Source organism: Pseudopipra pipra, chromosome 5, assembly GCF_036250125.1.
Source record: "Pseudopipra pipra isolate bDixPip1 chromosome 5, bDixPip1.hap1, whole genome shotgun sequence".
NCBI lineage: Eukaryota > Metazoa > Chordata > Aves > Passeriformes > Pipridae > Pseudopipra > Pseudopipra pipra.
Genome location: NC_087553.1, coordinates 28,870,790 through 28,942,878, shown reverse-complemented (window position 1 = coordinate 28,942,878; position 72,089 = coordinate 28,870,790). Strand labels below are relative to the sequence as shown.

Here is a 72,089-nt window from a genome sequence, read left to right as displayed (position 1 = left end):
TATTTGCATAGCATCGGCATTTATCTAATCTTTATACATTTTTTTAAGACTGCAAAGTTACAGCTCATTTGCAGTGCTTCAGGATTTGAGTATTAAACAAAAATGCAAATACAGCAGTAAGCCCTTAATGAGATGTATCCAACTCATTTTTTTCAGCATTAACTCCATTCTTTATCTTGTTTGAGCATCCACAGTATAAACTATTCATCAGCTCCAAAACTTCATTTTATTATATCATCAGCTGCTGCCATATATTTACAAGCTTAAATTCTAATTTTATCCACAATAAGAATAATAATGATGTTTCAAACTGGCATGTATTGTCCAAAGGAAAATAGCTCAAATACTATAGCAAACCATCTTTTCTCCTGCACCTCGTAGAGTTTCCGAGCCAAAATGCAATGTTACATGCTTCTGGATTTGTGGTACTTGACTGCAACTTTGCAATGGCTTGAAAGACGATAAAGTCACAAGGTAAGGGAAATGCCAGCTCCACACACTTGTGCCCGTAAAAGGAGGTCTGCTTGACTCAATTTAAACACCCTGAAGAAAATTCCTACTTTTGGAGGTATATGAGCATACATCACATTTTAGCTCCTAATCTTAATCTTCTAAAACAAATGGTATAAACCAAACCTTTGCCTCCAAGAAGAGGAAACATAATTGTCTGCTTAGTACTGCAGTGTGGAGAAAACCCTCAGGTCTTGGCCACCGAACCACTTGCGATGGAACCTGTGTGTCACCCTTGGAGTTCTGATTAGCTTCCAGGTATGCAGCAGCTTTTCCTCAGAGCCACTGGAGTCGTCCTTCAACTCCCTCATTTTTGGGCTGGATTGCATGGGGTAAGAAGGGATGAAAGGGAAATACTTTCAGTACTAGTATTTATTTTTTTAGTACTTGTGTTTATTTTGTTGTCTTTACTGATGTGCTAACTGTCGTGGAGAGAAGAGTGTGAGGTTCTGGTCACCCATAAATACAATTTGTCAGGAGCATCAGGGGTCACATCCTCTCCCCAACACTGCACATAGCACCCATGTTTTTTCATTCCTTTGATAGCTGCATGAGAATCATGGCATCCATAAGGTAGTTTGCTGCCACTGCCACAGACTCATCTACGCTCAGAAGGACGATGACAAATCCTTCATGTCTGGCTTTCTCAGCATTTGCTCTGGGATTATGTGGTCTGCAACAACTATTAATCTCTCCACCAGCTTTGGGAGATCAGGTCTGTCTCTGATCGCATTGATGGTCCCTATTCCACTATTTTTTCACCCCCCCAAAAAAATGAAAAACAAGCTGCAGAGCCAAAAAAAGACCTAAGTTTCATGAATGCTTCTATTGCAGCAACAGCACCAGTTAAGCCTCTATGCCAAACTCAACTCCACTGTGAGCTACAGAAACCCTTATTTTTTCCTCAGAAATGGTGCCCACATTCATTACGGTTCAGTTTCAGCTTAAGTTTTAAAAAACTGCAGTCTTGTTCCTCCTGTTCCCTCTGTGCCTCATGCTTTAATCTGCGAGTTTCTACGTACTGCAGTTTTGATGAACAGGCTACACTGTGTGGGGTACATATTGCTCTGTGTGCCTCATAGCAAATTTCTATTCACATTCATTACAAGCAAAGGTTATAAGGCTCTGTAGGTTTTTCTTTGCAATTTTAAAACATGGTCGTGTAAGTTACTGAATTTTATGCCCAGGTTGGCTTTGATGGTTAATGAGTTTATTTGGGAAACAGAGTCCAAAACTTTGCCACTGTGACAACTTTCAAAGCATCATTGGTATATTGCTTGGGAAAGAACAAGGTTTTGCAATATTGATTTATTGGTCTTAAAATTCTCAAGACAAAGACTTCATTGATGCATCAACAATAAAGCTGATAATATAATTCATATGCTAATATAATAATATAACAAATATTATAACATAAGTAATACAATAAATATGATAATATAACACAATCTTAGGGTTTTTAATTTTCTTGGGATGCTACGATGTTTCTGAATTTTCACAGTGGAAAATTTTATAAGTGGCTTGTCTTTATTGTTTGTTCATTTGCACTAAAGAATTATCAGCTTCACAAACTTCTTTGTAGCTCCCAGTGGAACTAGCACAATTATAAAGTTGTACCAATTTGCCTTTTTAGCAGAAGGTATCTGTTGGAAGAAAACTAATCTCTACATTAAATTCCCTCACGAACAAACAAATCGTTTTAATTGGCTGTGTAATGAGACAGCCTTTTGTAAAATAAGTACTTGGAAAGTGTAAAACTGGATCTCCTAAGTTCTGCACAGGTTGAGCATGACAGCAAAACTAATTGCAAGAAATGCAGTGTGACTGTGTTTCAGCTTTTGAAATGTAGATCATCCGTGTATTGCTTTTCATTATCTGTTTAGCTGGTTTTAATAATTTATCAGACTCTAAATTCCTGCTATTTTACAAGATTATGTACTTGGTTTCTTTTTTGCTTAACAGAAAATGGCAAAATGATATACCGCAGCTATTGGTCAGCTTCATTTTTAAATTATTTATATTTCACCAACTCTTTAAACATAGCTGATTTTAAACAGACAACGTTGGGTTTCTAAGACATTATGTTTAGAATGCTTAATTCTACTGCAAGCTTTCCTTTCCGTAGATGACCCTACTATTTGTGCCAACCACCGTCTTTCTGGTAGCAGAGCAGGGACAGCTCTTACCTTTGAGGTTGTGGGATCCAAACCATTTTGCAAAATCTTTCTTATCCCCTCCTTGTGGTGAGCATGGCTGGTGCACATGCCAGCATCCAGCCCATAGCACAGCAGAAGCATAAGCACAAACACAGTGGCAAATTCCTCAGCTATTCCCAAGGTCACAGGTGTAGGCGTGTTCATGCATGTTTATTCATTGGACTGAATAAAAGGAGGATTTTAGGATATAAATAGAAGGCCTCGAAAACTCATCTGTCCTGTGATTTTGTTGATGAGGTAAGTAGTAAGAATTTCTTGTATAGCTATGTGCTTCAGCTGTCCTTTTCATGGGAAGCTGAACAAAGTACAGAGGCTTAGTGTTGTAAAACAAGTTAAAAAAATGCATTTCAGAGCTCTTGTGCATTTGTGTGCCTGTGTGACAGGTAGCTCTTACTGGGGACTTTTTTGGTAGTCCTCAAGCTCCTAATCACGTGGGAACTTGGTTGGACCTCGAAAAGGTCACAGAAGAAAGTCAGAAGGGTCCTTACCGAATGTAAGGAAACATTTTATCTGTTTTCCAAAATCTAACCACTAAATATTTTTTTGTCTTGTTAGAGTTATCTTTCTAATGAAAAACTCTACTGCTGTTTTGTACACTTTTACTCCCTTAAACTTTGATTGCATAAAGCATATCCAAACACACTCACATATCTACTAATGTTGAGATCCCCACCAGTTAAAAGCTATCAGCACCAGGTCTGCAGTGGGTAAGCATGGTTTCAGAAGACATGACCACAAAGAATATCTCTGAGGTAAAGACTTAGAAATGTCTAAATAATGAAAATGTGTCAATGGAATTTAAAATGGAGTTGTAATTTTAATGCAGTATTCCATTAAGGTATCTTAAGCTATCACATTTCTCTTTTCATTATGAACAATGTATCAGAATTTTTGTAACTTCCACTTTACTATATAATTTTTGATATTTTCTATACTCACTTTTAATACCCAGAAGATATCACCCCTACTTGGACTTTTTGCCTTCTCAAGGAACTGCTGTATAACATAAGAGCAGAAAGTAGAAAAGCCATATTTGAATCAAGATCTTTCAGGTAGATCTTTAAGATCTTCCACTTCAGTGGAACTGATCCACTGAGACACTTGAACATATATAGCTGTAAGCACATGAATGGTCCCATTAACATGAAAGAGAAGCAGGCGGTATTCATGTTCAAGCTGATGTCAACAACAAATCGTTATTTTTCTGTGAATATTTTAGTGCTATGTAAGAATTGGGATTGCTTGCTTCATACTGGCACAGGAACTGGCTTGAAGAAAAGAAAAAAAGGGGGGGAAAAAACCCAACAACAAAAAAGCCCCACTACTGTAATCTTCATTAGCACCTTTTAAATAGACAAGTCAGAGTTTAGGTGGGCCATAGAAATGAGCAACTTTTCTGCCTTTGAAGTTGCTTCGAGGTCAGTCAGCAGCACACTTCTGGGTTAGTCTGGGTGCTACCTTTGCTGTATTTCACTGGTACCTTTGGTGCATTTGTTTAGGGGTGAGGGGAAGTCAAAGTTTCCATTGTAGTGTCTTTCAAAGGCACTGTGTTCACCAACATTAAATATATCTCCACTTTTATTTCAAAAGTAAGTACCTATTCCTGTGGTAACTAAATGCAATACCAGTAGTCATACTTAGCATTCAGCTGACACTTGCCTTGACACTTGACCTCACGTCTCCAAGCGTCCAAGGTTTATTCCTCTCCTTTAAATTCACCACACATCTCAAAGCCTTTTGAAAAACCTCAGCTAATCTTCTTGCTTGACAAATGCATCCTTTTTCCTTCAGGAATGGTTAGATACAAGTATGAATTTTACATTAAAGCTGAAAGATTGTTTGACCCATACTAATACAGAGCTGCTGTCTTGCTTCTGAAGCTGAAGCTGTACCCTGACTGATGCTGGCATGGAGAAGCCTGGGTCACCAGGACAGGTCTTGGCTCTGAAAGATCCCAATGCAGCATCAGTTCCTGTTGCAGCCACAGTGTTTCAGAAGAGAAAGAAATCTAGGAACTGGTATCCCAATCTCTGTTTTGTATGAAATTACATTTACAAGGCATTTGGATTTGTTTTCATGAATCAGATACGTTTGAATTATTTACAGAATGTGCTGGCTTCAAAGAACCTAATTAGAGTAGAGTAGCATGTTTTAGGACCTGAAGAGGAAAGCTCTGCTCCTGTAAGTAATTACTGCTCTAATGAACAAACTCAGGAGAGTGAAATGCATAAACAGATTCTGTGGGATCAGTGCACAGAACATATTTTCAAGTGCAAGGAGCATGGCAGTGTAATAGCTATGAAATTCTAAAAATATCAGTGGCAAAAGAAATAAAAGCAGTAAAACTTTATAGTGTAATATAGTCTATTCAATGTCAAAGAGGCAAGGGGGTTTTTTCCAGCATGAATTAATACAAACCCAGTATTTACTCACCTACAATGGAATTCAAATATTTGCAGAAAATACTGTATTTTAATTTTACATCAAAATGCATAATACTTAACCTCTGTGCTGCTGACACACTTCTTATCTCAAATTCTTTGTCCTCCTATCAGTAGTCACAAACTCTGCCATAAACCTTAAGGACTTTCATATTCCATAATTCAATTTATATCGGCTTCAGTTACTATAGGAAATGTCCTTCTGAAAATGACATCCAAACATTCCCCACATATTTCTGCACCATAAACTCCACATGAATTCACTCATTTTTAAAGTTAATTCAAGATTCTTTGATCAAGAGTGGATATTCAGCCTGATAGCTTCAAGTTAAACTGTTATTTCTGTGCTTTAAGTATCATTGCTGACTGTAAAAACTGTAGAATAAAAACTTAACTGAAAATTCTCCAGGGAAGTGTTTGAGACAGAATGTGGTATGTTCGTGTGTGCCTCTATTGCCTCTACTCTGCTGACAAAAAGAAAAGTACGTAATTTTTTTCAGTAAACTGAATGATTATCTTTCAAAAGTCTCGCAGGGAATGGTTATTTATAGAACTCAGCTGCCATTTTAAAATGGTGTAGTGGTTTGAACCAGGTTTTCCCCCTGAAGCTAAGAAAATGGTAAAACCCCAGGGGGTGGTGACCCCTGGAAGTTTTGAAGTTTTGTCCAATCTGCGCTCCTGCGAAATGTAAACATACCACAAGCAAACGGAAGAGAAGGTGAGTTGTAGTTTGGTTGTAGAAGTAGTAGCCATGTTCTGAGGCCATGAGGAGCAGAGGGCAGGAGCCCCCTGGGGGGCTTTGGCCCCCAGCCCCCAGCGGGGGCCTGCGGGGACCTGGAACAGCATAAAGCTGGGCTAGGTGCCTGCAGGTGAGAGCTAAGAAAGTTTTCTCCACTGAGTGAGCAGAGACAGCAGCAGCAGAAGCAGCGTCCAGAAGCGATGGTAGAGAGCCAAAAAGATAAGAACGCAGCAGAGACAGCTTGAAACCAGGCAAGCAGACACAGAGATGTCTAATGAAGAGAGAGAGGAGCTGAGAAGCTCAAAGACGTCCTGAAGCTGGACCGGGACGGAGAAGGAATGCGGGGGGTTGACCTTGGCCCCCCTCGCTGCTGCTGGCAAGCCTAGCAGCCTGAGACAGAGCACAGGAGCTCTGGTAGAACTCCTGAGGCAAAGGCTTTCAATTGAATGATGCCCAAGATGTTCTGACTCAGGGTGAACCCCTGAGGAAGGGACTTTCACGAAGATGCCCCTGCACTTTGTGATATGCCTGTGGTGAAGCGAGTCTTGTCCCTGCTGGCAGTCCACAGGTGAGGCCTTCGCTTGGAGTCGAAGGAGAGCCAAGAGGGGTGAAAGGAGACCCCCTTGTGTCTTGAAGACCCTCGTTTGGAGACGACGGGCCAAGGGGCTTGGAGACCCCCCTGTGTGTATTGAGAAGAGATCCAGCTACAACAATCCAGTTACAGCTGCTGCATAGAGACAGAGAGACATGCTGCCTTAGAGATATTGCTGCTCTGAAGAAGGGATCTGTCCTTCTTCCCTCCTGGACTTTTATTTGGAGGGGAGAAGAGATTTGATCCACTGTAAATACTTATGTCATGGTAGAGATAGTTGTGATCGTGTGTATAATGTATTTTAATATTTATTTATTTGTACAGTCATTGTAATATACTCCCTTTCCGCCATTTTGAGTCTTGTGTGTTTGTCTGGAAAACCCATCTCACATTGGATTGAGATGTGACAGGGGGCTAGGACTAGGGAATTAGAATTTTGGGGATCTCAAACCATGACAAATGGGTAGGTTTTTTGTTTGTTTTTGACTGCCACCAATCATAAGGATTCCAGGCAGCAAGTCAGATCCTGTAATGAGTATTTTACTACTTTCACTGTTGTTGCTGTTTTAGACAGTGATCTTGCACTTCTGTTGAGATACTAAGGCTGAAATTTGGACCAGTTTTGGTCCTTAAAAAACACTAGTCCTAAACTTATCAGGTCTGTAAAATATAGCTATATTGGTGATGGAAAACCCTTCACCTGTGGACAGCTGTAAACGTTTTTACTTATTGCTGTTCTTAAATCCCTGCAGGGTGAAAGAGTAATGAAAGATGTTATAACTCTCCTGTCCCCCTTTCTTTCTTTATTTGTGGCGTTTCTGACCTCTACCTCAGCCCTTCAGTTATGATTTTACTGTGCACCACTTACTACGCACAGGTAACATCAGCCTACCTTGTAATCTCCCAGTCAAAATCTAAGGACCTTCTGTATGTCAGGGATATTCTGCTATTAAACCCCAACATTATTAGTTTTTCTTTCCTTTTGACAACAGAAATAGAAATGTGTCGGGGAGAGAAATTCCTCAATTGTATGGATTTTTTTGCAGGGCAGATCTGAGCCTTCTGAACCTTATCCTATTTTTAACAGTTTGCTACAAATGGAGAATAAGTGGCTTGGTTGGTTGCCCAACCATTCAAATCCAACTTAAACATCCATTCACTGGCTTGGTCTAGACTAGGATCTATAGGGGGTTCATTTGCAAATGTTTGCTCACACTTTCTAGCCTGTGTGAAAATTCAGACACTTTAAGGTAGATTGCCTGTAACAAATACTGTTCTGACCTAGCTACTATGGCCCAGATGTCCATGGCCATGATCAGCCACAGAAGCAGTGGCAGTGAGGACATTGGGCATTACTGCTGGGCAGAGCTTCTTGTTCCTATGTTACTGAAAGCATCATATCAGTGGATTTCTCTCCCTCTGAGTACAGCATTAGCTCAAGGTACCACTAATGTGATCCAAACTAAGCCAGCAGATGCTGCACTGAGGCAGAGGAAGAGCATGGCAACCTCTGCACATGACTCAACCAGCAGAAATTCTTTGTGTGGTGGCTGTTTGATTAGCCTAGCAAAATAGACCTTGGCCATGGTCCTCTCTGAGGCAGAATTGCAGAGCTGTACCTGTAGCACATATTTGGGAAAACGAAACCCTCAAAGAACAAGGGGGCACACATGTGCAGCTGGGGAGGACAATCAGAAAAAGTGCCCATGATCCTCTGTCTCACAGTGTGCATGATCCTCAGGGATTCATTTAGGCACCCTTCACACAGAGCCAGACATCGGGTCTCCTGAAAGTTGCATTCAAAGCCTGCAGATACCCAGTTTGTAGAAACTCTAGATGTTGAGCTGGAAGTCAGTTTCCATGTTTTACTGAGAGTTTCTGGTCTTTCTCTTGAAAACATGGTCCAGTTATTAAATTATTATCACAGGGACTTGCTCCTAAATGTTATAGGCTGTTTACAGTCTCCAACCACTACCACTGTCCTTAGGATCCTAGTACATGGAAACAGGCTTCGTGAGAATGGTGTATAAGGTTTTTCTTCCTTATGAAGAATCTCACTGATATAAGTGGCAAGATGTTTATCACTGCCATGAAGAAACCCTCCTGCCAAAGCGAAAATTGCTTACTGACTGCCAAAGCTGAAGGAACAGAGAGAGATAGATCTATAGAGGACTGAACAAAGATACAGGCCAGCCCTCAGACAGATTGTGTTCTTCTCCGTTTTGAAAGCCACATTCGTTATTTGTGGATTCCAAACAGTTATGTAGTGGGACATCCTCTTGAACAGTGTTTACCTCGATTTTAAAATACAACCTTCATTACATATTAGAGCTCAATAATATTTACAAACACAAGTGTCTGCATTGCTTCACCTCCAACCTAACCTTCAAGCTGCTGAAGTGGAAATTAGTTTTTGTTCTTATTGCTGTTTTTAACTTGGCATAATTTTTGCTAATGATACTTGCTGGACTTGTTGACTGCATATTACACTTTCACTCCAGAACAGAAAGCATGGGCTAAACAAAAGGGGGAGAGGAGGAACCATTGTTTCCTTGACAGACATAATTGTTATTCCAACAGGAAATTTTTGCTCAGCCTCTGTTTTGAACAGGTGGATGGATTCTTCAAATACCAGCTAATAAAAAAACCAAAAAGCACATGATTCTGACTCCTTACCTTTAATTAATTGTTTTTTAAAATATTGTAACATAAGGCTTGAGTTGATAACTAAGACATGATTAAGTGTTGAAATATTACACTTTCCTGCTTTGCAAATATATTTGAAATGTTAGCACCCAGTGAAGCATGCAGTCATCTTATTGAAACAAGATCTGAGGTGCATTCTGAAAGATTTTTTGCCTAATGACCTGATGTTTAAGCAGGTGCAGCTTCCCCATTGTGTGGATGGAGTTTGCCATACACTACAGTTTTGAGTTATTGACATTAGACAGGTGGAATAAGCTTATCTTGTCTTAATTGGACTCTAATACTCTCTTGTTAGAAAGCAAAGCAACCACCTTGGCATCACAGGCACAGAAATCATCACAACCTTCTGCTGCCCAGAAAGCTTAGGAAGCTTCTAATTTCTTCTTTTCTTGCTTTTTTATCAGGTATTTAGAACAGAAAGCTCATATTATGTTTCTTTCTCTCCTAGTCCTGGTGATTTTTAGCACAATTTTTCTTCCATGGGCTGGGAAGCCTGAGCTCTTTTCTGGAAGAAAAAAGTAATCATTGTCCCTTGGTGACTATTCAGGTGTGTCTGCAGCTTGTTTTGCTATACACAGGATAAGTTGACCTGAAATGCTGGGCAAACTCTTGAAATACCATGCACTTCTTCTCAGAATTAAGAATCCACTGGTGGTGTTTAATTTATGCAGAGGTTTTTATGTACAGATATTTATTTTTCTTATAACAATGATATCTGAAAGATGATAAATGGTTTGAGTGTGAAGAATGTGACTGATTCATGGGATTTGTGTCCTTCCCTTCTCCACTCATTTCCCATTTGACTTTTGAGCAAGTCATTTACATCTTTTTGTATCATTTTCCCTGTGCACGTAAAGGAGAATTTACAGATACTTCAGAATAATTCATTAATAACACTGATATTTCCTGTCTTCACCTGTATTGTTGCATTAGGATAGAGACCCTGTGCCTACAGACTAACTGGCAGGAGAAACTCTTCTACAATTAGGGCTCTTTAAGTGTTTCTAAGTATTCAGTTAATGAAAGCTGGTTTGTCTAAACTCTCCCACCACACACACGGATGTGACACATGCTCTGGCAATGAGACACCTCAGAAAGCTGGTGATTCTCCAGCTGTCACTCATCATTAATCCATCTCTGTTCCACTTTCAACCTGCTTTCCAATAGTAAGTAGGGAGACAACCCTTCCCATTTATAGCAACTGCAGACTACGGACACACATTTCCACTTTCCATATTACAACTGTAATCGTCAACCACTTCTTCTGCAGTGCTGTGTGCTATGTGCTCCACATGAGGATGGAGAAAACTCAGTGTTTCTTTGGACTCCTTCAATACCTTCTTTGGCCCTTTGGCAATTAATGATGGCTTGAAAGCTTGCTAGAAAATGCAGTTCTTTAGCACTGCAGCACTTCTTCATTTAGTACTTTGCAAGTGAGTTGTAAAAATTTGCCCTGGAGACAAGGAAATGCAAATATAAATTAGATGGAGCACTAATAACATTACATTACCGAACAATACAAACCGTTTTGGACACCCCACAGAGAAGAAATCCATGCATTCCTTTCTGAATCATCTTTATGGAAATTTCTGTAAACGTGGCATTATTAAAAGAGAGTAGCAATTATTTCCTTCTTTGGTTCATCAGTTGCAGGAAGGGGGAGAATCGGCAGGGGAATTAATTTTATTTTCTTCCCTTTTCTTCTCTTTTTCTTCCATGTCTTTCTTGGAGAGGTCTCACATGACACAAGCCAACACCACAGAAGCCTCTGCTGGTAGAAGAGAGAAAGAATGATGGAAGTAGTGGTCAGCATCGTTAGAGATGGGGCTCCATAGGTGGAAGTAGTTGAGAGAGTAGCAGAAGTAGAGAAGGTTGGAGCTAACAAGGCTACTCAGGAAGCCAAAGCTATTATGATATGTTGACATAACATTTGCAAGCTTCACAGGGGCCATCATTATAAATTAGATTTAGTATTGATCGGACAGTTCAGCATCAGGTTGGAGGAAAACTGGACAGAGAGTTCTTTACAAAACTGGCACTTCAGATACTGCCTTCTGATTAACACAGAAGAGCAGAAATCCTCGTGTGCTGTGTGACCTGTGACTGCTGTCCTCTTCCTAGGGACAGGCAGAAAGTTGCAGTCGCTTGGAGTTGGTATAATCTTTCTAAATTGCAGCTGCAGTCATAGAAGGACATTAAAAACATGCCTGTGAGATGCAGTTCAATCCAACACGTCTGCAAATGCTAGCAGTTCCTTGCTAATGAGGCCTACTGGAGATTTTGCAAGCGTATCATTCAGGATGAAAACCAGCTGGCTGTGTGTTACGAGGTGTGCTGGGGAAGGGGTCTGGTGATTTAACACATGGTGAGAAAGCAGCTTGTGAGGCTCATTAGATCAGTGGGCATTCCGGCCTTATACTTCAAATTATATGCCCTCTCTTCTAACATTCACCTTTTACTGTACAACACCCACGCCTTCCTCTTTTTTTTTCTCTTTTGTCTCTTTTTTTCCCTCCTTTTGTTCCAGCAGTGCATTTTTCTGCCTTTCCAGTGAGCACCGTCAGAACAGAAAATACCTGAGCTTTATAGGGAAACCACAGGTAATTTGCTCAGCAGAAAGTTTCTTTGTCCAAAATGAAGGGTTTGCTGTCCTCTCTATCAATTGGCAGTGTTTAAATTCCCAAAGAAAATTGCTGCTGGCAGTTTGACAAGCACGCAGGGACTGGGTGCTATCACCATGCCAAACCCTGAATAACACACACCTGGCAGGGGGAGATGATGGTGATCCATCACATCCCATTCTGACTGCCCAGCAGCCACATAACTGTCCTGTGGTGTTGAGTCTGATGAAGCCTTTTTTCCCCTGCCTGACTGACTTGAGCTCCACATCTCCAAGGTGTGTGCAGAAGTGGGATGGTACTCCTCATGTAAGTAAAGAGTGACATTGTCCCAGGTGCAAGCTCCACACCTTCTCCCCAGTGGCAGCATTTCTGGGTGGTTGTCCTTGGCAACTCACTATGCAGACTGTAGGTCTTGTTGGTTCCACTTCTAATACTGTCCAACACACAGGGTTTTTGGGGATCCCAGATACCATGCCAGCTGTGTAGGGGTTGCATTTTGTGTTCACAGTGTCCCCCTGTATGTCCAGCCCTCCATGGCTTGCTCTTCTCACCTCTTCCTGACTGCAGACAGAGAACAGGGCCCCTCTGGCTCTGAGCAGATGTTCATGGTCTCCCAGGAAGAACTGGCGATGGCCTTTCCTTATACCTCTCCCCTCAACCTTCTGGATTGCTGCCTCTACACACACATCCCCTACTTTAAAATGTTTGATGTCCATTAGCAGCCAGGCATCACTGTTTGCTCTCAGGCAACCGTGAGCTGCTACTGGATCCCTGGAACCAGCTGCTGTTAAAACAGGGATACCCCAGACGTTGCATCACCATTTAGTGATTAATACTTAATGAAGTACAACCTCCCATTTCCTTGCCAGTGAGGAGACATGAAAGTCCACAGACAGCAGGAATCTGCTGGGCTTAGCCTTGATTCCTGGGCACCTTGACAGTCCACAGCCACTGCCTTCCATCTGCTCCTTCAACCTCTGCTTCCAGAAGAAAACATCTTCCCAGAGTCACTTCCAGCTCTTGGATCTCTGGTGGGGACAGAAAAATGGGAAACGCCCTTCTGAAGACACATAGAGGACACCAGAACTGCTCTGGAGACCTAAGGGGTGGCTTGAAAGTAAATTAAAACTTTTAATTAAGAGAGATTGAGTCTCTGCCAATCCCTACAGCATCTGGCTTCAATGACCCTTACTGGGTATTTTTAAACATCCCTTGGTTTCAGAGACATGTGGAGTGTGTAGCTCACACACTGGCAGCCATGGCTGGGAGCCAGGAAGGAGGCTAGCAGAGGGGCACAGGACAGCCACCTCCTTGAAGGAATCGAAGCAGAGTAAGTCAGTCATCTCCCTCAGCCCACAAGCCACGGCAATGAATTACAGCTGAGTGGCATGGGGAAGCAGCAGACAAGCGGGGGACAAAGGCCAGCAGAGGGAGAGGGTCTGCCGACCTCCTCCCACCTTTGCATTGTGGTGCCATGAATGGAGGTGCTCAAATTCCCTAGCAGAGAGACTACCAGGAGAAAGAGGCTCTTTAAGTGAGACTATTCAAGCCTCTGTGTCTCATCTCTTCACCCACAGTGCCCCAGTAAGGAGCAGAGACTGCCCATAAATCGCAGCTTAAATCCATGATACCTCTGCATTAAACTGTCATCAAATGGTTACAGGTAAAATAATAAGACAAAAATGAAGGCTGAAGAAGGATTTTTATTGCTTTTAAAAGGTCTCCTTTGCGAGTTGCTTGCCTTTTATTTCAAAGACGGTGCTGAAGAGTATTAGGAAGGCGGGGGGAAATACAGCCCCCACATCTGAAGTGGGGAAAAAACAATACTTTAATCACCACTCCTATTTATAATGTAGTCTTTCTTACATTTTTTTCAGGGTGTTTTATTCAGTACATCTTTTGTAACCATTTCTCTACTGATTTTCTGGAATATTATACTAAATGTCAAAATGTCTCTTTGGGCTCATAAAATGATGCCATAATAAAGCATCATTTTAACTTAGAATGGGTAAAACAACCTATAAAATAAAATGGAACATTTTGACATTAATTGAGGAAGTTACCTGCTTTTTCAGTTTCAGCAGATTCATGTCAACATTAAAGAAAAAATAAATTAGGTTACAGTTTATTACAACATGCGATGACCTTTAAGTAATTTTATAGCACTTTATGGTTCTGCTGCAGTCTTCTAATCTGCATTGTGTCTGAAGGAAATGATAAGCAGACTTTTTTGTTCCTCTAAAGTTCTGTTGATTTGAATCCCTACACACCAAACACCATTCCTGCTGCAGCCAAGTGAGTCAGTTTATAGTACAGTTATTTCAGTCTTGTAATGTCTTCCTGATGCCTTTTTTTATTTTACATTTATTAGCTTTTGAGGTTTTCAGACCTTTTTTATTGCCAACTAAATGTGAATAAAAACTAAATGTGGCCACTACAGCATTCAGACCTGTTCCTCTAACTTTGTACACCAGTAAATAGTTCTGCTAGAAACTGTGCATAATTGTCCGTCAAAAGACTTTCTTGTACTAGTTGCCGTTTACAGAATTAATGAACCTTCAAGGTAAGTTTATACTGGCAGTCTTGATGCATGTTAACAAAATGCCCAACACCACACAAGCACATACACAGAGACACACACTGGGAGGGTTTTTTTAGAAAGGCTACAAAATTATTTTAGAAAGTCAGAAAGACACCTTGCGAGCTTGCCTAAATGGGTTTTGTAATACTTCCTTTTCAAAGGAGAGAGAAATGCATTAACCAAATGCTTCTAGCTGAAATTAAAATGTCCATGATACATTGCTTGAGTATAATAAATTCACTCTTTGTGTTTTTCCTGTGATCTAGTTATAACTGTCTTAGAATATAAAAGAAGATACATGATTTAAATTACAGAGGTAGGAATTGAACATTTTGGATAGTTCAATAAAAAGGAAAAGAAAAAAAACCTCAAAGCAAAGAAACCAGCGTTCCAAAAGCCACCAAGGGACTGATGCTGCTGCCTTCTTGGTATGGACTGGTAATGGCTCCTAAGCCAGAGGAAACCTCAGCTGACTGCTTAGATCAGTTTTCTTCTCAGCATATATCTGATCATTTTTCTCCACGCGTTACAGCTATTATTATAAAGCATTGTAATTTCCACTGTCATACAACTAAGAGAAAATATTTCTAAAGCTTAGCAGTAAGAACACATAATAGTTTAGATTCTATTGTCATCTTTAATCTGCTAAAGAGTTTAATTCCTTTTGTTATAATGAAAATACTGTATTTCTGTTATCATGCCCAGAGAATTCTGGTGGAAATTATAAGTTTTCTCAGACAAAGTTGTGTTTGAATATTTCTCTGATGAGGTGAAAGGTCAATTTGCTTATAGTTTCCATGCTTCATTAAAATTCAGCTTCTGTGCTGTGTAATGTGGGTAATATTAATTTTCTAAACATTGATGTACAGCAGCTGCTAACTAATTTCCATAATGGTTGTTCTATTCTAAGGGCATTAAACCTGAAACAAGGTGGATCCAAATGGAAAAAAATGTAGATGATTACTGGCCATCTGCCAAAAAGATGCTTGGGGACGTAAAATTTCTGGAATCACTGGAGCTTCATTTTGATCAAATATTCATATTCTGAGCCATGTGTCAAAAATTTTACTGTTTAAAGACAAGGAGGTTGTGGAGGGGAATATTGACACCATTCTTCACATACAAGTTTGCTTTCAGACTTCTTATATAAAGTTAAAGTAGAATGGAGTTAACATTAGGAACATTAACATGTGTTCAAAGGAATTTGCAAAAGAAATGAAGACACGAATTTCTTCCCTTGGGAAAAGGGAGAGTGGGGGAAGAGAGGTCATAGAAATGCACTCAGCTTTGAAGTCAAGAATAACCATATGCATGACCATTTGGGAAATGTTTCATGTATTTTCATTTCCACAGAATCACTGTACTGATGCCAGTACACAGAACTATGTTTTTTAACTGAGGGAGCCTCAGTCCTATCTTAATAGACTCACATGCCCAGGTGGAATCCCAGGTTTGGGTGCCTGAACTGGTAAACCAGCCAACACCTTCTGATTGCATCCTCTCCGTGATCCTTTACTGCTCTGCTCTGCTCCCAAAACACCTCCTTCTGGGAGAAATTGCCTACTGCATCCCATTCAGTCTCACCTGCATGTTGCCAAATAGCTCACAGAAGATCTAATTGTGATCAGCAGTGAGTTTCTCTAGCAGACTGTTTCTGTATTCCTGAGAATTTCACAAAACACCTCTCATTTCCTCTAGTGGATTTGATAAGTGATCTTACTCAAACACACATCAACTCACAAGGTACGCAGAGTGTGGTTGTTCAATTTGTCTTCATTACTGCTCCAGTTTGACTGCACGTCTTGGTTATATGGTGCTACATTTGATGGAGGTATTTGGATCCATCCCTAGATGACAGCAATGTCATTCCCAAGGCTTATCGGCTTGGGTCTGTCAGAGAGATAACCCAATTTCAACATCAGACCATGGGCAGAAATGAAGTTTTATACATGGTCCTGAATGTTCTAAACTACCAGGGGTTTGCATGTGGGAAATGTCAAATACAGCTCGACAGTGGTCTATTTTTAGCCTTTAATTTCCTTCCTGTCTAGGCTCCCCTGATTTCAGCCTTTCTCCCCCCTCCCTTATCCTCATCCCAGCAATGATTAGGTCAGCCACTGATAGGATTTTGCTGTGTGTAACCCATAGTGAGCAATTTTTCATGAACATCAGAAACAGCTACCCAGCCTGTCTGGGAACCGCACCGACCACTTCTGAATATTTCTGTGGCCTTCTACCTTCCTTGTCAATGCCTTTCCCTGCACATGTGCAGACCTAATAAGAAGCTGCTCCGTTGATGATCTTTTTCTTTAGCCTAGACAGACCTATGTGTGGCAGTGCAAAACATAGCCTTTATACTCTCAACTCTTAATGGCATGTCTAGCAGCGACAATCTCTCTCCGCTGATGCAATGCATACCAGCAAAATCCCCATGACAAATACTTTAAAAAGGTATTCTCTGTTCTTTGTGCTCTGGTTTTACAACATTAAAATGCCAAGCTGCATGCAACAATGCATCTAAGCCACATCCCTCTGGTCTAAAGCAAGATTAAATCAAGGCAAGAACCATGTGATATTGCAGTTTCTAGTAGTCTTAGTGACTTAGCTTAGTGGCTTCCTAAGCTGAAAACTGAGTTTGCACCTTTGTGATTAATAGCCTTTGATGAATGTTTCTTTTTTAACGTGTGTAACTGCCTTTTCAACTGCTTTATACTAAGCCCCAGTGAAATGAAACGGAAAAGGCGGATTAATAAGACTACTCACTCTTTTTTTTTTTTACATTGATATCATTTGAACAGAGTTGTATCACTTTTTTATTATTATTTTTCAGAATACATAATTTCTGAAATTAAGAGAATCGTAATAATTCCTTGCAAAAAATTTAGTATTTTAGAAAATGTAAACATTGCTGTAAATAAGGGCTATCAACAAGAGGGAAAAAAGCACGAACTTCTTAGCTTTAAATAGAGCACTATAATGAAAGATTATCATGTAGAAAATTAATGACTGTTTTACAAGCTTAACTGATTTTCTCTTTGTGCCATCAGAGTGGCCATTTGATTTTAACACTGCTAAGAGTGTCACATAAATAAACATACCTGTTGGGATGAGCTTAAGGAAAGGGCAATGAGCAGGCAGGACTGGGAACACTGCTCTCACTCTGCATACCCATTGCTCTCTAAAGATGCAGAGGACTTGCGGACTGGTCCGCATTGGCCCTTAATTCACCTGCTCTCCTCCTGGGGAGAGACAAGTCCAGAAATAATGCCTCAAATTTATAGGAAGGAAAAGTGAATTTTTAATGTTTCTCACAGGAAAACAAGGATGAGCTTCACAGGCACTGTTTTGGCAGAGAAATAACAAGCTGGGGATGCCAGTACCCTTTACGAAAGCTGTGCTTGAAGCAAAGGTGTTACCAACAGGGAGCGAGAAGATGGTTTTGTGTTCTCCATTAAAAGCGTTGTTATGGTGCTCTCTGTTCTGTTACACATTTTATTAGGATAATAATTTCAGTAAACTACATCTGGCTTTCCTGAGGGTGGTCTCCTCAGGTTAAACAGGCTGTCTAAAAATATCTCCCTTTTTTTTATATGTTCCTCCTTTTATCTTCCTTTTGATGGCTTTTCATTTGAATTATTTCCTTTTTTTTTAAAGATTACATTAGGACGTTTTTCTCCCTTAATTCTATAATCTCTTCAACTCTGGTTTCCTTTGTACTTTGTGCTTTTATACCCTTTTCTTCTCAAGTCCTTTTCATGTTTCCTCCCTTTTGTTTTTCCCTGGGAGCCTTTATTGTGATTTTATCCTTTATTTTTTTCTTGAGCTGTACAGTAGGAAGCAATGCTAAGAAAATTGAAAAGGAAAAAGCTGCATAAGCCAATGTAGTAAAGAACAGTCATACACTGAGCCACAGAACAACTTACAAATGAAGGCACAGTGGTGAAGCCCATATACTTTGGTCTCTGTGGTGCAACACTCATGAAAAATAAAAGTGACATTTCCTTTAAAAAAAAAAGGCAAGCCAATAAACAAATAAAAACCCCACACCTGTGTGTGACTATGACTTTGCTCTAAAAATGGCCTGGAAATGGACCTCTTTCCGATGAGAATCTGAGCTAAATCCCCATGAATTGATATAAATCTATTTTTAAGGCACAGATGTGAGAGAAATTGCCTGGAGACTCCTACCAAGCGATCAGAACCTGACAGTGATGGATTTTTTCTTGTGCTGGAAGATGACTTATTGTTTTATGAGTTAACAATTTATTGTTTAAATGCTTTAATGCTGATTTATGCCAACATTGCCACCTTTGAATAAAGAGGTACAAAACCAGCAATCTTTTATATTAATCACATTCCTGAGAAAGTCTCTTTTCAACTGAGGAGACAAACATGGCCACTTAATATTGGGAATTTGGTAGATTTTTGCCACTATTAAACTGAAACATCTCTTCATGCATCAAATCCCTTCCTCCTATTTCACTTTTCCATATTGCAACTAGAACTGAAGAAGAATGGAAGTTTAAAGGGGGGGGACTAAGAAGCAGCTCCTAGGGATGAGTGCTGCATGGAGCTGAGTGTTCATGCAGGCTCCCAATTTTGCCCATTGTGCAGTCGCAAATGGAAGTTGAGGACACCCAGCACCTGCCCAGAGCACTGACATCAGGATCTCACTATGTCTGATTTCCTTATCGTGGGTAACAGAAAGACCTTGTTTTCTTTCTTGCTCTTTGTTTTAGTGCCCCTCCCTATGAATTGCTCCATCGGTGCTGTTGGTTCCCACCAAGCCCAGAACCATGGTCAGGTCCAGCCTCCACTTTGCTTTTGGCAGAGCTACTCCTTCACTCCGGTAGTCTGTGAAGGCCTTTATATCAGAGCTTATTTTGAAGTTTTGATAGCATCAAGTATCCTTAAGACATATATGAAAATAATCTCACTGTTTCAACATGACTTGGTGCAAAACTATCAGTTGAAGCTATGAACTGGGAGGAAAGAACAGAGTTGGGTTGTGGGGTAAGGTCGATTCAAGCGTTTTCTCATCAGTGTTTAAACCATAAAGGTCAGGCAGGTTCTAGATACATCTAATGCAATAGGCAGGAGGCCTGGACTGGAATTCACCTTCTGGTGTCTAGAGTCACTCATCAGCCCCAGTACCAGCACTTGTAGCCAGCAAGGCAATGTCAAGGTAGAGCCAGTGTCCCATCCATAGGCTTGAGCTGCAGCTCGGTCTGAGGCTTGTAACCACTCTGCTGCTCACCCCTTTTTGAACCAGGACACTGTGGGAGGCCGAAGACACCAAATGCCCAAAAAAAAAGTCAAAATTACTTTCACTATGGAGGTGTGGGGAGGATGTGATTAGCCAGCTGCATCCAACTGTTCTACAAAAATGTGCCCCCCAGCCAAAACTCATAAATAACAATCCAAGTTAAATTTTTCCATCAGAAACTCCGGCATAATGATGCTGTCATAAATTTTTATGGAGACATAACCAGAGATGATGAGGTCTTGGGTTATGATGTTTATTAAAATGTTTATTGGAACCTTGTGGTACAGTAACAAATGATATCATAAAAAAAATCGGGCTGTTTCTAATCAGAAAAACAACACAAAACTGGGATATCTGAAGCAGATACATTTCTTTTTTTTCTTTCAATTTCTATTCCATGAAAAGCTGCCAATATCTTTCTGAAATTTTTCAATCATTCTGAATTTAAAGCAGTGTACTAACAAGGATGTCCTTTCTCCTGTCCCATATATATTTCACCAGCTATTTTGTAGTTATTTTGGTCTACTTCAGAGGTGACGCATCCCTGTCTATTTAATATGTCTTAATATTTTATTCAGTCTGTGGCATCCTAATTTATTTTTTATTTGAGCTAGGTGTTTAGAGAGTTAAATTCAACATTTCTGAGGATCACATGGTCAATCATAAAATCTTGCAACCCTACTTTCTGTGAGTCATAGTCCCCTAGCTATACCCTGTTCTTTTTGAGATGCAGGTCCACCTTAGCACATCTAACTCTGAAGATGTTACCTATGTCCTCTGTGTTGGGCTGTCACATTTCTTCTCTCTGCTTTCCTGTTTTCCTTCTCACAATCCTTTGCTCATCCTGTCTACCGAGACTGTAAATACTTCTTTGCAGTGGCTTTCATGGACAGAGCTTCTGTCAGCTTAGCAAGGCTGGCATCATGGCACTGTAGGGCTGGTTCATGGCTGACAGCTCCGGTTTGCTCCCTGCGGCTTCTCAGCAAGAGCTTGGGCTGGCAGAGTGTGGGCAGAACTAAGACATCAGAGGGTGAAAATAGGAATACTTTGCTCAGAGGTCAGAAATGCCGACAAGTGCACAGGTAAATCCAGAGTGAAAAGGGACTACCAGATGCAGTGTAAGGATTGTGTGGAAAAGCATGTCTTGGTTGGAGAAGGGAGGTATTGGGAACCAGGAATGGGAAATGTCTGGGGAGAAGGGAGACAAGGAAAAGGGCTGAATGGTGCAGAGGTCTGGAAATTTTCAGTGGTTCGGGGAGATTTGGGGAGACTACAGAAGACTTTTGGTGGTGCTAGGTGATGATAGAGGTTTGCTGGCTCCTCTTCCCTTCTCCCTATGAATCTGTGCTCTCACACAAATGGCACAGGGAAGGAGAGGGAAGGTAAAGACATGGAGATTTGCTTTGCAACAAGCCTGTCTCTCTCCCCACCCTGGAGAAATCTTCCCCAGCACCATGCTCTGACCCCAACCACAGGGCAATAGCACATCCAGCCCTGCAGAGAGAGAGATGTCTGCTCTGGGGATAGCTCAGATGGCTCAGACAGCCGATCCCCACCCCTTCCAGGAGAAAGAACAGGCTAAAACAGGCAGTAGTGCTAAAGCTGTGCCAGCCTGGGCCAATCACAGTTTTACAGCCACTGATAGTAAGGCATCCAAGACAGGTACCTGCTCTGCCTGTGCCTGAATTTTGCCCAGCTGATCTCAAGGTGAGAGAAGCAATAAACTGTGTACGTGTATCTACATGAGGGATATCTTTTAGCTTTGGAGACTGGCAAGTGAGCTGGGGAAAATCACTTTAAATAACATGAGATGTGGAAGTATATTTGATCTACTTATCAGCATTTAATCTAAACCTATTTATATCTGTTTCTGAACATCTACAGATGCAGAATTGAGGTTTAGAATGAATGGTGGTTTAGGCTGAGCGTATTTGTCCTAAAAAACCTCATCTTCTACACAAACAACGCCTTCAAAATGCAAATCTGTGGAAAGAAGATTCATGCTCACCCCAGCATGAAGGAATGCTGAAGCTGCTGTCACACGCACTGTCACATCTCCAGCCACAGTCTTGCACGGGTACACAGTGCTCATTTTTCAGCCACAACTTCTACAGTTTCCTGCCTAACACAAGCTGTGAAAGGGAATATCTCCCTTTGACATGCAGATTTTCTGTTTACACAGGTAGCTTTTATCTTGGAGACCCGGAGCTCCATCCTCATCAGAATTTTATAAATCTTGCTAAGATTTTTTTCATTATCATTCTGTCTTAATAGTTATATGAATAATACAATGCAGGTAGCTACAAGGTTCATTCAAATTTGTTGCAACATGTAACAGTTTACAGCACGTAATAGCTATTATAACATACAACAAAACTTTCACAGTTTTTCTTTTTTGTTTTTATTCTGAGAGTCTGGAAGATGTTACCGAGTTCTCACAGGTTTGAGCACTGGCACAGTAGTCTTCAGTGGGGATTTTGCTGGTTAATCCTTGCAGAGATCGGCATGTGGTGACAGCGGCTGAGCACGAAAGGGAGCACATTGGAGAAAGTTTAGATGCTAAAGGCCTTTTTTTCCTGGCATACAACAATTTCATATTCTTAAATTGTTACTGTTAGCTTGATGATGGAAAAGGATGATCTTGACCTATGGAAAATTGCTTTTCTCGTGCTGTGTCAGACAAAGCTCTCTTGAACCTCCATTGCATCCAAATACAAACACATCAAAAATTTTCTGTTGCAATGCCTACCTGCTAAAGGTTGCCTTTGGCCAAGAGTCAACTCTAGCATGAGTAGAGAAGATTTACAAAACTCAAATTGAAACTTGGCTAAAAGGCAGCACCTTGTAACTGAGCAGAGAGGCCAATGCCACCAACCTGTCCATAGAGGAGGTGTTTGATTATTCTTATTTGAACAACACAGTAGTTAACCAGGAGGCTGAGGGCTGGTCCAGAGATACCATGTGAATACATCATTAAAACCAAAAACTTTGATATTACTTGTTTTTAGCATTGCAGATAGGAAGACTTGGGAAATCATAGCGACATTTGCCCATGTTATTCTACAAATATTTCCTCACTACCACAATTCATTCATATCCATAATTTATTTCCCTCTGCAACAAAAGACAAAACCAGCCTTTTTTCATAAAATGGAGGCAGGGACATAACTTGCAAAAATAGAAAAAGGACAAAGTTTTATGCTGACTCCAAGACACGAAGCAAGGCCAGATCTTGCAGAGGAAATGGATTGCTGGGGATGTGACAAGGGGCTCCCCGGTGTAGGTGGTGTGGGAAGAGGCATGGGTGAGACAGACAGGACTAACAGCTATGTTCAAGATGGTCTAGAGGGGAGGAAGTATAATCAGTGTTAATTAATTATGCTGTGTTTATTTTTACTCTGTTATTCAGTGCCCCAGGTGTTTTACCAGTGGAGAGGGAGGGCACACTAATAAATTGGTATTGCTACTTATTATTGTGTACTAATTTGTAGCAGCAGTTTGCGGCTTTTTTTTTTTTAAGGAAGTCAATAAGGATAATATTCCTCAAAGGTGTTTTCCAGATAAGAAGGCAGTTTATCAGTACTCCCAAATTTCAGCCAGCTGTCATTAAGTGAGTCTCCTCTGCTTGCGAAGGGCTTTGTAGCTGGGTCAGGGCTGCTGGAGCTGGCTGCAGGGTTGCTAAGGGAACCGCTCTGTCCTGAGATTCTTCTTATGCATCAAACTTTCATCTTGCAAAATTTCTGTAGGCAAATCACTGTGAGATGAATGCTAATACGCTACACAACTGGGACAAGTGGGCTGAGGTATCTGGAAGGACTGAGTCATATTTGTTTGATTTCATTTTCATATTAGGTGTGTGCACAGATGCATATCTAAGAGGACATAAATATATGGTATTACACATGCATTTCTACTTCTGATATACTGTACTACAGGGATTGTCTTTAATAATATTTGAGTTGGGGGTACACCTAGGGTTTTATGGAAGCTGTCATGCCAAAAAAAAAGTCAATATAAAGGTTACAAGAACAACCTTAATTTTGATGGTCTTTGGATCGGGCTGAAGTGCATGCAGTCTCACTGAAGCATTTCTGTCTCTCAAATAGGAGGTAATAGTCACTCAGGCAAGCAATACAGATTGAACTGCACAGCTCTTAGAGCTGAAAAACTTTGACATGAATTTGAAACAAACCTGCCCTAGAGAAAGAGGCAGTAAGTCCTTTCACGTGTGCAGAGAGTAGATTGTATGTCTCTTTTTCAGGTCTCACCAGAGAGGTCCATAGATAGTCTAACACACTGCACACCATATACTTGTCTCAAAAAGTAGAAGAGTTGAGTCAACTCTGCTGGAATTTAAACCTTTGTTTCCAGGGTGTCTGGATATTTCAACATAGATACTTAGACCACTACACCTCTGGCTTAGTTCATTATACAGCTTATTGTGAACTACGACCTATAGTGAAACTGTCGAAAGTGAAAATCCAGAACAGTTCCAATGATGGTGCTGGCTTCAAGCAAGAGTATAACTAGTTTATAAACAACCACAAGAGTTACTTAATTTAGTGTACTTTAGCTATTCTTTGCACTAATCCTTCTTTCAATGCAATACTCAAGTTTCACAGAAGCTTTCACCTTAAATTAGTCTTACATTGAAATGACATGTCTATGACATGGGAGACACTCCATCAAAAGAGGACCGTGATTCCTTTTTGGCCTCAGAAGTTCCCTTGTATTTTCAGCAACTAGCTAATAGGCTAATTTAAAATCAGTAAAAAGTTAAAAATTAAATATTTTAAAAGATTCCTTATCAACCAAGATCACTAGCCCTAAAGAAGGCAGGCTTGACAGACCACCTGACTAGTATAAATTGCTCAGCTCTGCAATTCCAGGAGCACAGAAATCTACTACAACATAGTCTTGTTTGTATTTGTACTGAGGAGTCTGAGATTGATGCAGTTCATAAAGACAAACAGATAACTTTCAATGGCTGACTTATATCAGCCTTCAGCAGACTGTAGGAAGTAAGTTTTGACGTACTCAGGATTAAGACTTTTACTTCCAAATTGGAGTAAGTTAAACTTTTTTTCATATCATCTAGCTCCACTAGAAAATGCAGTTTACAGGCAGAGTCTGGGCATGTGCCTCCACATAGGAAAATGAGTGGTGGTGGAAGAGAGGATTATGCATTTTTCTTTTAAAACGTGGTTCCTTGAAATCATGTCATTCAGAAAAGTGGCACTGTTGTTATATCAGGATAATCTATGGACATAAATAGGACAAGGTTTGTAGGGGGAGATAATATCTTTTATTAAACTCAGAAGACTGTTGGAAAAAAGCAGACAGCCTTTCAGCTACAAGAGCCATTTTTCAAAGCCAAAATAAAAGCAGAATCTCCAGTGTTAAAGGCAACTGAACAGTTGGTCTGAGGTTAACTTGATTACATTAAATAGTTAGACTGGGCGAGAAAGTGATTGGTACCTGTAGAGCATACAGGTGGTGTGAGCAATGAAAAAGTTGATAAGGTCATTAGCTCCTACTGGGCAAAAAGAGAAGAAGACAGGTAATTCATTGTCTGTGAAAGATGGAGGGGCTTGGGGAGGGAATTACAATGTGCTATAAAGCCAATCTCTCTATTTAGTCTGTAATTTTGAGTGTCCATCTGTGGTGTGTATTTTATTTCCCTCACTCCTCTTCTGAAGGTGCTTTGCACATCTCCCTGAATGGATAGGCCTGAGCAGCCACAGATGAAAATGCTATTTCGTGAAAAAAAAAAAAAATCCTTCTGCTAACTGGAAGCTTCTGTCCTTTACTGATGATCTCTGTGAGCTTTTACAGTATGTGGTTATTGTTGTTTTACTGCCATGGAAACAGACATCTTCCTCACTGGCCAGTACATAGTGTGTTCTGAGGTGTGTTTGTGCAGGAATCAGAGGGTTTGATGCTTCTGTAATTGTGCATTTAATGCTGTGGACGTGAAGATACGAAGGCAGGTCTCACATATGTTGCTCAGATGCAGTATGGTTCACAGAGCCATTACAATTTTGATTGGAAGAGTGCTCAATTAGTCTAGAGTCCTATTTAAGCAAGTGTATGGCAAGCACTAAATCAGACTTTGTGGCTCTGCCTAGCCAAGCAAGTATTGAAAAACTTGCTAAGACAGAGATTCACCATCTCTCTGGGAAGCCTGTTCCACTGTTGTCCTATGCTCCTAATGAGTAAGTAATTTCTGATGTCCACTCTGAATCTTTAAAGCTGTAATTTGCAGCCACTGCATATTTTTATACCATCTGCTGTCTACTAGAAGATTGCGGCTCTGTTGGCTTTGTAATTCCCCTTCAAGCTGTTGTAGGCTGCTCTAAGATTCTACCCCTATGGATCCTCTTTTGCAGACCAAACCCAGCTCCTTCAATCTCAATAGGTCATTTGCCTCAGGCTCAAGACTGTCATGGTTCACTCCACCAAACCTTCCACAGCTTTTAGAGGGTGCATCCTGCACCATCATCCATGTTGCTGGTGAAGATATTGGATGGTATCAACCTCATTATCAAACATTTGAGCTCTCTGCTGCTGGCTGCTGTCTTGACCTTGAGACATTGATTACTATCTGTCGTGGTTTGAACCTTGTTTTCCCCCAGAGGCTAAAGAAAAGTGGTAGACCCCAAGGGGTGGAAACCTCTGGAAGTTTTGAAATTCTGTCCAATGAGCGCTCCTGCAGAAATGTAAACATATCACCAGAACGGAAGAGATGAGTTGTAGTTTTGGTTGTTGTAGGAGTGGTGGCCATGTTGTAGAGCCACGAGGAAGGGGCTCTAAGCCCCTCGGGCCCTCTGGGGCCTCCTAGCCCCGGCTGGGGGGCTGCAGGGACCTGGAACAGCATAAAGCTGGGCTAGGTGCCTGTAGTTATGCCGGGAGATGTTTTTTTCTCCATGGGCACAGAGCAGCAGTCGACACTGGCCAGAGAAGGTGGCAGAGAGCCAGGAGAGATAAGACCAAGAAGCAACAGAAACATGCAGCACCAGAGAAAAGACTCCTGGAAAGGGAGAGAGAGAGAACCAGCAGCTGAGAGACAGAGTTTGGGGTAAGACTGTACCAGACCCCCCAAAACTCCTTTGAGACCTCTTGGAAGGAGGAAGATGATGGACTCTTACTTGAAAGAGCCTTGGAGTGCTACAGCACTTACAGAGAGGAGCTAAGAAGCTCAAAGGCGTCCTGAAGCTGGACCAGGACAGTCAAAGGAATGTGGAGGAGGGCTTCGCCCCCCCCGTTGCCTGGAGACAGAGCACGGAGCTCTGCAAAGGGGAATTTGAATCCCCTGAGGAAGGGACTTTCACGAAGATGCCCCCTGCATTTCGTGATATGCCTGTGGTGATGCGAGTCTTGTCCCTGCTGGCAGTCCACAGGTGAGGCCTTCGCTTGGACCGAAGGAGAGCCGAGGGGCTTGGAGACCCCCTTGTGTATGTTGAGCAGAGATCCAGCTACAACAACCCAGTTACTGCTGCATGGAGGACAGAAGAGGAGCTGCTGCTTAAGGACTGGAAGGGATCTGTCCTTCTTTCCCTCCTGGACTTTCATTTGGAGGGGAGAAGAGATCTGATCATTGTAAATACATATGTCATGGTAGAGATAGTTGTGATCGTGTGTATAATGTGATATGGTATTTATTTGTACAGTCATTGTAATATATTTCCCTTTCCCCCCACTTTGAGTCTAGCATGTTTTGTCTGGAAAAAGCCCATCTCACATTAGGTTGAGATGTGGGAGGGGGGATGGAGCTAGGGAATTGGATTTTGGGGCTATCTCAAACCATGACACTATCTTTCCAGACTGCTGGCCCAGATGATTTTCAGTTCATTTAGGAGTCCATTCTTCAGTTTCCAGACAAGAAAGATACAAGCCCACATGGACCACTCATATCCATGTCAACAGTCCTTTCACTGCAGAAAGGAACTAGGTTATCTCAACACAGAATCATAAAAACATTGGAGGATTTTGGTTGGAAGTGAACTCAAGGCTGTGTGGTAGGATCCTGCTCAAGGCTGGGCTGACTTTGACACTGAGATAAGACTGGTCAGGGACTAGTCCAACTGAGCTTTGAATATTTCTGATGATTCCAGTGACCAAAATTGCCATTTCTATAACATGTACTTTTGCTAAGCATTTTCAAGAAGTCTCTGTCTTCTCTATACTCTATTAGATGGTAGAAATCAACAATCAGACTTCCCTGTAGCCTTCCCTTCTCTGGGCTGAACAAACCATGCTCTTCCCAGTCATCTTGGTGACCCTCCCCAAGAATTACTTTAATATGTCAGTTTTTTCTTTATACTGTGGACACATGGGAGAAACGGAGTGGTCAAACTGGTGTTCCGGATGTGGCCTCACAAGTGTCAAGAAGAGGGAAATCATCACCAGACCACCCTCAATCTGTTAGCTGTGATCTTTTAATGTAGTCCAGAACTCAGTCCAAGTTCATCTCCTTAACTATGATTTGCTTTGATAAATCTGTTGACTGCTCCTGATTACTACCTGTCCTTCATGTGTTCAGAAATGGATGTGGTCTGTTATTTTTCTAAGGACTGAAGTGGTGCTGATTAGCCTGAAGTTACCTAGATCCTCCTTCTGGTCTGTCTTAAAGTTGAGTGTAACATCAGCCCGTTCATCAGAGATCCCTCCCAAAAACCATGATTTTCCAAAAATTATGGCAAACCTCTAAAGCATATCAGCTGTACCTTTCAGCATGCTCAGGAGTCCATCTGGCCCTAGGGATTTTAATACACTGTTGGCTTCCCATACAGCATTGATGTGTGCAGAGATCTGGGAGCAGGTTTTCCCTGAGACAAAAAGTCATTGAGCACTTCAGCTTTTCCCATACTGTCTATCACTAGGTTTTCTTTCCATTCAGAAATGGATGCACATTTTCTCTGAGTTTCTTTTCACTTCTGACGTGCTTGTAAAACCACATCTTGTTAGCTTTTATGTTCCTCCCCAGTTGTAACTCCAACTGGGCTTTGGTCTTTCTGGTTTTGTCCCAACATGTCTGAGCAGTACTTTTATACTTTTCCTTTGTTGTCTGCCCTTGTTTCCACTTCTTATGTGCTTTGCATTTTAGCTCATTAAGAAGCTCCTTGCTTAGCCAAATGGGCCTCCTGCCAAAATTCCCAGTCTCCCTGAACAATGCCATAAACAAGTGGTGCATGTTGATCTCCAGGAAACTTGCTTTGGGCAATGAACTTACTGAGACCGGAGGGGGTAGGGAGAGTGAGATGGAATGTGCTGCCAATTTATTTTCCAATGAAGGAAATAAATTCCAACTTTCTTCAAGCGTGGATGATAATTCAGTATTATTCTCAAGGCTGAGGTGTTGCCCAGGTATCTGCATACAATCAACGTGATTTTTTAAATGAAGAGACTTTATATATGGTAGTGTGGTTATACATGGACTCTATTTGCACAGAATGGCTTCATAGGTGATGACCCTTTTCTGGAAGTTTAGGGGCAGATTTGGGTAGATGTTATAAGATTTCCTCAAAGTTGATACACTGGTGTTTCAGGTTCTGAGTGTATACCCCAACCCTTTTGCTTTGTTTTAAATTATGGATTGGTGAATAAATTATTGCAGAGGTAAGCGCACTGATCTTGGTTCTCTGTGTATTCTATCTTGTTCTTGATGCTGCTGGTTGTGACCAGCAAATTAGTGTTTTACAGAAAGTGATTAATGAAGCTCTGGTAGAAATCAATAGGGATTCTAGTTTTTCAATACAAATGACAAAATTTTCTTCGGTCTGTTGGTAATTATTTAGAATCTCCTTTTCATGGCGACTCCTACAGTGTCTTGTGGAGCACACTGTTCTTCCAGCTGTGAAAATGTCTGAAGAAATGTTTGTTATTGAAGGCAAAGTCTGGGGCCCTAAGTTTAAATGCAAGTGCTGGTCTTGGTGTCTAGTATTACTTCTCTCTACAATGTTCTTCTTCCTCTGATTCAAAGAATATAGCTTTGCATAGCTATTTGAACAGCTGCTCCAATCTGGTCCTTCATTTCTGTCTTCTCAAATTTAGCCACTTACAAGGCAAGAATAATAAAATCACAGAATCACAGCATAATTTAGGTTGTGAATTTCTTGAGGTAATCTATTCCAATCAGTTACTCAAAGCAGATCTAACTCAGGCTAGCTAAAGGCCTTGTCCAGTTGTTTACTTGTCTCCAATTTTGCCCATGTTCCACAGCTTTCTGAGCAACCTGTCCCATGGTTTTCTACTCTCACTGTAGATCCTTTTCCCCTAATATTCAGTAAAAATTTACATCCTTGCAACTTATATCTATTGCTTCTTACCTGCCACTAAGCACCTCTGAGAAACAGGTTTATACACTTCCCCTAGATAGATGAAGTCTGCACTAAGATCACCAGGCAGCCTTCTTGTCCTCAGACTTGACAAATCCCTTTCTCTCAGCCCCTCATACATCATGTGCTCCAGTACCCAGTCATCTTGGTAGTCCTTCTCTGTCAGTATCTTTTTCATACTTGAGACTCCAAAACTGGATCCAGTACTATGGATATGGTCTCACTGGTACTAAGTATGGGGAGACAATAGCTTCCCTTTCTAGCCTTGCCAGCTACACTATTGCTAGTACAGCCTGTATGTGGTTGGTCTTTGAGGGCTCACTGCTGACTCAAGTTCTACTTTGTGTTCAACAAAGCCCACAGGTCCTTCCAGCAAACCTGTCCTGTAAAAAATGAGGCCAAAAACGGAATTTAGCATCTCAGTCTTTACTGTGCCCCCTTGTCACTAGACTTCCTGTTCCACTGAGCCATGGGGTCAGAAGCATTTTCATTTACTTTTCTCTTTTTGTTGCCAACATACATCTATCTGCCTTTCACATCCCTTGCAAGTTTCCGCTCCAGTTGAATTTTCTTAATTCCATCTCTGCAGGCTCCCTATCACTCCTGGGAAGGTGTTCATATTTCTTCCTTCCATGCCCTTATCTGCTGCACTTAAGCTCAATTGGGAGACTCCTGCTCATTCATGGTAGTCAGCTCCTTCATTTTCTCGACTTTCTGCACATCAGAGTGGTTCTTGTGCTCTCAGGAGGTTGTCCTTGGAAATCAACCAGCTGTTCTAGGCCCCCTTGCCCTCCGGGGCAAATAAATAGTAGGACCAACTACTACTTCATAAGAGAAAGTTAAATTACTTTATTGTCCTTTCAGTTGATTGGCATGCAAAAGTAAGAAAGAAATCAGTTTCAGTAGGGCTAGAGTCAAGAGATAAAATGTGAGAACGGACTTGTGCTTAGAAGAAATCTTTCTCATTGCTTCTAAATCTGATAATTTCAGTTATCAAGCAAGAAAAAATTATATTAATAACTTTCTTTTTGTTTTCAATTTACTTTTATCAAAATACTATTAATTATCTCTACTAAGAGAAACTGTCTTTCTGTGAAAAGATGCAGCATGGAACTGACAATCAACCAAAAAGCCAAAAGTGATTATTTCCAGAATATTTTCCAGTTAAGACATCCTAAGTTGAAAACCATCCTCTGTAAAACTTCAAAAAATTGCTGCAGAAGAATAAACTATGCTAAGGTTTCTTACTAAAGCAGATTGGTTCTGAAAAGTCTGCTGAGACATGTTTTATTTGCTCTTGCATTTTTCTCTCCCTTATATTTAAACATAAGTTTTACATTTTGAGTCTCAGTGGCTAGTGAAGATATTTAAAACATATTCTAGTCTCACATCTAAAATAATACTCATGCCACTGTATGTAAGACTTGATGTTGCACAGTGAAGCTTGTACAAATTAAGTAATAAGAGTGATAAATTTTAAAATATCTGAAAAATCAGTTCTGAGTATGTTTGTATGTCCCGCTAAATACAAGCAGAATAGAGTCAAGTCCTAGCTCTTCTGTGATGCCATCCCACACCCTTTGTCCAGGACCAGGTTGAAGAACGTGGACAACAGTCCCTGAGGCAATTAACAGATGTCTCATCACAAGTGACAGTGACTGGAAGTTCAGGAGAACTGTCTTAAACATGCGGGTGAAGAAAAATCAAGATGGCAGTCATAGGGACTAAGCAGTGAAGTACTGTCCTCCAGGCCCAGCTCTGTCAGATGCTCCCAGAGGAGAACGCTGGGGGAAAACATTGAACTGAAAAAGTAAGTGATTTACAGCCTCATTCTCATAAAATGAGTGTCATTGTTCTTGTAGGCTAAAAAACTAGAGCAAGTACAATGGGCCACTGAGCTAAAAAATGCAGTACAAAGGAATTTTCATAATCTCGAACAGGAAAATCCTGCAGCTGGGAATATCTTAGTCCTGCAAAGCATTAGACTACCTTTGATATAGGTATCATGTATCTTGAATGAAATGGTACTTCAAAAATACCTTTTTAATGTAGAGAAATGACAGGCAGGACTTGGAGGTAAGGGAAACACTAGATTTACTTTTGTGTTGTTTGACCTTCATTTCGTTTGCGCTTTGTCTGCCATTCTTCTCCTTCTCAATGATTTGGACACTAAAAACCAGTGTAGTGATTAAGACTATTTTGGTATGGTTTGTATCAATTTTTTTTCTCCCTTCTATAATCTGCATGTCTCAGACAATGTCTGCATCCCAAGCAATTACTTCAGTATTGCTTTATTGTATGTGTCATTAGGGTTTAATCCGGTGCCATCCATTGAACTGCTGAAATTGGGCTTGGGGAAAAAAGAAAATATTATCTTGTGTAAAACATATGCACCAAACAGTAATGATAACCAGAACTACCCTAATCAAATATTTCCCTGTGGTCCTTATGGAGCTTCTGCTCCTCAAGTTTCACCAAATTTTTTCCTTTGATTTATTCCTGCAGCCTATCCCGGTTTACAGTTTCTGCATAACACAACCATTCCTGTTGCTTCAGATCCTGTTGATTTCTTATTAGTGCAGAAGACCCTTTAAATCTGCCATCGCAAATGCTCAACGAGCAACTGATGGTTTTGCAGATTTTAAGATGAATTTTTATTTCAGGTGCCTAAAAACAGAGATGAGTATCTAGTGGGATTTTCAAATGCCCATCATCACCTAGATCTCATAGCTTTTATCATTTCTTCTGCATTTTCAGAAGACAGTTTTGTCTCTTTGGCAGGCATTCAAGGTCAAGCTGGTACACAGACTGAAAACACAGAGGAGAATTATAATCCATTTTTGCAAAGCTCATGATGTCTGAATTTGGAACTTGGATTTAGGCGTGGTTTAAAATTAAAACACCTTCGTTCTGTTAAACTATACTGTTTACCTAATAAATCAACTGTGACTTCTGGTTTTAGAAGAAATTTCAATTTTCTTCCAGTTTCTCATAATATCTAACTTCCTGCAGAGCTGCTGCATTGTTCATCCAAACTCACATAAAGCAGCAAAGGAAAACATGAATAATCAGAACTGTGCTTATTAAATCATTAGAAATTGTCCATCTGCTGATGACAAAGAGCTGATATAACTTGGAAGGCTGCGCTTTAGCATATATCATGAGATAGCTACATTCTGTGAATGTGTATATGTATAACTGGAATTTCTTACAATAGAAACAAATCTATGAATAAATTTTTGCCGATTAGGATCAGATAAAATGCACAGCTTTCTATAAAGTCTTATAAAGGTACATAAATAATTGTACTGCACTCTCTTGGCTACTGAAGCAGGCAGGAGAATGAACATTCCTTGGACCATCAGAGCTGTACAACTATAATTGTTCTCTCTGTAGCATGTCAGAATAGCACCTGGTAAACCCTGGTACTTGACTAATGAATAGCAACCACCCCATCATATTTTGTACAGAAAATGATCCTGGGCAGAGTTTCAGCTGACAGATCTTTCCCTTGACATCTCCTGGTGTCAACTACTTTTTCCTCTCCAGCCAGTCAGTGAAGAAACTGTGGAGTTTGGTAGTAATTGAGCACTGAATGAAAGAGATTAATACAGTCAAGCATAAAATATCAGTGCAATTGAACACAGTGGTCTAATGTCACTCCTGCATGCAAACATACCCAGTATATGCAATATTTAAGTCTGAAATTCTTTTTAGCTTGGTTTCCTCAGGAAATGAGGAAATATATTTGCTTCTGTAAATATAGTACATCTTCAGACACATTTCCTCCTCTCTCTCCAAACAATGTTGAACCCTAAAGGCCAAATTTATTTCATAATAATCATATCTAAGATGGTGATCTCAGAACATTCAACTCTGGTAAAAAGAAAGACTTCACTAACAACACTAGTGGTTGAAGTGGACCTACTTTTCCCCATGGAGAGGAGCAACCCCTTCTGTCCATAGGCCTATGGCTCCTTCCCCAGCCCTCTATCAGCATGCCACCAGACTAGAGCTTACCTGGAAATCTCTTCTTTCCAGTGGAGTTGGATCACTGATAGTTAAGGGTAAAGATATTCTCAGATCTACCGTGGGAGTTTTCTTTTCAACAGGCAATTTAATTTTCTGGAAATTTCCAACAAGCAAAAAGATCAGTATGGGACTACTTTCTGCCAAAAGAATGCAGAGTGTAAAAGAAAAACAATTAAGACAGGGTAGAAAATATTGCTATGTTAGCCATATTACTTCCAGGCCTCCAGGAGCATGAATATATTTTAAACATGGTATTGCAAAGCACATGTATAGGAGTTCATCCCTAATATTTCTTTTGCCTCTTGACTGCTCTTTGCGCCGTCCTTCAGTTTCCTTGCCCTGTCACAAAATGCAGTGCAGCAAATTGCATCCAGCAACAGTCAGTCAAACTCCAGATGCTAACAGCTACTAATTAGTAAGGGAGAAAGGGAGAACACTGTTTTGCTACCTGTTGCCATAGCATTTAATAGACTCTGCTCCCTCAAACCCCAGTTTCCCATTCCTAGTGCCCCACAGGTGCCATTAGTAGAGAATATTGGTTCCCAAGATGAGGTCTGCTGATCACAGATGAGCTGCAAAGCCGCACTTTGAAAGGTTTCCTAATTGGTAGCACGTCAGTGTTTTCCAAGCTGCCACCGAGAATTAATGCTCCCTCACTAGCTGAGTGAGAGCAGGTATATTCTCCAGCATGCAAAAGGCCCATGTTACGTCCAGCTGCTACTTATTGGTTTGGGGAACTTACAGCAGAGGAGTTCATTAGAGGAATTTCTTGTTGAGCAGTACTATGTTGCTTCAATAACAAGCTGTATCTAGAGGCAGTACTTCAAAACTTTCCCAGTTCTTGTATGAGGTTTCAATACTATCAAACCAGGACAAAACCTGCATGTTGTCCTATACTTTTAAAACACACTCCAGGGCATTTCTGAAGTACAATTACATACAACCACTGTTTGTTCATGCATTTGGGTTTTGACTTTTTGTCTGTGTTTGCTGAACAACCATTTGTACCCAGGGAAAGTGCTATTTGAAAGAAGCTTATTGCTGAAAGTCAAGGTAAACCTGTGTCATGGTTTAAACTCATCAAGCAACTAATCCCCATGCAGCCACTCACTCATTCCCCCACAAGCTAGGGGAGAGAATAGGAAGAGTAAAAGTGAGAAAACTCATGGGTTGAGATAAAGACAGTTCAATAGATAAGGCAGAAATCACACTCACAAGCAAAGCAAAACAAGGAATTCATTCACCACTTCTCCAGGGCAGGCAGGTGTTCAGCCATCTTCAGGAAAGCAGGGCTCCATCACATGTAATGGTGACTTGGGAAGACAAGCATCATCACTGTGAATGTCCTCCCTTCCTCCTTCTTCCTCCAGCTTTATATGAGCATGACGCTGTAAGGTATGGAATATCCCTTTGGTCAGTGAGGTCAACTGCTCCAGCTGTGCCCCTTCCCAACTCCTTGTGCACCCCCAGACTCCTTGCTGGTGGGGTGGTATCAGAAGCAGAAAAGGCCTTGGCTCTGTGCAAGCACCGGTCAGCAATAGCTAAAGCACCTCTGGGTTATCAACACACCAGTACAAATCCAAAACATAGCTTTGTCCAGCAACACCATGAAATCGTTCTTCTACAGAATTGGTTTACATGGAAAAGATTTATATAGTTATGTGCTAGAAAATTCAAAGGCTGGCCTGTTTTCTCTATCTATTCACCAACATTGGTTCCTGTTAATGTTTTCTATGCGGAAGATGGAACATACCTATTTCAAAATGCCCATATTAATTACATTTGCACAGTAGCAAGCATTTTGTGAGAAGTACTAGTCACAAAGGGATACTAAAAAAGACCAGGAAATCTTTAACAACTTTTATCACCAGCAAGAAATGGACATGATCTCCTAAAACTGTTCTGTTGTTCTGAAGACATATCCATTAAAAACATAACTGCTATAAATGAGGCTCATTATAGTAATCACTCCACAAGAAGCAATTTTCTACTCTAATTTTTCAGTGCATCAAATGCCTAACTTTGCAGACTATGTTTGTATATTCATGTGATCAGTTAAAATTTGCACCACTTCAAAAGAACATCTTTTTAAAAAGTTGTTGAATTTAACATTATCATTCTCTAGAATCCTTCTCTATTAAATGGGTAATTGTGGTAAGGAACAGCCTTCCTCTTCCAGTCCCAACAACACAGTTTGTATGTATAACTGAAGTTTTCCCTGTCACTGTTGACACAGCAGTGTTCTTGGCAGTCGCAGCAGGGGACGGAGGGAGTTCCATCTTTCCCCATCTATTCTCTACTCTGGTTTTGTGTCTCCAGCTCCACTTTCTTGCATGATCATTTCACCCTCTCTCCTTTGTCTTACTGTAACTATTCCTTCATTATCCCTTCTTCCCGTTCCTCTTCACCGGAGAGCACCTTCATTCACTCCTCTTCTATCAAAAACCCATGGGCCCTGGGGTATTCAAGCTCCTTTCATGCCTTCTGTGGCTTCTCTGATCTCTCGTCACATGTCCTTGCAATTTTGAGGGCACAAATGGCCACCACATGCTGAAGGAAGCTGAGGCACTGTGAAGCACTTAAGCACAGGAATTTAACAACTTCCTTAAACTCTTTTTATGATTCATCTGATAATAACCCCTGTTTGCCTTCCCCTAATCTCAGACCCAAGTGTCAGCTGTGATAATTCAGGTTTTTAATCCACAACTCTGATGAAAGGGTTAGCTGAGTCCCAAACAGTTACTCAGGAGGAAAGGACACCGATGTTACCTACCCTAATTTCTGAGCCGACAAGAAAATGCTGGAGTTTCAGGGTGTGCCTGGGCTATTACAAGTGAAAATAAGTCCCACTCATCACAGCAGTGAAACCCATTAATGAAAATCTTATGCTGTATCCTTTCACTGTACTGAAAATCTTTTGTAAATATTGTGACTGATGAGCTGTCAAGGAAGAAAGAAACATTGTCAAACTCACATCAACTCTCCAAATTCCTGTCTGCTGGGAAGCTTTTCAAGATGACGACAAATGGCCACTCTGCATGGAAAACTAGCCTCAGCTGGTATCCCACTCCCACGTTTGGGAGGGGGTAAGAGAAGACAGAAAAAAGTCACCTTCATAAAGCTCAAGAGCCCTCTTTTATCCATGAAATCCCTGCATTCCTGCTGAAGACTGTGGGTGCAAAATGGTGCTGGCTGACTTAGGCATCAGCCTCATGGGTTTTCAACCCTACTGAGAAGCAATGCAATACAGCAGGAAAAATCTACCAATTCAGAAGACAAGAGCTTTTTACTAAACCTCTTCATATAGGTAGGTACCACAATGTTAACCCCTTGAAATCTTTCCTCTCAGTAAAGCAATGCTTGTTCCTGCTTCCACCTGAGAGGTAATTGCAGAAGTCCTTCTCCTAAACACATAGTCAGGCAATCATCAGTTATCCAGTCTCACAGAGCTGTGTTTCAATGAATATAATTACCCTCCTCATGCCAGGAACTCCCACTTCATTGAGAAGTTTAAATTCAGGGGCCAGCCTCCTGTGTGGTAGGTGTGCTGCCATCCTATGCACTGAGGTTTAAAAAGAAGGTAAACATCCAAAGTCAAGGAAAAAAAATTCTGGAGTATTGTGAGGGGTCATAATATGCTGACACTGAGAAATGAAAATCATCACATTCTCACAGAACAGAGGAAAACTTTTCATCATCTGTTAATGCAAAGGAAACATTTTCTGCTCCCTGTTTTTTTTCCCTTATGCTGAATATACCAGCTCAGTGCTCAATTAAAATGTTTCACTTACTTCTCACTGCTTAGAAATAAAAGCAATGTGTTGTATCAGTTTAAAGGGGGGGAAAAAACAATGCTTGACGAGCACAGGACTAATCAAAATTAGTTCATTAGGCTCCACTCAAATTATGTTTCTTGCTATGCAAGGCAACCAAAGTGGTTTAAGGATTTTGAAATAAAATTGTTAATTGTTTCCTTTTTTTCCCCCCTTCTGATGCAATTTTTCTTTGATAGTTTGGGAACACAGTACTAATTGAAAACCTTTCAGAAGAACTTAGTGCTACTCTACAGTCTGTGAAGCTGAGACAGACATTTAAACAAAGTGAAATGGAACACATCCAGTTGGGGAGAGGCTGTTATTCATTCCAGCAGGGATTTCAAGTACCACATGATCACCCATCTCCAAAATCCTCATTATGTGCCTGAAATATCTGCCAAAGTATGTTTTCTCTATACAAGTTACTAGGAAAGGAAATCAAAGAAATCAGATACTGTTGCTGTTGAAAAATACTTTGTGGAAGAGATAGAAAGGAGAAATTATCCAATAAAGAAATAAAAAAGTTTAAAAAGAATGAAAATTAATAAGTAGCTGTAGACTATTGTTTAGGAGTTATAGAAAAAGGCAGAGAAGAACACCAAAGCTAAAAGGTATAACCAGGGTTGTGGTGATGGCAACAAAGCAATGCACACAAAAAGTGTATTCAGTGTTTTGTTGGGGGACCAAGAGAGGAGAGATGCTGTTTAGAAGAACATATGAAAGTGTATTTCATGAAAAGCATCATGGGTTCTTAGAATTAAAGACTATTGACTCTTTCCAGAGGCTGAAAGGCTGAGTTGTTTCCCTGTAGTGTAGGTCCAACAGTTAGGTTTGGAATACATAAGAGACTTTCAAAGCTGAAAATTTGGAGCAGCAATATTGAAAACAGAAAAGCTGTTATTTTTTAAAAGCTGTGTGCATTTATCATGGTGCTGAGCATCTCATTTGTGTATAAAATAACCCAACACGCAAGGGCAGAGTGTCTGTGCATAATAAGAGAGTGCAGAGGGAGTAGAGACAGAATATCTGTGATTCTTTACCAGATCTGGAAGCACAAAACATATTCTCTCCATTGTCATAGCATCAGAAGTGCAAAGTCTGACTATCCTTACTCTGAAAGCATCTGGGAATTAAAAAAAAGGAAGAAAAAAGTAAACTGAGTAGAGAAGGAAATCTTTTTTAAATTATTCCGGTTTTTATTATTTCCAGTTGCTGCGACTAACCTAAGCAAATGCAATTTAGAGACGTTTTCCCCTTTAACACATTTTTTAATGTTTATCTGCTATCCTCATCACTATATGGTGTTAATGGGTACACCATCTAGTGTGTTTTATGGTACATTTAAACCAGACATCCGGAGAAATAGCCATCAGAGTACTTATCTCTAACACCTATTGTAAAAACAGACTTAATAAAATGAGAACAAATAACAGTGCTGGCAATTACCCTTATCATGTGTATTCTGGCAAGAAAGGTCAGAAGGTTGTTGGTCTGTATATATATGAACTGATTTTCTCTAATACAGTTTCTCACCTGATTTCCCATAGGTTTTTAGAGGCTTTTTGTTTGAGGGGAAATGGGGAGGGAAAGTTGGGTTAAGCTACAATATGCTAGACAATAATCATGTAACTAATATGAGAATGTGGTCCCCCTACCAGGTAGTCATTTATGTTAACAAAGAGAGAAATAACCTGTCAGAGTCTAGAAAGACAAAAGGCTCAGTGATTTCACAGATTTTACAGATATGTAAGATGTGGACAGAGAAGTCAGTCTCAGCTTTACTGTCACACCAAACTTCAACAATGAATTTAATATTCTTTTTTGTTATAGATCTGTTCCAGGGAACATAATTTTATTGTTTTCTTTTTTTTTTCCAGGTCGGTTCAGAACAGAGCTCGTATCTGTTGTATGCAGCTCCAAGGGTCACAATGCTCAATAACTCCCAAAGTATAATCATATAGGAACTGAAGTAGTAACTACACAGAAATAGATTAAATCAGTACACAGGTAATTCTCCTTTTCTCAGAGTTCAGACCCAACTTTAAGGAACTACTATGAAGATGGCAAAGAGAGCTTTAAAAAAAAGTTGCTGGGGAAGGGGAATCTCAAACCTATCCCACTGGCATCATTTTGATGCCAGTGTCAGCAATAGATACCTAGAGCTTAGAGAATGATCGCAGGTCCACAGGAGAGCACCTGAAGAGCAGCACAAAGAAATTCAAGCCATTCCAGCCAGTAATTCACTTCATTAGGGGGCCTCTTAAATGCCTCTGTGCAAATGAATGTAGCAAAAGAATTAAGGAGAGGAGTTAAAAACGTGTATAGGCCTACAAGGCTATGATCTTATCAGAGTCACTGAGATATGGTGGGATGGCTCCTATCACAGGAGAGTGGGAATGGAGGGATACAGGCTCTTTAGAAAGGACAGGCAAGGGAAATGAGGAGGTGGTGTCATCCTCCATGTCAATGACCAGCTGACATGCCTGGAACTCCACCTGGGGCTGGATGAGAAGCTGATCAAGAGCTTATCGGTCAGGATTAAAGGAAAGGCAAGGACAAGTGAGATAATAAAGAGGATCTGCTACAGGCCACCTGACCAGGAAGACCAAGGAGATTAGGTCCTCTATAGACAGATAGGAGCAGCCTCACATTCACAAACCTTGGTCCTCATGGGGGATTTCAACCACTCTGAGATCTGTTGAAAGGACAACACAGTAGGCAGAAGCAATCCAGGAGGTTCCTGGATTGCCTTGATGATAACTTCCTTCTCCAAATGATAGAGCATCCACAAGGAGAGGTGCTATGATGGACCTTGTTCTCACCAACAAGGAGGATCTGGTGGGGAATGTGAGGCTCAAGGGCAGCCTGGGCTGCAGTGACCATGAAATGGTGGAGTTTGAGACCCTTAAGGTAATGAGGAGGACACACAGGAAGCTCACTACCCTGGATTCAGGAGAGAAGACTTTGGCCTCTGGCAGAATTAAATCTGGCTAAGGACACCAATAGAACAAGAAAAGCTTCTATAGGTGCATCAGTGATTAAAGGAAGACGAGCAAATGTGGGCCCTCTCTGGAAGGAGACAGGAGACCTGGTAAGTCAGGATATGGAAAAGGCTGAGGTACTCATTTTTTTGCTTCAGTCTTCACCTGCAAGTGCACAAGATGCAGAAGGCACAGGCAGGGACTGAAAAAATGAAGAACCGCTCTCTGACCATCTAAGGAACCTGAAGGTGCAGAAGACTTTGAAATGAAAGAGGGCAGATTTAGATTAGGTATTAGGAAGAAATCATTTCCTGTGTGGCAAAACACTGGAACAGGTTGCTCAGAGAAGTTGTGGATGCCCTACCTCTGGAAGTGTTCAAGGCCAGGCTGGATGGGGCTTTAGTGGATGATGTTCCTGCGCACGGCATGAAGTTCAGAATGAGATGATCTTTAAGATCCCTTCTGAGACAAGCCATTCTATGGTTCTAAGTCCTTTTTCTAAAAACTAAAAGAACAGGTTTTTTTCCAGGGTGACTGTAAGGAAACTAATCTGGATAAATTCAGGAATGAACAGAACAAGTTTGCAAGATGTAAGACTATCTCCCTTACATATGCTCTGTAGTTCTGGAATAAGAATGCCCAAATCCTGTTTGATATTAACCCAGCCTCCGTGTGAAGAATTAATCCAGAATGCTGTTATAGTCAATTTCCCCGGTAGACATGCCCCAAACAAAAGAAATTATCTTTTCTTATGAATTGGAGGTAAAGAGATAAAAAACAGATGCTTTCCCCGTATATTATCTTAGAAAACTTAAGCTCTCCACCTAATTCAAGGTTATTTTTCTCTAGAATCTATCTAGAGTGCAAATACTTGTCGACATTCATGCTCATATTTCTTTACCTTTTTTTTTAAGAAATACTATGAACATCACAGTGCATTTGCATATTACATGGGCTAAGAAATATCTTACAGTTCCAGGAAAATGGAAACTAGTTCTTAAATATTTCATCAGACTGATGTACAGGTACACAGGGTTTAATTGCAAGTTTGATGAATATGTTGGTAAATTAAAAACAAAACAAACAAACAAACAAACAAAACCAAAAACGCACCAAAAACAAACAAACAAACAAACAAAAAACAACCAAAAAAAAAACCCCAAAGCATAAGTCCCTTCTCAGATGAACTTTGTTTAACATCTACAGTACTCTGAACTTCGGATCTAAAATGGTCTGGAATTTCACTAATGGATTTTTGAAATTTATAATCTATTTTCATATCCCTTCATACAAATCAAGCAAAATCAGGTTGTTATTACACAGTAGCCTTATTCAGATGACATTCATGTTTCTTGGCCATTTTTTCCCTTGATTTTACAGAAAAGACGCAAAGGAATTAGATTAAATTTGGGGAGTATTCTCATTCTTGCGAGGAGACATCCAGGAGGATGAATGAGCTATTAACATTCTCTCTTCAAGAAGAAGTTGTCCCAGGAGACACATGAGAAACAAGAAATAACAGCAAAGACTGAAAAACAAATTGATGAAACTAGAGATGGCTGTAGACTTGCAAACAGCTTTTCACACTTTCACAGTTACTGTTTGAATTGAATAGTTTAGATTTGCAAATAGATGGAGAAATCCACTCATTTCTTAAAAAATCCTTGTGAAGAATATATTTCATGTTAAATCCAATTTTAAAATCAATACCAATGCCTATATTTAGTCTGCAAAATCATATCTAATGTAATATTAAGGAGTGTTGAAGGGACAAACCATGGAAAAATTTGGAACATTATTTTTAACACTTCAGCTGGGATTCGTTGTTTCAGTGCTCACAAGTTTGGTTTCCAATCTTTTGTATAGGACCAGACTGCAAATCACTCAAGCATGTTAATGAGCTTCTCATCTAACCTGGCTTGCATCAATTCCATGTATCAATACTCTTTGGCTTGGTTTATTAATCTTGCATCAGTTGTATTTACAACAGTGAAAAGTCTAATTCATTACACAGAGGATCACTGACATTAAGGATCATTATACATATAGAGATGTATTTAAACATACACACCATTACAGCAAATTTGGGAAATGAAAGAGCTTGTAACTATTGAGGCCTTTAGCAGACATAAAAATGCAAATATTTCATGAAAAATATTTAAAACCAAGTAGTGATTAGACCATATTGGGATTTGTCCTTGGTGAAACCTGCTGCTGCAAGCATCCTGCTATAATTCTTTCTTTCTCTCTTCACTGCAGGCTGCTGTTGATGTGTAGGTTCAAGTCATAAGCTTCAACATCATTATGAATATTTCCTTTCTCACAAAGGACACTCTCATGTAAGAAATCTTCTCAACATCCAAAAATATTACAAAGAAACAATAATTATGGCTAATTACTCACTCCCAGTACACTTATTTGTGGTCTACAATTTCAAAAGAGTGATTTGAAGACAGGTGCATAAAATAGGCTTAATGAGATCAGAAAATAGTTGCTTTAGCTGTAAATTACTACTTTTGCATGCTGTATTTTATTTTTAGAAGGGAATGGGTTGCTCTTAAAAGACATAAAATTAGTAGGGCTAGAAACTGAGTTCTTTCATTTCAACCCAGAAAAGGCATAACATACTGCCAGTGGTACTGAAAACTTGCTAATGACATAATATTAATGTTCACTAATATCTGGTGGGGTAAAGTATTACTGCTTGGCATTAGCTGTAACAAGCACCGAGTTCCACTGTCTCTCTTACAGAATTCCATTCATCTTCTACATTTAGTGCTTGCTGCTATGGACAAAATTACATCGTTTCTCCTACTATGATTATTTTTCTGTCTCTAACTGAGAAAATTTTCTTTGTTCTGTCTTTTCTTTTGGTCTTATCTCGTAAGCAGGGACACCACCCTCTTCTGCTTTTTCCTTCCAAGAAAATCCTTCATTTGGTTTTAAGTTTCTATCCATCTTCTTGCTCAAACAGGGGTTCTCTTCTTTCATGGTATAAAGTTTCCCTTCCTGTTCCATAGCCTCTATAAATACTGTCTTTTTTCTCAAGGCTTCCACCTACAGGCTCTTCCTTTTTGACCTAACAAGAGTGTATTCGTGCTTAATTAGATGCTGCTATTTTTTGGTCTGTGGTTGGCCCAGCCACCTGTGAGAATTTATTCTTTTCCTGCCAAGTTATGAGAAAACAAGCACTGATAAATGAGAACTTCCGTCCTTGAAGGGAGCATCTTGAATAAACTGTAATTAATTGGTGCCTCACTATTGGCTGATGGCCCTTCAAGGGCATTTGAAAAAGAAAGTGAAAAGGAGGATGATAAAGTAAGCCCCCAGCCTCATTTAGGAAAGACCCCCTGAGGCATAGCGCACAGGCACAGGGAAATTCTAGAGTACCCATGCATGCGCAGAAGAGATGCCACTTGCATAACGGAGGGAGGGACTGAAGGCCTCTAGCTGGGTGGTGCTGACCTCACCTGCTCAGGTAGACGTCACCAATTAATCGTATAAAAAGCAGAGAGCTCGTTCTAGGAGTGGAATGCAAGCTTCACATCAAAGGACAACGTTGCCTTTTGTGGGGACACCCGCCACCTTGCGAGCCTGCCGACCCTCTGAGGATGCAGATTCTGCTATGGGTAATTCTAGGCATTCTGGGGTTGGTAAGAACTTCATAAGCAACATCTGAGTGAGAGGGGGAGTCGTACTGAGGGCTTATTTTCCTACTTCTTCCTCTCTCTTGGGTTTTCGTTTTGTTGGCCACCTCTTGGTAATAAATATTGTTTTTGTTGAGCTTTCAACAGTGTATTGTTTCAGTTTCAGCATCCTTCCCTGCTACAGAGGGACAAAGCCTTCAGACTGCACGCCTATGCCTTCCTCTCCTCCCTGGCACCAAGCATAAACCATTGATGTAGAGTGAAGTGATTCCCCTCTGTCTCCTGCCTTTGTTATGCCTCATTTTGCAGGGAGTTTCTATCAGCTAGATGCTAGATCAGACAACATGAAACAAGAGACAGCAGCTGAAAGCAAAAAAGCTTTAACCTCTGTTGGGAGGCTTGCCTTTTAGCTACAGATAATTCCTCCTTGCTTTCCTCATTCTCCTATTTGAGCCCTTCTGCAGCCTCAGGTCAGATCTGCAGATGCAAAAACCTAACCTTTGTCATTGAGCAAAGGCCTGAGACAAAAGCATTTGCTTTACCTTCTGAGGATAAAAATGTATTTTGATCACAGTTAATCTGAGCCAGACTCAGCAACACTTCCCAGAAGATAGAGGACTCTTCAATTTTATCAGCTGTACTGAAATTCTCTTAACTTTTTTTTCTTTTGCATATGTAGTTACTAATAACATAGATTAACTCTCTTTCCCTTTGGGGAAGGTGCTAACAACTCCTGAAATCACTGGGAAATCATTGCATAGCTGAGTGCCTACTTAGTTTGCTAGAGGTCCCAAGGCTATCTCCTGCTCTAAGGCAAGGACAAAGGATTATAAGATGTAGGAAGTACTGCCTGAAATTCCTTGCCTTGTGTACTGCTGCTGGCCTGGGAGACCAGGTCAACAGGTCTATGAAGGTATACAATAACACTTGATTAAAAAAGAAGCAACGAATTACCAGGAAAATTATGATGACTGCAGGTTGGTTTAGTACCTCGAGGTGTGGTCACCCACTCACGGTTACTTGATGTGGCTGCAAGGCTTCCTCATTAATGTTGATGATGGATTATCATTAAAGCTTCATATGTTTTGTGCAGAGATGTATGAGTATGTGTGGGTGTTATTTTTTTCCCTAAGATAGATTCTCTCTCAGAACAATAAGCACTTGAGGTATAGTTTTATTACAATGCTCTCTTTTGACTATCTACAATCACCTGATACCTCTGAACTTCATTAGGTAACCACTTAGATTTAGGATGCACTTTTCTCAATTTACCATGCAGAGCTGGTATTTTCTTAAATCTTTATACATAATTGAAATTTCTAGTTTCTTTAAAATTGTATTCTCTCTAGATATAAAATTGTTCCTAGCTTTTGAAGGGTCTACCTTCAACATTCAATATTTGATAGATAGAAGAGTCTTATTGCTGGCAGCAAGAACTGTCTCTTTGCCTTGTATATACTCACGCTTAAGTAATATCTTTCTAATTGCTTTTTTCCTTAATCTTAACTGTGATTGAGGAAAAATTATATGGCATAATTTGGAAAATAGTTTCCTATCTTAATTTCTTATGGCCAGCCTCTTGGGGCTTAAAGATTACTGGTTAACCAATAGTTTGAATGTGTTAAAAACTCTCAATGCAACAAATAAGGAAGACAGAAATGAATACTGTGTTTCCAGCTGCTTCCTAGATTAATCTAGAAAAAAAAAAGTGTAATGTCAATCTGGTTTACCATGCTTGTATGAGTCTATCTGTAACAGATCCTAAAAGATGAACAGCATTATGTAGGTGCAAGTACTGATAACATTTCAGCAGTACTCTTCTAACTCTCATATTATGCAGCTGTGCTAGACCTCCAGTACACTCTTTGACATAGTAACTCATTATTAAACACACATTTTCTCTAAATTTCCCTTGTAAAAGCGAACCAAATCCAAATTCTTCTGGACAACTTTTCACAATGCATTTTCCAGATATCACTGTCACTTGCTCCTAGTTTCTTCTATCAGCTGTCACAGATAAGCTGGAAATGTGTCCTGTCCTGAAGGTTCTGCACACATGGATAAGGATAACAAAGTCTGAAGTATGGGGATTGTCTCATCATGCTCTAGAGGACCCCTTAATGCAGATGCGAATATTCAGGCAGGTGTATTGGGGTCTCACCCCAAATAGCTTTGGGTTTGTGCAGTGCCCAGAGGGAGCCGTGACCCCTGCAAAGCAGCAGCCCTTCTATTCAGGTCCTGCTTCCTGGCAGGCTGCATAATGATCCATGCTTCACTGCTAAGGCATACCAGAATCCAAAGACAAAAAATATTTAAAGAAATCAAATGTAGACCAAGAGGAAAATTTCCTTATTTACCTTTAAGGTGAGCATCTGAACCCACGTTTTTCAAAATGACTTCTGCCTGCACATGAAGCTGTAAGCACTGGTGCCCCAAAGGGAGTGGGGAAACAGAGGGTCATGCATCCACAGATCCCAAGGCCAGGAAAAAATACTCCAGCCCACTTCTATTCCTTCATAAAAAAATCAGAGCCAGGCATTTTAAAATTTGGTGTTTTATTAGATGATCAATTTTAAATAGGAGCTTGGGCTTGAATTGTCATATACAGGAAAAAAAGGGAATTAATTTATTTTTTTCTTTCTCCTCCTTGTGCCACTCAAGAGTTGTTTCAAATAGGATTATTTTGTCATTCAAGTTTCAAGGTTAAGATTTGCTCCTATTTATGACTCTAAAGTCCTTCAAACCAGTAAACTATCACAGTAATTCCAGAAATATAATGAAAAAACTGAACTGAGACTTGAGAATCCTGTGGGCCACGAGGAATGGAATATATTAACATTCACCTCTAAAGGCTTTTCTCAATTGCTTACATATTAAAATATAATAATAATAATTAAAAAATCCTTGAAGCATCTATGTGATTGCGTGTTGGTCTTCTTTTGAGAAACACGAATTACTCCTTATATTTCTTCTCTGCGAGGGTTTGCAGCACAACAAAGGCCCAGTAAACAGTGATGAATGGCTCTTCCTTCTCACTGGGGGAGCAGCTTTGGAGTGCCCACATGCTAATCCCGCCCTTACCTGCCTGAAAGATAAATCATGGGGTGAAATTCTCTGACTTTCAACCCCTCCTCTGGCTGCATGAGCCAATTCTGTTCACATGTGAGTTGTTAAAGCATTTTGTTTTCCTCTTTCATTTTTTGCCTTTGAAGGCAACAACCCATGCCTATTATTAAGACCTGAAGAGAAAATGTTTAAATTAAAGATTGTACAAACATTCATGCAGCAATGTAATAAGCTCCATTTGGGAGGCAATGTAGCAAGCATATTTTTTATTTGGTTCATTACTTAAAACTAAATAACAATTGCTAGTTTTATTGCTGGAATTTCACAATGCTGGGATTTTCTCTGTTGGTGTTGAAATCTAGTATGATTTCAATTTTTTTATTCTTGACATTTTACTCTGCTAGTTTAATATTGATCAGCAGATACATATTGTAATCTCTGCTTTCTGCAAGATGTAACAAGCAAGGAAACACATACCAAAAAAAAATACCCTGTGGAGAAAGCCTAACCACACTGGGTTTTATTGTCATTTAAGGCTTGCATTTGAGACTACCACATCATCACCCTGGTTTTATTCCACTTGTTACCTTGAGTGAATTACTTAATGATGGGAGGCAAACCTTTGCTAAAAGGTAATGTGGTAATTATATAGTTAGACCAAAATTCTAGCAAACTGCACTTATCATTTCTGAAAAGGACTGTAAAAGGAAGTGCCATCTTCCAAAGCTGCTATTTTGAAATATGTTAGAAACAGAGTAAAGGACCAATTTTATCACCAACCCATTTGTCTGTCTACATATTTCTATCTCTCTGTTTACTACCCCTTCCAGTCCCCAGTAAGAAAACATTTTTTCCCTTAGAAGAGTTTTTTGAATCAAACACTTGTCACAGCCTCAAACGTTTAAACAGAGGCTCTGACAGAGATGGAGTATTACTTTTGCTTGGGTTATGAAATGGAATGCCATGAACAGCTGCCTGGAATAGTCCCTCTTTCATCCAAGATGCTGCAAGTGACCCAAGGACAGTTTGTGCCTTTCATGATTGTCATATATGTGGAAAGTGAAACTTCAGCACAAGCCAAACTAGCCAGGGGACTGGCATGGAAGAAAATATTTCAGGATCTTTTTATTGCCTTCTTGTTGTCTGGGACCATAGGTAGGACACGAGGTATGCCCAGCGAAGTTGGGGTCTGTTTGGTGCAGAATCTGGCAGGATAGCCAGGGGATGCATGGCGCCAGGAGGTGTGGATTGGGTGCTCAGAAGTAACATTTAATTTTTATTTATTTATATTTAATGTGAATTACTTAGCAGGAAGGACATGGCTTTTTTGGGGTGGTTTATTCAGAAGTGCGAATTCCTGAAACCTTGCAACTTTCGACAAATATTCTAGAAGGCTCATGGAGTCCCTCTTACCATTTTTATCTCCTTGTTGATGTCTCACTGCTGGTAATCCAATAAATCTTCTGAAAGAGAAATGGTCTGTTTTTCCAAAACTTTTGTTCAAATATTGCACTACCGAAATTTCTCAGAACGTGTTCCTTTCCTGAAGCCTTCAGTGGAAAGCACCCTAGAAAGCACTGTTTGATGTGTCACAAGAGATCATGTTTTGGGAACTACTAGAATAAGTGATTTTAGGCAAAGAGAGAATGAGTCAACAAAGGCTATAACTAAGAATTTCTTCTAGCTAAAAGGCAGGCAGGCCAAGAGAGAGACAGAGCGCTTCTTTGCCCTAGGAACAGAAAAGTCATTCCTCACAGGACTTCTCTGGACTGGAAATCACTTCAAAAATGCAAAATCCTCAGCACAGTCCCAAAACAGAACAATTCTTGCTGCGAGGAGCTATAAACTTGCTTTGTGAAGAAGAATTTGACATCTGGGATAGTCTAAACACCTAGAAGAACAAGGTGGGAGTGCAACCAAAAGAACAAACCCATTCTTGTGACATACAGATGGGGCCTACAGAAACACCAGACCAGCAGGATTGAATAAGTAGGTTACTTCTCTCTCTCACCCTCTCTCCCTCTATCTGTTGATGTTTTTTAACCATCCTGAGCTTTAGAAATGCCAGCTTTTTTAATCTCTAAAACCATCTGTGTAGCTTTTCTCAGTGGTATCCTTTCACTTGCATCCTGTGTCATTGGTTTGTCTGCGTCTCCTGATGTTGATAATGTTGTTGGCAGCTTCTCTTGAAGTCTCCTATGAGCATACTTTGAATGACAAAGAGGTGTGCAGGAAGGACAGGCAAAGTAAAGCAGGTACAGAGATGATTTTATAGCCTTGTGCATAGAGAACAGGTTTAGTTCTGTCTTGGTCCATTCTTCTTTGGCAGCAAAACTTTTAAACCACAGAAAATTTTGCAAGAATGGGTGTTGTCCTCCCAGCTGCTTCCCCTCTGCCCAGCAGTGAGCTCTTCAGGGAGGAACTCAAAGCGCTGTAGAAGTCTGGCTATTGTAATACCATTGTTGTTTATGCAATTATTTGATAAATCAGTCTTGATGATGCTTTCACAAGCTTCATAACAAAGGGGCCCTTTAGCCACCTGACACAGGGTATGCTCTTAAAATCAGGGTGGTTTAGCCACCAGCGCACTTGTAGCAAGTGTGGGTAGAGTCCTTCCCAAATCTTCGTTTGCGAAGCCTAGCCATGATGATGAATCCTGACATTCAAATAATACTTCCTGAGCTGCTTCTCTGTGTGTCTAGTATTTCTTTTTGCACAAAGTGCCCTGAATCCACTTAACTGTAGCCCAAAGTCTAAGGGGAATAAAATCCCTTTATTTCCCCTACTTCTCCAGGAATCCACAGTAGCACTTTTCCTTGAAAATAGCACATTTTGCTGTTCATGTCTCTCTGGTGCAGAAACTGTGCTGGTTGTATGAGCAGCAGTTGATTCCACAGTTAACCTCTCTCGCTCTTTCTGCCACAGCAGTGGAGTAGGCCTAAAGATAGGAAGCCAGGGAATAGGGTGGTGAAGTAGCTATCAGCTCTAAAAATGTATTCTGGTTTGTTCTGTTCTGTTCACACCATGCCATTTCCATGCCATCCAGTCTATATCATCAGCCCAATGACTTAACTCTTCCCGACCGATCTCCCTTTAGCCCTTGGCAAAATGAGCAAGTCAGACGACAACAGCAGTTGGTCCAGTAACTGCGTCATGGCTGGGCAGCCTCCTCCAGAGAGGCAATAAAATGGGAATAGTGAAGCTATCCAGAAGAACTGCTGTGCATCTTTAACACTGATAATCCCTTTTTCAAAGGATAACAGAGGACAAGACCCCTTCAGAGTCTCTCATCTTGGCACTGGGAGGTGTGTGCACCCATGGAGCAGGACTGGGCTGCCTAAGGCACCAGCTACAGATAGGCAGCAGACAGCAGGTGTTCTGCCCAGTGCCAAGCCTACAGGCAGCCCCTCCACTCACCCTTCCGCCCCTGTAGCACCAGCAGCTAGGACAGATGTTAACTGCTGGATGTGGATGTTGCTGCAAGCCCATCTCCTTGCTGCTCCTGGCAGGTGTGGAGTGTCATACTGTGTCTCAGCCTGCATTTTCCCTGACAAGAAATAGACATTCTTTTGAGGAACTAATAAACCAGTTCCCTTCTGTCTCTTCAGCTGGCTACATGCAGATGAATACATAGATAGACAAGGAGAGATTTTACCAGTGTTTTCTCCATCTTGGGTATTTCCCAGTGTCCTGTGATGTGATGACTGTAAGGAATCTAGGGCTCTTAGGATAGGCAGAAGAACTCCTTGGTCTCCCTCCTCTATGTCTCACTTCCCATTTTTTCTACAAGATTTATAATAAACTTTGGAAACTCTTAATAAACTTTGGCTAGGAAATATGATTATTCTCATACAAATGTCCTACCACAAGGTCTTCAAATTCAGCTACCCAGGGAAGTCAAGACTGGCTTGCAACAGCAGGGACTCATAAAAGTCCCCTTTTGCAATGGCAGAAACTTGGGAAGTGACCCAGGAACTGACACCTCCTAAAATACAGTGCTCTCCTCTGTCCTCAGCAATCCATACACTTAGCAACTTGCTTCTTAAGTCTTATGTAAACAGGACAGTTCAAAGTTGCAATTATTGCACAAAGGGGCTGATGCTGTGTCTTCACAGTATTCCATAATGGGAACAAGCTGGTCTCTCTGTCAGGCCAAGGGACAAAATAGAGGCTCTGAGACCTTGCTGTTCTGGCATACTTAAGAGTCCTTACAACCCTCCACTGTAAGAAGTCTATAACTGTTTTTCTTGCTTCCCATTCACCCTCACAATCCAGGTTTTTGCAGTGAAAAGATCCAGCTCTCCTCACAGACATCACAGAGTGCAATATTTCAACCCTCAACGTTGCCTCCGTCTGATCTTTCCTGACAATACCATTGTTACAAGCCTCCAGTCGTGTAGTTATCAGCCATGTACTTAATTGGAATGTGCTGGTTTAAATCCAGCTTCTATTTGTATGCCTGTCATTGTACTTCCACAACCAACTGTGAACACAAATACCGTTGCTCAGCAGTTAACAAAACTGATTGCACCAGCACAAATTCCTTTTAAAATTCATTAGAAATCAGGATCATTAATGCTTTGCATATTTTTGCACAACCTGGAAACCTTTTGCTAGCACAATGTTGTGCTGGGCAAAACAAATCTCACGCAACAGCTTCTGTAACTTTGCTGACTGGTCCTTCGGTCCTTCCCTCCCCCTACAAAACTGTGCTCCTAGCTCTGATGTGCTGTCCCTCAACAAGCAGAGCTGAGGAGATATATTTTTGGGTGCAGAAGGGAGGGAGATGGAGCATTTTCCTGCAAAAGGCAGATATTTGCAGTTGGTTCTTTACAATTATTTCAGCATTAATTCATCTAGTCAAAAAAAAGCTGAAAAATACAAGTGCAGAAAAGCAGAACTCTCTGGACTGCCCATCCATAGATAAGCAGCAAAACTTGTCCTGGTTTCATCAGTGCAAACTCACCCTATTGCTGATTGTGGGATACAGACTCTCCTCCGCTGACAGAGTCCAAACTTGGAGCACTTGCTTCCCAAAAATGGTCTCTTATCTACTAAAGTGAAATTCCTCCCATTTAAAAGAATTTCTCTAGCTTAATGTGACATCATGTGTTACTCCCACAATGCTGATAAATCCAGTTAATTCTCTGTGGAGCAGGATAGAGGCAGATGGACAATGAAATCCAAGGTAGTAGGGTAGGGTATGGTTTTCCAAAAAAGATGTTGTATCCCTTTGCTTGATAATATGAGAAACAAGATGGGTGTACACATCATAGCAAAGAGCAAATAACCTGTTCTTCAGGCAAATTACCAGAAATCAAAAAAGGGAATGGAGGGACCAGCTTTGGACACAATGACAGCACAGAGTTGGCCTGAGAAGCACAGGACAGAGGTAAGCACAAGCCAGAGACCAAAGTTTAAAATAGCTTTGACTCATCTTCTCATTATCTCCATTTTGAGCTTTTCAGAAGCCAGAGGTGCTTACCAGGCATGCCCTGGTGACACTCCAGCATGATCCCCACTGCACTAGGACCAGGACTTCCAAGTGCTGCAGCCCCACACCACCATGTCCAGCCCAGACACTTCACTCTGAGCAACTTCCATCCATCACACTTTGGTCATCTCAGGAGCAACACCAGCCACTTCACTAAGCAAAAACCATCTCCTCAGACTGAGCTGGGTTCACACAGGGGAGGCAGTGGCAGGCACCACACAAACACACGGGTGGCCGAAAGGAGCTGTCAGGACCTCAGTGCACTCTTCCAAAGAGGATTTGAAGTCAGTGCCTGCAACTGGAGTGCTGCTGCCAGGCTTATCAGTCAATAAACTATGTGAGGGGCAAAAACTGCTACCATTCTTCAAAAATACAGGTCCTAAAAAGCAATGATCATGTAGGAAGATAAGGGGAGAGATGTATCAGGGATATTTCTACCTTGTGTTTGCACCCTCCATTTTCATCATCTTGCTCACCATCTTCAGACCCAAGGGTCTAGTTTGCCTTTTCAAATTGTAATTCCCTAATACAGATAAAGCTAATTGAATATTTGCAATCCCTTATCAGAATTTAGTGATGTTATCTCACTGATGTCTAATAGTTGCTGTAACTTGTATATGCTCATCTGTAGGAGATAAAAGCAGACAGGCACTTAGCAGTGAGAGACTCTTGGACTTGAGAGCATCTCAACAGTTCTCTGTGTTGAAATCTCCGAGCTGGAATCCACCCTAAGGTTTTAAAATACTTTAAATAAAATACTTTATTATTCTTCAGTTTGTTTCATCAGCAAGTTCTTTCATGTAGAGTTACTGATAACATAAGCTGGCTAGTGCCAAATGCCCTGCTGAATTCACAGTGGGGCCTGTGGAATGGGATTGCACAGAAACAAATGCCAACTGCTTAATGTCTCACGGAATTATAGATTTTGGAATAGTGTTTAATAAGAAGGAAAACAGTTAAGGTGGCTTCCACTTAATTTTACGCATGTATAAAAAGCGTGGGACTGACACTGATAACATATCTCAGGAGGACTAAATTACTGTTTAACACTCCTCGTAATTCTGAGCCCTTACTGATTCATGCATTACCCCCACTTATATTATTAAGATAAAACTAATATAAAAAAAACCATTTGTCAGATCACCTTTAAAAGGCCTAACACCATTTTTTTTCCATAAGCAAATGATTCTTTTTTCCTCCAAGTCTCAAGATTTGTCCTCCAAAGGTGTTAACACATTTCAAACGAGTAACGACAGCAGTAGGTTCCTTCACTTTGTACTTCAGTTGTTTGTATGATCTGTGTTTACCATTTAAATTCAAGTAATTTGAATTAGGCTGCAACATGAAGCTTTAAGCACTTCTGCATTGGTGAAACATGAGGAGGATCTAGTTTGTTCAGAATTCCATTCCATCCAGGTGGGAGTCACCTTCTGCCGCAGTAGGTATGCTCAGCACAGTGCACGATTAATGCCATAGTGTTCTTCTAGATTTATTCAGCACTGCCTTCTGATGGGTTCTGCTCTCAGCGGCTAAAAACTCACACCAATTTTGTACAAACTCCTGCTGTTTCCACCCGCTCATGGTTAAAGCGAACTGTCTGCAAGATTAAGCTCTACAGAAAAGAACAAGTAAAACAAATGGAGAAGGCATCTAGCATTCTGCTAATTACTGCGCTTGTGCACGTACACAGTCCGTGTGTGGGTGACTACCTGCGTGTATGTGCCTTCTTATTAGCAGCAAGGCCACTTCAAGAACTACTTAATAGTAAAGTCATCCAGGATTTCCCTGCTTCATCTGCTAACATTTTTACTAGACTTTAACCTGTTGGATTGAATTATTTTAGGCAGATTTTCCTGCAGGCTGTATACTTAGGGAAATATCCAACTTCAGACTGTTCCTTTTTATTTTCTAAGAAGAAGTTTAAGGAAAAAATATATATCCTGGCCTCATCTTCTTGAAAAGTTAACGGGTCATTTGCTAACCCTGTGCAAGTCAGCCCAAATGTTACACAGTTTCCTAAGACCACAGTCCAAGTATAGGAAAGCAGTTAAATTCCTCAGAGTCTGTGTTTTCAGAGCATGGCCCCCACTGGGGTACCTCGGCATCACCCAGCATCTACTGTTCGAGGCTGCTGCTGCTGCTCACCTGGAGACGGTGACCAGGGCTGGCAGCAGAGCCCCCACTTGGCTCACTCGCGGTGGCATTGTGATGAAACTGCCCTCTTCAGACAGAGGCAAGGATGGGAAGTGGGAGACTGGCTGCCCACAGATCATTTGCTGTGGAGGGGGTGAGCAGAGGAGTCTGTATCTGTCTATAGTGTGTTTATCTCAAAGAGTCTGGGAGGTACTTGAGGCTCCAGTGCTTTCCCTGGCAGCAAGTAGCTATGATGGCCGCTGCCGAGGCTTTGTTAGCACTGGACCACATAAAGGCTGTTGCTAACACTATCAGCTTTCCACAAGGGTAATTAGCAGAGATCTTTAGTGGCTGAAATTAGTGGAACCTCTGGACTATAATCTTCCTGCTTCTTTTTATTCCACCTGAAAAATTAAGATAACAATGTCCCCTCATCTTAGAGAGGGAAAACAGAATTCAATGCTATTTGTGAGTCGCTTGAAAACAATCGCAGTGCCTGCCACCCAAAAGCTGCTGATGAAACTAATAATTATGTATCCAGATCACAGCTTCAATAGACTGTAATACTGAGACATGGGGTCACGTGCTGAACTATGAAGATAAAACAGAATATTGAAAAGCTGCCCAGCAAGTGATCCTAATCCATAGCAGCCACCTGTGGGTAAAAAACATGTAGCTGTACGATTGAGCACTCATCATAATTCAAAACCAGAACAGAACTCAATTAAATGTGCACAGGCAAACTTGATTCTGGTATTTCCTAAATTCTAAGGGCTTGTTTTCGTAAACACTCATATCCTTTCAATGGTATTTTTGAATATGATATATGTATATATGTTGTGTACCAATACAGAAATGTATGCACATTTTGTTTCCTGATTTGGCTTTCAGCTCACTCTGGAAAAAAATACTGCCTACAATTTATCCAAAGGTGGGAGGGAAGGAAGGAAGGAAGGAAGGAAGGAGGGAAGGAAGGAAGCAAGGAAGGAAAGAAGGAAGGAAGGGAGGGAGAGAGGGAGGGAGGGAGGGAGGGGGAGGCACTACTCAACCTATTAAAGTGAACAGTACAGCTAGGGATCTCCAGTGCTTTAAATAAAGTAAGGAATTAACAAGACTGCTCATTTGCATGCTCAGTGTACTTCCAAAGCCAGATATATTACGTGCCTGGGCATATACTTACCGACTTGATTATCATAGCAATCTCAAAATCTTGATCACACGCTAAATTGGTGCAACTGTCATGAATATCCTTGGGTGCACAGTTGCTGATGCCAGTGATCTCAAAAGTTCAGCACATCTTTAATTTCCATACACTGAAGACACTGGGGCAACCACTTTCAGCTGTAGAGACAGTTCTTCCTGTACAATTTGAAACCACTTGAGATAGATGATCAATAGATTATGTTTGCAGCCCTCCTAAACAGTCCCCAAACAGGAGTGCTTAGTTTAGCTACTTGGAAATTCAGTTTTGGGAGACATTCAACTCTTCTCTTGGTTTTGCTGCAGGGCAGCAGTGGCAGATTAACCATCTGCATCAGAAAATGGCCAGCTATTTTAGCTAAGACAGCAGCAACACAGGGAACAGTTTGAAGGAAGAGTCCAAGTGTGCCTGCAGTGGTCGCAAATATGTACTTCCACTGATTGAAAATCAGCAACACATTCGCTGTTCACAACCACTGCCACAGTGGCTCTACTTGGTTTCACAATTTGCAGAGGAGGAATTTATTCTTGACTCCATTTCTGCCAACTCTGCAGAATCTTGGTTAACATGCTGCAAAGTGTCTCATTAGTGACTACCCCAAACACTATGGGGACATCTTGAGTTGCTGCCCACAGTGTATCTGTGGAAGAGAACACCTACAGACATACACCAACCTAAAGTACCACAATTGTGGAAATTGAAGAAAATACCATCTCAACACAATTTTTTCCTTGCTAGAATTCTCTAAGTAGTAATGAAATGGCATTAATGAAAATGTCCCAAAATAAAAATTCAAAGTCATTACTCTAAACATTGTAATGATTTAGGATTACTGAGCAATTTGCACAAATTAATCAGAGTTAACACAGTTAAAAGCAGTTTCCTACCATTGAATCAAGCCAAGCCTTTGGGTCAAGGAGAATTGACAAATACCTGTAGCAAGCACATACCTGTCTTGCAGTTCTGATGTTCTCTTCAGCACTGCATCCAGCACTTGAAGCAGAAGTGACACAGCAGTGCTGTACTTAGTGCAAATTACCGCCTAGGTAGGTTTGTCCAAAGTTTCCCATTGAAACTGCTGACCATCCTATAATCCAAATATGTTTGTATTAAATCCTAAAGCCACGATCATTATTGGAAAAAGGGGAAAAAAGGAAATAACTTTTCTTTTGGACAGGAAGTAAAGCTTACCTTGTAAATGCCAGTGAGGATTTATTATCTAAATGAGTTCTTCCCATGGTAAACTTCTCAGTGACCTGCTCATCAATACTAATGAAATCAACCCATCTTTCTTGGTTTGGGCAGTGCCTTTAAATTCCTAATTGAGTTCTTACAGCCATGTACTATGCTACTATGCCTGACCAATCAAAGCTCCCATCTCTAATGAGTTTAGATATATCTCAAACTCTGGAAAAGGGTTCAGTAGCTACCTCAGAAATAGGTGAAGGCAATAAAGTTTAACAAAAAATCTACAAATAAATCTCCTTAATTTATCTACCTGAAACAACTCTTGATATACTTGACATGAATGTCACAGATATTTCAAAAGTAAAATATAGACAATACATTGCAAGATTCCTTATCAGAAAGCTAATATCCCACACTAAAATAATGGAGCAATTTTTACACCTAAGTAATGAAAGTGGGCAGTGAGAACACCTACAAGTCAAGAATATTTTTTCTATCAGACAACCTCTGATTAAGGTAGAGATTACACTAGTTTCTGGCTTCACTTACTATATCTAAGTATAAATGTAATATGAAGGTATGTTTTTACAGTTATTTGGGTCTATAATTTATATCCTCTTCCATGAAGGATTAATACATCAGAAGAAAATGAAAATATTTTAATGGTGATGTAGGTTGTTTGAAATATAATGATTTTTCTGAGTTGCCAAATTCCTTATTCCATATGTTGCTGTTATAAAAGCACATATAATGTGAATTAGAGAAATAAAAGGAGGGTTGTATTCACATAAGGACTTCTAACTGTTACCATTTAAAAGGGCCATGAGGAACATGTGGGTACAACTCATTCTTTTTCAACCAGTGTATTTAGCAGTTTATTCATCTTGGGGAGAGTTTATTTGTTATTTTGCAGACTGGACTGCTCTGGAACTTTGCTGGTTGCTGCTCTCAGTAGAGTCTGATTTCCTGCTGTCTCTCTTTATCACCTCTCTCCTTTTGTAGATTTCCCTGCCATTCTCCTGCTTATATCTCTGAACAGTGGGCATGCTTTTCATCTTAAAAATTACTCCTACTGTGAGCTCACTTAATGGGATTGAACATTCATGATTTTTCTCTTCAGTGGGTCTTTCCACTTTTGAAGAAAGAGTTCAGGGCTAGTCACTATCTTCTGACCCTTGCTGCTTCGCTCCAAAATGAACTTCATTTACACTTTGCTCCAGTGCTGCCTCCTTGTTTCATTGGTTTTGAGAAATTCCAATGTTTCCGGTAGGCTGTACATGCAGATACTTATTTCACCTTTTAATTCTGACTCTCCATCCAAGAGATCCCCCACAGACACACACAGTTCATGCAAATACCTGCTGGGCCTGTTAGCCAGCAATGCTGAGACATCACATCAGTGGCCCTGTGCAGTGAAGTATTTCCAAGCTTAGGACTGCCATGGACACAATGATGTAACTAGTTTGGGGGTTTCTCACTGCAGCACCTGGGTGCTCCCTCTGCAAAGGAGCTTGCTTCTGACAGCCTCTACAGTGGCACTTCTGGACAGGTGTTGCATTGTAGCCCCTCTGTGCAAATTTACTTTGATATTCCAAAGAAAGATGCACTGCTGGTCTTAAGAAGCAGTATCACTTCTCAAATTACAATTTGTGGCCGCACTTCATTGCACTATATCAGGCAGTTATAACTGGCAAAACTGCTACTGTTTTTTCTGCTTACTGGACTACCACTCAGTGCCACACTGGTGGTAACTACAACCTGGTGAAGCACCTTAGTCATCTGTGACTAATCACTGTGATTAGGCAGGTTTCATTTCTGAGTATTGAGAGTCTGAACTGTTATGTCCAAGTCCTAAATAGGAAATTAAAATTAACAGTAGCAGTAAGTACTCTCTGTGGGCTTAGGGTGCAAAATTATGATATTTTGGGGTTTATATGACAATTACATTAGAAGTAATATTGGTGTAGTGGCACTACTTTTGAAACCTTCTACTAGAAGGGCTTGGGACTACAGACTCCACTGTCAGGCTTTTACAGGAGAAAGTAACTACAAATGTAAATGTATGAGCTGTACTGGGGACAAGATCAGAAGAAGAAAAGCCTCTACTCCTCATTGCTTTCTCAGCTGCTAACTTTAAGCAGCACCCATGCTAAGGAATCGCTCCCTGGGGCTCCGTGGCATGTGGAAGCAATAAAGATGCCTGAGGATACACTCTTCTGAGAAACAGCAAGAAGGCCTTTGAGACCAAAAATATAATGAGCTGAACTCACCTTTGTGACACTGGTACCACTTCCTTGGATCTCAACAGGTTGCACAAAGTAACAGGAAGCGAAGTGTCGCACTTTGCATGTTAGCACTGAAATTTGTTGCTCCAAAAGGAACCTACGGGAAGTGATGATTACAAGGTACAAAGCTTATTTCAAAAATAGAGGGCCTTTTGAAATCTAGGCAAGAGATTACAACAAATGAGAGCAATATCTAGATGCAATAGCTACAGAAAGGTAAAGAAAAGCTGAAGATGTGATAAAAGAGAGATGTACAATAGAAAGCTGACTGCTAGCATAGTGCCACATGAGAAAGCTAAGAATACTTTACTGCACAATTAAAGTTACAAAGGATAAGGAAAAAGGAGCATAGTGTTCTTCCAGTCAAAGCTCAAGATGGTGCACATGATCCGAAATTATACCACTCCTTATAAATAAGATTTAATGGAGATTTTTAATAGGTCTGCTCTGGAACATTCTGCTAAAATAAGCACAGAAAAATCAAGTTGTCCTGGTTTGGTTTTTTTCAGGGGTGCTCTTGTCTTTTTACAGAAAAGTGCTCCTTGTCCTTCCATAAATTGTTATTGTCTGTCATTGGCTACTGCTGGTTAAAAAGCAGAGTGTTTCTCTTAAGTGCTTTTTGTTCACAGAGCACCTTGAACCTAAAAGAAATGGAGGCCTTTAGAAAGGTAATGGAAGTTTCAGAAGCTCAACACCTGTGAAATGAAGTCTCTGGTTTTCTAGTATCTCTCCACTCCCTTTTAAGCACATAATGTTGAATGGCCCACGGTAATGTACACACACAGCACCCTGGCTCAGCAATGATTCTTGGCTTTTGTTTCTGATGTTTGTGATATAGCGCTTTATTTTTGTTTCAGAAAGCTGAGAGGCAAGAGTGAGACTTTCTGTAACAACACAATAAAGACAGGAACATGAAAAGCTGTACAACAGATTCAAAATAGGTAGTCACCTGATGCCTGTTCCATTCCTGGATTTATGCTAAAATATGAGGGAGAGTGCCAGTGCATTTGTTGAATACATAAAATCTATGAGGCTGTCTGTCAGGTGGGAATCAGTCAGGAAGCCTGGAGCAAGGATACCCATAATTATGCCGTCAAAAGGCTTGCAATAAGCAGCAGAATATTTTATTTGCCATGAATCCTACAAAAAGTCTTTTATAACATCTGTGTCAGCAGATTCCAGGTCCCAAGAGGTACCACTTTTTGAAAGCAGCAGAGAACTCAGTAAGTGGTGTTTGCCAAGTACATTCTGTGGAAAACCTCACTGGTTTAATGAAGTTATAGGTGGCAGAGGACATCTCAGTTTTGCCTGTGTTTGAGACATTGTTTCTCAAGGTGAGTTAGACTTTGATGTTGATTGATGCTCATTTAATTTTCATTGTTAGTGATTGCTATTAGCTATTACTTGTGTTTCAATAGCAACTAAACCATTTGGACAGACCCCTCTCACCCCAGTGCTCTTCAGTGTGCAAACACCTAAGAAAAGTCACCTCCCAGGTGACACAGAAGTCCTGGGGAAGGACATGCTGGTGGGCCACGGTCATTTCCACCAGCTGGCATATGCACCAGCAGAGACCTGCACCAAAAGTTCCACACAGGGATGTTGTCATTATTTACAAGCTAAGCCTTCTCCCATGAGCTGCAACACCATGGCATACCTTCATAACCTCTGGGTGCAAGTTGTCTCACATCTGACAAGTGTATATCCCCATCCTTCTGTGTGTCCAGCTTAGGAACTAGCCCAAAGGAAGCCAGTATTTCAAAATTAGCCATACCTGCTGATGCTTTACCAGAGTGGAGCACTCTAACATAACCACCATAAAATAGTCAGAAAGTCTAGTTACCAATGCTATTTACTGGAATACTGGTTTTGGTGCACAAGACAAGTTTGCTGCTCCTTCTCTACCTGGTATTACACATCTGTATTTGTAAGTAGGGACCATTCTCAGCCCTAACGTCCACTAGCACAGCATCACTCTCATCTGTATGGTTAAATTTCTTTGCAAAACAGCAGGTCACATCTGACCTGCAGACAAGCATGTCCCTAGGCTGTGCTAACCCCTAGGTTGTGTCTGAAACCCGGGAGGGATGCCAGCTGGCACAGGTCAAAAGAATGTCAGGGACCTTGCTATGTAAGTTCCAGTATGGATAATCCCAGGCCAACACACAGAACCTGGCTAGGTTCACTGCCATAGACAAAGCCATATAATATCAGCAGCTTAAAAGTCTGAACTTATCATTTTGGTGACTGTAAATAGAAGTATCCCACCCCATCTTAATGAATTTGGAAAACACAGCTTATCATTTGTATTCAGACTACTCATATCTCTTAATTTATTTCTCCTGCCTTGATAAACCACTCTGAGGTCAATAGTATTTAATTCAGCTAAATTGTGTCATAAAACGTCCCTTATGACAATTTGTAGTTATGATGCAATTATCTTAATTTTGTCTCTGATGAGTCTCATCAATTGAGGTTTTGATTGACTGTATCTGAGCCTAATGAGAAAAAAAACAAACATGGTCATGCCTTGCTGAAGCTTTTTTTACTGTCTGTTTCATATGGTGCCTGCTCTACTGGATCTCTGCAAGTGGTACATGAAGCAAAAGATTCAGCTTGTCAGCCTGCTTCACAGATCCACTGAAAATAAACACATCAGACATTGAGCTGAGCTAATGGCACACTTGTTTCTGGTTGCTCATTTTTGTTTCGGGTTAATGTCATGCCCCTGCATGTACCATCTGGAGAGGGGAAAAAGATTTAATCAAAAATAAAAATAGCTGGTTTAGGTTTAAGTTTTTCTTTTGTACTATGAAGTGCAGGAAGGGAAAATGAAAGGGTGTCATTTGCTGTGACCACTGAGTAGAATAAGAGCTGTGAATGCCAGCAGGTCTGCTTCTCACCCACAATTAAAGGTCTGCTTCTCACCCACAAATCCAGTGCTTCATTTGTTTGGTGGAAAAAGCTCTGCACACCTTTCCACTGAACCTTAGCAATGCTTCTCAGCATAAACAATAGCTCATATTGTTGAGGAGGCTTATCGAGAAAGTTATGTCAGTAATGATGGGGATTTTCAGCTGGCATTCTCCAGGATTTGTGAAGTATTTGCTGCCCATAAGTGTGCTGATAAGCTGCTCGCTGATTAGAATATTCTATCTGCAGTGCAATCGGGCTCCTGTTTCCCTGACATGTCTCCTCTGCGTCTTAAAAATACCACAAGCATATCAAAAGCTTATCACAAGAAGCTATATGAATTCAGAACATGATTCTTTCTCAAGATCGCTGAGGTTAGATGTCAGCATAGACTGAAAAAACAAGGCACTAGTAAAAGGTGAACATAACAAGCATATCTCATAATCTTTCAGTGTTAGAGCCCTCATTCTCTCATTCCTGTGGTTTTTGAATATTTGTAGCCTTCACTATCCTGGTGTCTGCTTTTGACTGCAGGCTCCTCAGGGCAAGTGTGCCTTTGTGTCAGTAATACACTCTACCCACTAATGGCACTGCACGAGCAGTAATGAGTGAGCCCATCACAAGCAGCTGCAAATCCAGCTGTCAGCAATAGTCTGGATACTCTGCCCCATATCCAGATGCTTAAAACAGGATCACTTGATAGTGCATTGGAATAATTACACAGGGGACCTGTATGTTTAACAAGTCTAATGCAAATCCAACAAGAGTTGTACAGGAGAATTTCCCATCTTCATGATAGTGTCTAATGACAGAAGAGCCATAGAAAACTGCAGTGATGACTCCCACACAGAAAGCTGATTTGCCTAAAACTACCAGCACTGCTTGGGTTCACTTGAACAAAAGGATGTGCACACCAACACACCTTTGGCCCTTGTCAATGGTGATTTCAGTTTCAAAGATAAAATATCATCAGTGTTGAAGCCCTCATCTCAGGAGCTAATAGCTGCTTGTTGTTAGGGCTTTCATTCTTTTTTTTTTTTTCCTAAACACTCTTAAAAATGGTATAATTTTCTTTCAGAACTGTAATATCTTTGTAGTGTCTATCGACTGAGTTTTCCTGTGTTGTCTTAACAGCAAATTTCTTCTTGAAGAAATCTAGTTAGAGTACATTGAAAACATTCATTTTAACAATATGTATGTTGAAAAACCCTGCATTTGCCATGTGTGTACACAGAAACACAGATTGACTAAGGCAGATATCTATGGTTCTGTTTTATCTGTTGTCTTTTATCTGCCATATTTATATTTTAAATAATTTATGCAGATTTTGATATATCCAAATTCTCTGAAGCCTATAAGGTGAAACTTTCCCTCACTTTCTACTTCTGAGGGTACTGAAGTCCTGCCTCAGGAACGCAGAATAGCCATGGGGTTATGTTGTAACTCAGATAACCTCAGATCCGTTCCCTCTTTGTCTTTTCCTTCAAGCAGAGGGACCTTGGACCAGTCCAGGGAGCAGCAAAGAGAATTTCCCGTGCCAGACCTGCAGGAATAGCCCCTATGTTGCAACAATATGGAGCGAATTCCCTTCTCTTTTCATCCCTTGTGCAGAGCCCTGGTGAGTGAGCTGCCCTGCCTGCCCCCTCCAGCCAGGATATGAGAAACACACAGAGGAACAGATACCCTGATATGAGAGGCCCACAACCACGGGAAGGAAGAGCCTATTTCTTTTTCAGTATAAGCAAAAATTTCTTTTGTATTTTTGTCAAGGGAACTTTCCTGATGCTCTTGCGTCCAAACGTGCACCAGCTGTGCCAGGATCAAGGCCTCTTCGCAGCAGGCGGCTCCAGTGAGCCAACGGGTGCCCCACTTGACTCCCTACACTCACCACACTCACATAGTCATAAAAGGTTTCCTTACTGGCTCAACTCCAGCTTTCCCATAGCAGAGTCTCAGACATCTGGATCCTTAAAATAATTTAATCATGGCGTAACAATAGAATAACAGTTTGAGCTGGTGCCTCCAAGGACAGACCCCGAACAAAGGAAGCCCTGGGCTTTTATACCCTCACAGTCCATGTGTACAGTATTTTGAGGTCTGCCTGCTGCCGTATCTCTGACTGTCTGGTCACCTGGCTGGGCCACAGGTGAAGTGCACAAGCCTGTGCACTTCACTGTGCAAAGGCTTGGTGCCAGTTCACAGCCACTTGCCTTGGGCTCCCACCACCCAGACCTCAGACTGCAGCTCCCACTAGAGCTGCACACAGAGCTACCTGCACTAAATGTACTCTTCAATAGTTTTTTTCCTCAGACTACTCAAGCCAAAATTTCCATGAATTGTAATATGAATTTCTGTTGTGTAAAATATTAAGGCTCTCACCCATCACTGTTTGTTTGTCCATTAAGCCATTTGTCCACTTGTGCAGGAAAAACATTTAACATGTCATCTCAAACCTACTTTTAAGTTATTGGTTCTGTTTTTGAAACCGTTTTAAATAAGCTCCGTTCTAGTGTCGCCTTTTAAGAAGTTTTTTTCTGTGAAAAATTTGTTTCATTTAGCTAATAAGATCTTAGAGCTCCAGGTATTTTTTAGTGTATTTATTAATGGCAAGCACCTGTACCTGCAACAGAGCTATAGTGAACAACAGCATCAATATACTCTGAATCAATTTAGTACAGCCAAAGTGGGGTGAGGGAGAACATGTCATCTCTGATTGATATGTACACTTTTTCTGTGGGAATAAAACTAGAACACCTTGACTGCATAAGGAACTTAATACACTCAGATTGGCTCCCTCTGATAAACATTTTCACATATTCAATGTCCATAAGAAGAGTTTAGGCTGTTCTCTATGTGTTTTTCTCATTTTGCCTGAGGTCTGGGAACAACTGTGTAACATCTGAGTGGCAGTGACCTAGGTATAAATGGGATTTCTAACCATCAAACCCTTTCTTCTTCCCTTTGTTTTAGTTGTAAGATCAAGGTCACCTTTCCATTCATAAAAAGATATTTTTATTTTCCAGAAAGCAGAGGGCTAAGTCCACACAAGCACTAAAATGCTACTTCCAAAATTCAGGTCTTTGTAAGCCCTGTTTCCTTTACTCCAAAGCACCTGCGGGCTCTGGCTTTTACAGTTCAAACATTGCCTTTTTCTAGTCCAGTACCTGACTCTGCCTCATCCCAGAGAAGCCTCTCTCCCAGCCTTAGCAAGTGGCTCAACCCCGCCTCAGACAGGGGCACAGTTGGGACCCCTAAATTAAGAGCTGTGCTTTTCTGCAGGACTTGTCGCAGTGAAGGCTCCCCGGGGTGCTTTTTCTGCCAGGGATTCAACTAAGTTGTTGCTATCACTCACCTGTACCAGAAGGGATTAACCCATTGTACTGCCTCACAGGCCTGAGGATGCCCTAAGCATAGCAGTTTGGACTGTCTTCCAAGCTCTGTTTGGGCTACTTTGCTTTGGACAAGTTGTGCTCTGTACAGAATAACCAAATACTTGTTAGCAATAGGAGAAGGAAAGGCAGAACTTGATGCTCTCTTCATTTGATTCAGGTCTCCTTTGAAAGCAGAAAAGGTGTGGTCTGAGTTCCCAATTACCATTTAATAGTCAGCACCCAAGAAGAGCTTGGGAGCAATCTACTCAGATCATGTTGCTATTTGGAAGCTTGAATGAGGTTTTCACAAACAAAGGAGACTCAATAGATTAAGTCCAGAAAGGAAGAGCTTTCCTGAACGCATGGAGCCTTCCTGAATCCAAGGGAGAAACGTTCTTTGGACATGTGTAATATTTGCTAGTGTTAGCTGTTGCTTATCGTCCTCTTACAGCAGAGCAACTCCTTGGACTCCATCTTGAGGCAAGCACATCTATGCATGTGCTGGATAGGGAGTCTAACTCACATGTTGGGGATGCACCAAGGTGACTAGGAACAAGGCTATAATCCCCAAGCACGCCTTTTGGCACCAGAAGCACTTAGAGGGTTTTGAAAGCCTGTCAATGTCATTTTCACAGTTTTCCCATCTTCAGTAAATGTGGGATAACATTTTTATATTTAATCTTTCCTGCCTATATGAGAAGGTGATTATTTCTAGACCCACATGATCATCAGTATATACTAACTGATTAATATTCCTGCAAAATGTATTCAACAAGGCAGTTACCTGAGCTCTGCAACATCACCATGCACACAGCAATCATTTTTAAAAGAATAAAGGGCTTTTGGCTTGAATCTCATTGAATCAAAATTACTCCTGTACAAAAATGGATACCATGTTTCTGAAAATGTAATTGCACTTGCAAAACTAGTTACAAAAAATTAGAGCTGGGTTTGTATTTCACAATGACTACATGAATTAGCTCTTGTTTTTGTGAATTGTTGGCAAACTATATGAAAGTTTTTTCATATCAATGTGAAAAACTGCTAGAATTTATTTGTCATATAATTTAAGCATATATTCTTGATTTATAGTTTGTTCAAGAGAAATTTACAGCAGCATTCAACATTCTTTGTTGAGCGGTATTGGTTAATATTGATTGATAGTGTGTATCAGATGATAGTTTTCTGTTCCCCGATTAGATGACATTCTTATAGAAAGAGTTTTCCAATGCCAGCTCTAATGCTTTTTAATCCCAAAATTACTTTTGATGAGAATTCTCTTGTAATCATTCAAAATGTCACTTTTTTCACCTATCACTCTTGCTAACTAATATCTATCATAAAGTACTCAAACAAGGAAAATGAAAAAGTGAGCAAGCGCATCTGAAATAAATGCTGATGGAATCTGCTGATTTTTTTCACTCTACTAAACAAACAAACAAAAAAACCCAAACAACTTATTCACATCATTGTACACACATAAGTCATAACGTTTCCGAATTCTGGATTTAATGTCAGAAAAGAGAAGAGAAGAGAAGAGAAGAGAAGAGAAGAGAAGAGAAGAGAAGAGAAGAGAAGAGAAGAGAAGAGAGAGAAGAAGAGAAAAGAGAAGAGAAGAGAAGAGAAGAGAAGAGAAGAGAAGAGAAGAGAAGAGAAGAGAAGAGAAGAGAAGAGAAGAGAAGAGAAGAGAAGAGAAGAAAAGAAAAGAAAAGAAAAGAAAAGAAAAGAAAAGAAAAGAAAAGAAAAGAAAAGAAAAGAAAAGAAAAGAAAAGAAAAGAAAAGAAAAAGAAAAGAAAAACCCTGAAGGGAGTATTTTTAAGGGAACTATTCCTGAACATAAAGAGGCTCAAACAAATCAGTCCCAGCAGTTTCCACCCCAGAAGCAGGGTGTGAGGAGTCCCTATGCCTTAAATGAGGGTGAGGGAGTTCCGTTTCTGGTCTGGAGGCAGCTGAAGTCCCCGGGAACACGCGTGGGTTTGGAGCTTTAGCCCAGCCGAGCAGCAATCGCACGACTGCATAGCGACACAAGGCGCCAGGGAGCACCCGCGGCTCTCCAGTCTCCCCCGCTGCACAGGGAGAGCCCCAGGCCGTCCCCGGCTGGCCGCCGCGGTCGGGCCGGGCGCGGGGCGGTGCGGGCGGAGCTGCCGCACTGCGCCAGCGGGAGGTTCCGCCGCGCGGGGCCTCTCCCGCACCTCCCGCCACAGGCGCCGCCGGACCGGGGCGGCTGGACCGGCAGCGACCCCCAGTGCCCGAGTGGCCGCCGGCACGCCCGGCGCGGGTGTCTCGGCTCCTCTGGGCGTTTGGGCTGGGTTTTAGGCTTTCTGGCTTTGCGGCTTTGCTCGCACCCTCTGCTTCAGGCTGTGTCAGCGAATGGGTGCTGAGCTGCCCGCTGAGCTGCCCGGCGTGCCGCCCCCCAGCCGTCTCTGCTGAATGAGAGCCTCGCGCGGCCACCGTAAACCTGACCCCAAAATAATGTAATAACTAACCTGGTTTGCATGTTGGCCAGGCTAGAAGGTAATTTTAAATAACCTGCGTCTTTACAAGCGGAGTGAAGGTGGTTTTGGAGGTATTGTGGTCCCACCCTGCAGCCTAATAACCTCATCATGCTGAGCCCTGAGCAGCTCATCCCACCTCTGGAGCTCGGATGGAAGCACAGTCTGGGCTGAAGGGATCTATGAAGCTGCAGCAGCCTCACAACCCTGTAGAACTGCTGTACCTCTTTGCAGACCATGGCAATCCTCGTTGCTACGGGCTGTGGCTGGCCTGCAGGATTGGATCAGGCTGGCGGAGGGAAGCTTCTAGAATGATATTCACCTAGAAAACCATTCAGGGACAAATGGCATAGGAGCCTTTGTCACGGAAACATGATAACATTTCCCCCCAGGGCTGGAAGAGAGCCTGCCTGAGTCTGGGTGCTGGAGTTGTCAGCTAATGGTGCTGGACCCAGAGTGGGGCATCAAAAAGCAAAGGGTGGGAGGAAAGCGGCCCATGAAAGAGCAGTCATTTGTTGACCAGTCAGGCCGATGAGAAGAGTGAGACAAAAGACTACTAGGGGTTACTGTGTAAGCAGATGTTTCACATCTTATTTGTACAGCTGAACTATTGATTTGCTTCTGCTATTGTTTTTTCTCCCCTAAATTAGTGTTCCTTTCCTCCTGTTAAAATTGCTTGTGTTTCAAACACAGGCTCGTTGTTCGCAAAGGGGAAAATGTAGTTTCTCAAAGAAGATACTTGTTTTTCCCACTGTCAGGATTTGGATGTCAGGCTGAAAACAATCACTAACCTTTTGAGGCCAGCCCAACACTGCTGCTGCATGGGTTATCCTTGTCATTCAGCCAGGGTCATCCTTCTAGAGGATGGACTTCGAAAGGCCTGATGGACTGTAGAAAAATTGCCAATATCCAAGGACATCCATGTGCTGCGCTAGAAGCCATATGCTGTGGTTGTCTCTGTGCAACAGTTCAATGCCCCTTTATAGCCCCTTGTGCTTAAGAAACCTGTTGTTATGGGCTTCCTCTCTCAACTGTCCTGAGCTTTCTGCCAAAGTTGTCCTTGTTCTTGACTCTAGGCTATGGCTTTTTTCAGGCATTTTTTTCTGCCTTATATTTGACCCTTTGGTCAAATTCTCTTTAATATTCATTAAGGATGAGAAGTCCAGTTCGTTGAAGTTCCAAATATAAATATTACTAGTTAGAATTGTCCTTCGTTCATGGTGAATGTAACCAGGTCATATAAGCCTTAGATAATCAACAACTTGTAGTCCTTGAATTAATGTATTATTGTTTGTTAGAATGAGTCTCCAAATACATTGCTGTCAAGTGCAACCTCCTTTTGTGGAGAGAAAAAAAAGCTTCAATCTCTAAAACTTGTAATGTTTTACTACCCGGTGCATGAGATCCTCCAAATTTGAGTCCCATATAATAATTCAATTTTTATTCTACAGTGCAGGCAGATGCTTTAGGAGTCATTCATCCTACTTTCTGATTTGATTCAGTGTTTTGCAGCAGTCATCATCTTTTCATTCCTCCTCACTCCCCCAACAACCTTTCTGAAGTTTATCATTTGTATGTTTTCACACTGCTCCTGCTACTGATCATTGTATAGGGAGCAGTGCAGGGTGCCATCCCTCCCCCCCAGTCCTTCCTACAAGAACTACACCCTGATTTTGAAGATTCCACTCACATGAATCTCCCTGCTAATGCTCTGCAATGACAGTTACATCAGACCTCCACTCATCAACAAAAATTTCCAAGTCCTTTAGCACAATAACTACCCAGCTACTATTTACGCATGAACTATTCACTTGCTTCACTTCCCAGCCAGCCCCAGCACTGTTCAATACAAATGTGACTTCCTAAGGCTGAACTGCATTTTGCTTCCTAGTAACCTTCATCTTTTACACCCTCCCAGTTGCTATCCTGACTAGACTATCCCTTTCCCCTCTCTTGTCGTGTCTTCTTGTCTGGGGGGAAAGTAGCACTGCAGCCCTGAGGCATGATAGATGCTCTGAGGAAAGCAGCTCTACAGCTGGCAGGGAAGAGTTGCCTATGTCTCCATTTGAAAGTTTTGGGAGGTTACCTGACAGCAAAGCTAGGGAATACTCTGTTTGTTGGTGCAGAGCAAACCTTATAGCTGTGCTTTCCTGTTGAAACTTAATGTTGTGCATGGGCTACTCCACTGAGAGTAAAGCTGTGAGAGTGCAGTGTGGTTATCTGTGTCCTCGAGGGAGGCTCCAGTCCCAGAGGTCAGACTCTTCCTTTCATTAGGCACTGAATGGGAAGAATGTCTCAGTTAGCTGCAGCTGCTTGTCCATCGTGTTCCAGGACCCCAAATCCTCTCTGATGCTCTGGGCTGTCAGTAGCTACCTCCGAGGCTGCCAACACCAGCTCTCTGCTCTACTTTCAGTCTTTGTAGCTTCTGCTCAGAACCTGTGGAGGAATTAATGGCATCCCTAATACATCACTGCCCAGGGCTAAGCAGCCTCTTGCAACATGATGTAAAATTTTCAATTTGCAAATATACATTCAACTATAAACTGCTTAGGGTTAGAAGTGTCCCCTGAGAAACTGTAGAAAGTGTGTAAAGCCTTATATGCTGCTTAAGCAAGTGATGGGGGAGCTTGCAGGGAGCCTCAAGGCAGCTGTGGGATCATCAGGGATCAGGGACCAATCATGAAAAGGGAAAGATGGTAGGACAGACCTGTGGGGAAGACCATGGAATTCAGTCAACCAACCCACTTTTGGGAGAAAACGGCTTTCCTTTCCTCACATCCTTCCACATATGATGCTCTCTGCACAAGAGGGCAGAAAGGCTGCCTGCTCAGCAGAGGCACATTGAACCTATGGTGTTTAAATGTTACAGTTTGTGAATCCCAGATGATTTTTGATGTGTGTGTCTGTGATTCAGCTTGAGCAGCACAAGTAGAGCAAGAATAAACATGGCAGGTGAGAACTTGGAGGATCTACACACAGCTTTTGTGTTGCTGAGGTAAACAGCGTCTGTATGACTTCCTAGGAATTTGAGTCCTTGTGAGATTGTCAGAAAATGGTGGTTTGGAGGTTCCTGCATAGGCTATTGTGCCATCAAAAAGGCAATCCTTCAAAGTGATACACATGTCTGTTTCCTTGGCTTTTGGTAGCTGGTAGTATATAGGTAGGATATGATCAAGACACAGCCAGTGCCTGAGAGACAGTACTTCTGTTTGAGCTCCAGCAGTGCCAGCACAGACCCTTGGATTGAATTTTACACTTTAGATCCCAGCCATGGTCTACTATATTCACAGAAGCTTCTTTGAACTACTCAGTGGTATTTTAAAGTTTGTTTTAAAGGTTTATTTTAGATTAAAAGTTGAAAATATTTCAGCATTCAGGAAAAATAAATTCAGAATTTATTAATTTCTCCTATCCTGGCTGTAATGTCGGCTCTTCCACAGTGGCATTTTCAGAGCCTTATTA

The 72,089-nt window shown here is 41.0% G+C and overlaps 1 long non-coding RNA gene across 1 annotated transcript; it reads right to left on the bottom strand.

Moving 5' to 3' along the window:
- Nucleotides 1–27,541: 27,541 nt before the first annotated feature.
- On the bottom strand, nt 27,542–59,230 carry LOC135414517 (uncharacterized). Its single transcript, XR_010430704.1, has 5 exons — nt 58,925–59,230; nt 57,329–57,465; nt 35,257–35,429; nt 34,030–34,178; nt 27,542–30,392 (listed from the first exon to the last, which is right to left on the bottom strand). It is a non-coding gene; the product is annotated as an uncharacterized LOC135414517 (long non-coding RNA).
- Nucleotides 59,231–72,089: the final 12,859 nt, after the last annotated feature.